Consider the following 58,002-nt stretch of genomic DNA (forward strand, 5'->3'; position numbering starts at 1 on the left):
CTGTAGCATTAGTATAGGCAGGCATTCAAAATTAGGTAGGAAAATGAAAAACGGAAATCCCCAAAATAGCATTTGTGCTTAAGAGGTTCATGGCTGTAATATTTCGTTTTTTTCCCTTCATGCCATGTGTGCAGAAAACAAAAGCATGCACAAAATTATTGTTATTTCTTAGCTTTACAACTTCATATCAAAACAAGTTTTCTATTCTTCCGGTCATATTCCAGTCTAATTTTCCAGTGCAGAACAAAACACTGCATTAATGGTAAATAAATGTATAATTTTTGACACCTTGTGACCATTATAATAAGTTGCTTTCAAATCAGTGTACTGAATAGACACATAAATTCTTTAAAGACAAAATGAGAGCAATACAGAAAGGGATAAAAACAAAGTGATCTTTCTTAGGAGCAGTCACTGCTATACTAAGAACAATTTATTATGTGTTGTGGGGCAACAAAACGGATTCTCATTATATAAAGATTTCTGGTAACTAGATTCTTACATTTTGGAGACAACATGAGAGCTGCTTGCCTGTGAAAAAATTGCCAAGGCAGTACTTGGGTATTGTCACTGGTTGCTAGGGTGTTGCTATGCAGTTACTATGGTGTTCTGAGTCAATGCATACTGGGTAAAGTCAAAAGATGTCACACCCAAATGTCTATAGAGCTTTGCAGACTTCAAATAGTAAAGCCTGCAGTGATAACTCTGTTTCTAAATTACAAATGTGAAGGTTCCTCTACTAGTTGTCAAAAGCGGGGTTTACAATGAAGACAACCCAGGATTAAGTACAGTCTGTTGAACCCTTCCCACTATATTTCACACTAATCCATCTAAATTCATGTAGATTTTTCAATATGCATTCTTTTCCCAAACAAAGCTGAGTTAAATTAGATTTCACATTCAATCTACTGCTCACTGCTGCCTGGTGTTAGTGATGCATTACTGTAGTCATTTAGGCCAGTGTCTCTTAAGGGCCTCACAGGAATAATCCTACAAATTACATTTTCAACTTGCTCTTTTATCATGTTCTGCTCGAGCAGTTAGTGGCTGGTGCAGCACTCAGTTGCATACACAAACTATCTCTTTAGAGTCATTTGTAATTACTGCCGAAAACTCTCCACATTTCTATGGTTAAACCCAGAGCTTTGTTCTGCAAGATTCCAGTTCTCTGTTAACATGCCTGTATGTCAATAAATTATTTTCTTGCCTCAGGGAAACAATCTGCAGTAGAGGGTTAACATTATAAATTGCATTTTTTAATAAAGCCTAGCTGTATGTGTTGCACTTTTGTAGCTGCTGTTAGAATTAAAACAATCAATGGAAGTGACATCAACATGCTGTTGAGCTGGGAGTCATGACAGAAGCAAAAGAAATTGACAAAGCAAATGTTGTCCGTCTTGTTCTGCTGTAGTAGTGAATACAGCACAGATCTTTCTGATTACTAGACATAGTGCATGTAAAATGAAAATCAAATAGAGGACTGTGGGTAGTTTAAATTCTTCTTTCAAGATCAGAGGTAGCCCAGCTCCACTAAGACAGTCAAGCCACAAAGTCTCTCTCTATTTAAAGATTTACAGGGAGTGTCTCTGCTCTCCTAAAGATCTGTGTCTGATTCTTTCATGTCAGCATTCATTCTGGGCTAAATGCAACATGGAGGTAAATCAGAATGTATACAGTACTCTGGGGCTAAATAAATATTCAGAACTATTCTGAACTCTGAAGAAAATGGCTTTTTGGTGTATCTGAGACACATACGTTCACTTCTGATTAAATGAAGGGGGAAATCAGCTTGAAGGCCAAGGCCGTTTTCAAGACAGCTAATCGTCTAACGGCAAGAGCGCTGTACGAGGTGCTGAATACAGCTACAGTTCATTATTGCAATTGCTGTAATCGTTACATATTCTGGAGCTGCTGACAGAAAAGCTGTCAGTTAGTATTTTCTTTGTTGTTCCTGTCAGAAATGTTTATTTTCCTCTAACCTGATTTGCACAGACAGTCCTCCTTATAGCATTCAGGCTTTTTGTTTAATAAAATAAAATAAAAACTGTATATATTTATATATATTATTTACTTTATATATTGTGTATAGCTCAAAAAGCTGTTTACACACAGATTTGTACAGCATATTGTATTTTTTTATTCACTATTTTTATTCACAGTCTCTTGAAAACAATATGCATGGTAATTAAAAATTTTTTTTTTTTTTTTACTTTTCCAAAAGTTTTTGGATCACCAAACTACAGGTACTTCTCAATAAATTAGAATTTCGAGGAAAAGTAAATTAATTTCAGTAATTTAACTCAAATAGTGAAACGCAAGGTTTCCTGCGACTTTAAAATGGTCTCTGACAACCACTGACACCTTTCACAAGGACGGTAAGCCACAAACATTTATTGCCAAAGAAGCTGGCTGTTCACAGAGTGCTGTATCCAAGGATGTTAACAGAAGATTGAGTGGGACGAAAAATTGTGAATTTTGAGTGAACTTCACAAGGAATGGACTGATGCTGGGGTCAAGGCATCAAGAGCCACCACACACAGACGTGTCAAGGTATTTGGCTACAGTTGTCTTAATCCTCTTGTTAAGCCACTCCTGAACCACAAACAACGTCAGAGGTGTCTTACCTGGGCTAAGGAGAAGAAGAACTGGACTGTTGCCCAGTGGTCAAAGTCCTCTTTTCAGATGAGAGCAAGTTTTGTATTTCATTTGTAAACCAAGGTCCTAGAGTCTGGAGGAAGGATGGAGAAGCTCATAGCCCAAGTTTCTTGAAGTCCAGTGTTAAGTTTCCACAGTCTGTGATGATTACTGGTGCAATGTCATCTTTTTGTTTTCATGTTTTTTGAAAACCAAAGTCACTGCACCCGTTTACCAAGAAATTTTGGAGCACTTGATGCTTCCTTCTGTTGAACAGCTTTTTGTAGATGCTGATTTCATTTTCCAGCAGGATTTGGCACCTGCCCAGACTCTTAAAAGCACCAAAAGTTGGTTAAATTACCATGGTGTTGGTGTGTTAGAGAATCTGGTTTCCATATCACCTCAACAGTGCCACAAACTGATCACCTCCATGCTACACCGAATTGAGGCAGCAATCAAAACAAAAGCAGCCCCTACCAAGTATTAAGTATATGTAGATTAAATGAAAATACTTTCCAGACGGCCAACAGTTCACTAAAATTGTTTTTTTTCATTTGTCTTATTAAGTATTCTAATTGTTTGACATAATGAATTGATGGGGTTTTGTTAAATGTGAGCCAAAATCATCACAATTAAAAGAACCAAAGACTTAAATTACTTCAGTCTGTGTGCATTGTATTTATTTAATACATGAGTTTCACAATTTGAGTTGAATTACTGAAATAAATGAACTTTGCCACATCATTCTAATTTATTGAGAAGCACCTGTAAAACTTTTTAAAAGGGGTGTTCAATATTAATATTTTCTCTTGTTTTGGATAATATGGCAGTCGTCTTTATACTGAAATCTAGTGGCGTGGATGTAGCATCAAGTAAAAACGTTTTCAGTTAACAGTGTAGAAATGCACTCAAAATTTAAACAGTTCATTACAGAAATGAACATGTCTATTTAATTTAAAAATCTATAGCTTTTTGGATCTTTCAAGTTTTGCTTACCAGGAGTTTTAATGGAGGGATGACACCTCTTTTAGGTTTAATATCTTAATTTATGTTTCAAAGATTAACTGAAGGCGTATTGGTTTAGAATGAGTAAAAGATTACAGAATTTTTTTTTTTTTTTTGGGGTGAATTATGCCAATAGTAACTTTAATGCCAATGCCAATAGTAACTCAGAAAAAACTATGGCTACCATGGATTTGTAAAGTTTATAATTAACTATCTTATATGGCATTTTTTAAATTTGTCTGAGTGAATTTTGCATAACACACTCAGATTGGGTGGTTTGATGTTCCCACTCAGAGAAGCTGGTGCACCCTTCATGCTGAAGACTGCATTAAATGAAAATGACAAAGCAACGCTACTTCATGAAAAAATCTAAAAGAAGAGGGGGAGTCAGACAAGCGGCTGCGTCTTTCCGTCTCAGAGATAATAATCTGACACTGTCCCTGTCAGCGGTCCTATCCACTGAGTTTACTGCAGTGCTGCTAATTCTAGCTCTGTCTTCCTTCTTCTGTTCAGCTCAGTCAATGTTTGCTTTATTGATAATCACTTCAGATGGCCTGAAGTCAGAGAAATCATTTCTCTCCTCCAAAGCCAAGGAAATAGAGAATAAAGAAGACCATGGGTTGAGCACCGGTTTGCACACATAAATCAGCAAACATATTTTTGTTCTCATTTTGACTACTGAGAATCAAGTATAGAAATGACTTGTGGAATGGCACATTTTAGCAGATGGGTTGAGGACTTCCACAGCAGCAACAGTAGCTCTGAATATAAATATGCATTGCTCTTCCGTGTCAGGAATGTACTGTATGTAGGCCTCACACAACTGTGTGTAACAACAGTGAAATCTCTTCTATTATTGATGGTGACTCAGGAGTCTGTGGTTCTGGGAGGTGATGTTCGACAAAAAAATAGTTTGGGATAACACACAACCCAGGGCTCAACAATAAGGAATACTTTCAATATATATTTTACTTTCCCTGCCAATATTCTGATCATCAGAAGAAGAAAAGATAAAAGAGAATACAAAAAATTAAGAAGATAAATTTTATAGATAAGATAATGTTTTATCACAAAAAAATTACTTGTTACTCATTAATCAGAATGTCTGTTTAATTCATCTATTTACTCTGTGCGATGACAACACGTGCAGCCTTTTTAGAAATAATGTCACACTGAAAGGTAGAGATAGAGGACTGAAAAAAAGAGTGAACATAAAGCAAGAGAAGAAGTAGAATGTGTGTAGAGAGAGGCTGGTGGTGAAGGAAAGGATGAGGAGAGGCTCATTACTGCTCCAGAAGAACTGTGGAGGCTGAAGCACATTAGCTGAGCTCGTATTAGGGGACTCTCCATTCACTCTCTCTCTGTATCTATCAGATCGCAGCACATCACAGAGAGGCCAGAGGATAAAAGCACGGCTCAGATGTGGGGATATAGGTAAGAGACGTGTCTGAATATCCTGATGCCTCTGAGCCAGAGGTCTCAGAACATCAGTAATGTAGAAATCTCATGCCACCCACTGATAAGAGATCAGTGTAAGGGACTGGCCAGCTATCAGCTTGTGCCGAAACGCTGTGCTGCTCGTTCACAGAAGAGAAAATGTGCAGCTGGAATGAGCTGCATGCGGACAGCCACCTCCACTTCATCGCTATTCTCTGGCAGCTGTGGGGAGTGACCTTTACAGGCAGAGAGCTTAAGATAGTTAAAATTTGATTGGATTGAGGGAAGCTAAAAGAGGAGAAAATAGAGCTTTTTCTTTCATTAATGCTACCCTTGAGGAGAGTCCCAGGGGGGTGACTTGAATTTTTCCCTAAGAGACAAAAAGAAAGGGCGACCAGAAAGAAGTTGTTGTGTGTGAACAATATAAATAAATGCGAGCATATTAGAGTGGGAAAAAAACATAAAACATGTCAAAATCACCCATAAATAAAATAATAAAATTATAGTTTGCATAATATAAGACTATTCATATTTTTCACATTGTAAAATTATTTTCATGAACATTTTGGTCATTATTCTTCCCTATAAAATTCTCATTGTCATGGTTTTACTTTTGTGGTTATCATTTGTTCTTATTTTCATTCTCAGGTTCTCATGAACGTCCTTCATGATGATTTTGAAAACTTAAATAAGAAACTTAAAGACAGTACAGGAAAAATTTTTATAATGCATAATACTACAATTGAAATATCACTGTTCTGACATATTTTTACAATAATATGAAGTTTTGATAGAATGAATAAACACATAAATGAATAAATAAATGTAATATGCATTAAACAATTAAAAGCTTTTCACAAGAACTGAAACAGAAATGCTTGGTCAATGGATAGAAAAATTGTCCAAAAAATTTCCAAAATCATTAATTTCTGACTACGTACTTCACAACCATAAAACAATGGGTTCTAGATAGTATGAATGTAATTAGGATGTACTACATCTGTCATGTTGTCATTGTCACGTGATCTACAACATCAGTTGTGTCACTTCACTGCCATTCAACAATCATCTTTCGTGGCATCATGGGATAGTTTCATTTCAGAATCTCACCAGTAAAGATATACTTTAATTTATAGATATTGCCTACTTTCATAGGGGTCTGATGATGCTTTTTTAAAGATCATTATTATGTGTATTTGGTGTAACAGAATGTGTTAACATGCTTTAAGGTTCAAAAAACACATTATTTTTCAAATACTGTACATTATTATAGGTCCTCTATGCCCCACCTCTCTCAAACGCATCGTTTTCTACAAAGTCCCTCCTTCCAACAAGTGCAGTCTGCTCTGATTGGCCAACTCACCCAGTGCATTGTGATTGGCCAATCACCGAAAGCACTCATGGGAAATGTCATGCCCCTTTCCATAATCACAAGCTTTCTTTCAAAATAAATGTAAAGACCGTCAATAATGTCCTTAGTTTTACCTGCAGTTCAAGCCTGAAAAGGGAACAGAGTCATGTGACAGACACAGTGATGAAGCTCATATGTGTTTGCAGTACACAAGCCACGGACGGTTAAGACAACTGACTCCACTGTGTGATCCCCTCTCTCTTTCTCTCTCTCACACACACATGCAACACGCAAAACTCTGCATTTGAACAGTCAATAGCAAATACTTAAATTTATAACGAAACATACTTACAGTAGCTGATTCAGAACCGCCAGATCGTCACAGCAAAGTCAGAATGACCTCCTCTCATAGGTTCACGAAACAGTCATCCATAAAATGCGTTGCTGTTCTGTTGTAAGTAATCTTAAAGATTCCTAAATGCATCTACTTTTGGAAGACCAAATAAAGTGCTTTCTCTTTCACCTAGAAATAAACAGCATCTCCCTGACATGACTGCTTCAACACTAACTGCCGTTACTGAAACCATGGCTTCTTTCTTTGCGTGTACATTTGGGCGGCATTAAGCAAATATTTCCACATAGTGACGTAGACATGTGGGGGCGTGTTTGAACGAGATGTTTTAAATGATTCTTGATAAAGAATATATCTTTGGATTTAAGACTTTAGTCTTTGCAACTTAACAGATCTTCATTATGCACCAAGAGCTTGTAACACTCCAAAGTGAAAGGAAAAATTGAAATCGCATCATATGACCCCTTTAAAGATTTTTCTACACGCTATAGCAAAAAAATAAAAGTTTACTGGCATAGTGCCCGCTTGCATTATGATATGAATTGAGTTTGGAACACAGCGGCACACAAAATCAAGATTGCACACCTAGAAGCATTTCCGCCCATGTTCCTGCATAGAGTGCTTCAAGCCTCGGAACTGACATATACATCAATTCCAATATTTCTAGAAGAGAAAGCATCTCATGTTTCTTATTTGCAATCAGAGATGAGAGATTGCATTTCACTTCTGAATAACCGTTTTAGTTCAAAAGCGATAATACGGCGCTTCTAGGAGATGCGCTTGTTGTGCCAACAACACCGAAGGCAATTTATTCACTTTCAAGAGGTGAGCGGGTATCTCTTGCTGGTTTCAGAATGCTTCATTTGTGTGCTTATAAATAATTGCAGTGGTTGAGAGGAGGAAAGAACAGCGCATTAGCAAAACACGCAGCAGACAGGGACAAAACCAAGGGGAGGTGAGTGGGGTGGGTTGCCAATTCCCTGCCCTATTTCATTGTGTCCCTGCGCAGATATGGTTAATTCTCCTTGGCTCACTTTTTAATCCAATGCCATTTCATTATTTACGCACCCACGTTCACATAAAGGGCTGTCTGCTTCCCCTTCTCCTCGTGGTTCTTCTCCTGGGGAAGGAAACAAAAGTTAATTGAAATAAATGAACTGGGGAGTGAATCAGGGTTGATTACATCTGCGAGGTAGGAAGTGATGTTGATTACAAGTGCAGAGAGAGCGAGAGAATGTAGCTGCGGCTAATGAAGAGACATGCTTGTCTGTTGCCTTTACAGAAGACATCACAGTGCCTCTGATCCTTTCCAAAACAGACACACGCTTCAAAACCCCAAAAATTACTTGCACTCAGAAGACAATGAAAAGGTCTCCTTAAAAGAACAGCATTTTTTAATTCGTAAAAGTATTTTAATACAACTGTCAGGCAAAAGAATTAGTACTATCATTCATACTTTATAATAACTGTACACCGTGTAAAATTAGTAGCACAGACACTATACAAAGGATGGTTCAGAGGTCAGGATGGGCAGGACTGGAATTAGTTTAGAAATAAGGATGCTAGCGATAGCTAGCGGGTCAATTAATCGGTCAATATTTAGTCATTTTGGGATTGTCCAATTAACAAATTAGCTTGATCCACATTATGTAGTTTCAAAGCAATCCTGTCAATAGATAATATAAAAATATATATTTTTGGTTTTAATTTTTGTGAATAAAGTGTGTTTAATTGAATGTAATGATTAACAGATTTGGTAGTTTGCTTTATGTCAGTCTACTAACAAACTTGCCTTAGTCTGTATTTTTGTATTGCTTTACAGTACAAAATTCTTAAATCGTGATGTATTTGCCTGCAAAATGATATAAGTCTTGTTTTCTGAGGAGTTAATAGGGTCAATGGGGTTAGAAAAATACAGATTATTTACTTTCATTTTCAACAGATTGTGAACCTATTCTTTTTTTGAATTTTATGTGAGTTTTAAGTAAACATTGTATAAAATGCATTTACTCTTAGCAATTTTGTGTAGGCCTATATCATTTGCAATATATTATATAGATACAAGCATTACATCATCGGCGAGCCTGCTCTTTACAAATATGTTTTGCACCATATTGGCTGTATATAACAGCACTTTTTTTCTGTGAGTGTTTATCTCCCTCCATTAGTATTAAGCACCACATATGTCTTCCCTTTTCCTACCTCTGCCCCGAGACAACAAATTATCATTACACGTAGCAGAATATAAAAAACGAATTGCTTTAGCACCACAGTGTTCCACACAACAAACAAGACATATCAACACACATACACAGCACACAGTACTTTTGAGGTTGATGATCAGGAACTTCAGATATAAGTGAGTTTACATAAAAAAGAAGCATAATTTAATTAGTCTTCAGTGTAATGTTCATATGACACCCCTCTCTCAATCCGACACAGTATTTTTCATTCATTACTACACATATATGAAGCAAATCGGCTATGTGGAGCAAAGGTTGATACGCTAGCACCATGGAAACATGGATCACTGACAGGCAAACATACTATGCTGCCCGCTAACAGGACAAGCAGCTTAAGTGAGCGGACTACTTTACATATTAATAAGCAGCTGGGCTCCATTTGAGTCATGCATAAACTGCTTTGCATTTTGAAAAGCTCGGGCCTTATTTAACATTGTTTATGTAAAGTATGAGCGTGTGCTGATTAAAGATGAGTAACACTGCATTTCTGATGTGACGGGGAATATCTAAGCGAGGAATTACAAACAGATCAGGGTGGTATTTTCTTGTCAAACTAGTAAAGAGGTATACTTTGCCTCAGGTGGCATCATATTGCAGTCAAGGCGGGAAAATGGGGCTCAGAAATATTTACTCTTCAATGTCGAAGCGGATCCCTCAAGTGGCAAATTAATTTCAAATCATAGCTATCAAATGAGACAAACAAATATGAGATCCCAGTCACAGGCTGTAAATTCAATATATATGCTATGGGCTAAAACCTTCTGTGGCGCAGATGACAGACAGACGATGTATTTGTTTTCAGCCGGAGCATTTCTGGGAACTCTAGTGGGTCGTGCCTCATAATTTAATCCACAGGTGAGTACAGTATAAAAAGGAGATAAAAAAGACTTCCCTTTAATAAATGTGCTTAATTTGTCCTGATTGCCATCCTTGCATAGCCACCATTGATTTGTGGGCTTCTGCAACCCATCAGAAGTTCAACAGTCATTTGGAAACATGCCACAAACCCACCGTCTTCATATTACTTAATAAATATCACTGGTGGCCTCGTTTCTTTAGCTGGCGAGTCCTGTGATAAGGCGCTCTGTTTTAGCCATTAAAACACACGGGTCCAACATGGAAGCCAAACTTCTGGTTGTTATTCCCAAAGTCTGATACTGCTACATCTATGACCGGAAGAAGCTCTGCTCGCGGCGAGTCGATCTGCAGCACGGTTCTCTCTTGACCCTTACGCGTCTGTGGAAAGAAAATGAAACGTGAGCTGAAAGAAGATTCCTGGTTTGGACTTATATAGTGTATTTTTGCTCAGTTATGAATTGCTGAGTGTATCCCTGTGAGGTTCCGTTGTTGTATAACGCATTAAACTCCTGCTGAAATAGGCTTATTTGGGTGCTATTTTAGAATTAGCTTGTTCTGACTGTTTTTAGCTCCCCATTCTCCACTAAGGGAAGGCTAATTTGGTGATTCATTAAACTCCAAGAAACTAAGTGTGGGCATTTTTATAAAGAAGTTCCCATACAGACCAAATTACTGTTTACAAACAACAAACCCACGGTGACGGTATAACCAGGTTCTTCAGGTACACCAGAAAAGAGCTGCAGTAACTATCAAGGGTCCCCTTATGCCTTGATTTGGTTTTTGGGGTGTGCTAGAATTGCACTCTTCATTTGAGGGTGTTCTTTCACTAACCAGTGGACAAACTGCTTGCGTGAGGTCATCTTAAATTCATAAATCTCCTCACCTGACAACCATCATGCAGTGATGTGATAAAGGGCGATTTGGCTTGTGTCATCTCCTCGTCATTGCTGCCGCGAAACCGTAAGGCATGTTGATGGCTGTGGCTCGCCACGTTGTACCAGCCGACGGAGTTCTGGCAGCTATAGGTGAAGCTCTGCGTAGCTGTGGCACTGAGGAGCTTCAGGAAGGTCAGCTGAACCACAGGAACTGGATTTCCATCAGTGTCAATATAGGAGAACTGCAGCAATGGGGGAATCATGGGTAAGGAGCACTCAGCTTAATCAAAGACAGCTCTTTAGACACACTGATTGCGTGACATCCATACAAACTTGCACACCCCTCCTAGATGTTATTTCTAACAAAGGCAGGAGAGAGTGACATCTGTCTGCCTAAATCTCTATAACAAGGTCAGATGTCACACCTTACGAATGAGCTCCGAGTGAAACAGGCTTTAGCTGTTAGTTTCAAGCATCATTTAATGAGTCAAGACGGATGGAGGTCGCTAGCGTGCACTCAAGAGAGTTTGGCCCAAGGCATTTCAGATAGAGCCGCATATAAATTCCACCATATCCCTTTTGTAGACCAGACATACCATTTTTTTTTTTTTTTTATCAAAGACACATACCCACTGAGTGATACATCTCTGTTGAGTGTTTGACAGTTTAGAAAATCTCTTTCACCATGTTCCGTCATTAATTTGAGAGTAAAAATTCTGAATAACATCTGGTCTATTTATTCCATGTGGCAGTATGTTTCTAAGAAACTGCCTTTCTGTTTATGTTGACCATAAATAATTTTGAGGCAAAAAGTTATATAAAAAGGTGTCTAGATTCAAACTTGTGTTGACAGTCAGACTGTTCAAAGATGAGAGAAAAACACTGGAAGGGAAAAGCACCTGTTTGCCCTTTCTGTACTGGCTGTACCAACTGCCCGGTTTTTCTTTGTTCCAGGCGGCCAGCTTCACCTGTATTGAGAGATGAGGAGACAGATCAGATGTCTTTTTCTTCAGACTCCAGAAGTCCTGTTGAACTCAGACTGCAGGAAGACGTGTGCAGTGTTTGTGAGTATGGTCTGAGAGTCACCGTTTCAAATCGTTTATCAGGGTGCAGACAGGTCTCCCCCTCCGCAGTGAAGTTGCAGAAAACCTTAATGGAGTCTCGATGGCAGCCTTGGTTTGGGTCAATCCAATATTCACCTAAGAGGGGGTGGATTGTAAGATCTCTTAAAATAGTTTTTGAATACTCATTTAGCTGGGGAGAATAACATGGGGCAAATTCACTAAATAGTCAATTACAGTAATTAATTTTTTTTAAATTAAGTAAATGCACAAAGAGCACAAACAGCTCTTTTCCATGTAAATTAGAATCATTAAAAATACTGCTAGTGCTATTTGCAAATGTCATGTGGGATTCAGAATTGAGAATCATTTTTATATTACAAATTAATTCATGAATCTAAAATGAAGTAGAATTAAAATGTATGGCAAGAAAAGGAAGACATTACTGTAGCTCAAACTGTAAAGTATGGCACTAGCAACACAAAGGTCATGAGGTCGATTCCCAGAGAATGAATAACTGTATGTTGTTAATTCCAAGTGCATAAATTCAAACAAATTCAAATAAACTCCAATTAGTGCCGTTTTGACAAGAAAAGGAAAAGTTTGACAGACATCTGGATATCTCCAGATGTGTGGTGTAGACAAGTGAACATTCTGCATTTTTAAAAGCTGATTCAGGTGTCTGGATTTCGGTGGAATGTAGTGATTCTACGTATATAGTTCCATTGAAGTTTGTCAGATTGTGGTAGTCTGCAGCATCTTTTACAACCAAGCACTCTGAATTGACCTGCTTGATAGAGAATTGCACTATGCAAATTCTATTCATCTTAAATTGTGTGCTTTTACCTGATTTGCATAATTCCTTTAGTGAACAGGAAGCATGTGCGAATAAACCAAGACGGGCACAATTAGCAGGCATTCTTAGTGAATTCCCCATAGGAGAAATTAATTAACTAACGGGAAATGTGTGTACATTTCCTCACCATCCTTGTATTCTGGATGGCACAACATCAGTTCCTTGCATGTGCGGGCAGGACTCTCGAAGGTCCCGAGTGGTTTTCTCATGAGCTCCACCTCTGTTTTCATTGAGTTAAGTGAAGCGAACACCTCCTCCATGCCTTCAGGCTCATCCAGGGACTCGTCTGCCTGTAGGAAATCCTCCATATTGAACTGAACTGCTTCCTCGTCCTCACTCTCTGACCTGACTGTGGCTCCTTGTTGGTTTGAGTGTGTCCTTCGCTTTTTACGTCCCTCTCTGATTGGCAGAGGCTCGATCATGGTGGCTGGTGGGCCCTAGAGAAACAGAGTGATAGGTGACATGAGGAGACATGAAAACAGAAAGAAACAGAAAAGTAAGGAGACTTTATGATGGCTCACAGGTAATCCAGGTGGGCCAGCAGGTCCTGGATCTCCTCTTGCACCGATGGCTCCCTGTGGTGGGGAGAGAAAGAGAAACAGTTTAGTCAGGCATCCCTAAAAATGGCATTTCCCTCAAAGGCCCCTGCCAACACAGCGCTTCATGGGGCGATTCGTTCAGAGGGATTATCCAAGTTAGAGAAGCAGGATACAACTCAGGCACTGATGATGTCTTTCACTCAGGTTTCATAACAGAAGCAAAAGCTCAGATAAAAAACAAAACAAATATCATATGAACACAGAGAGGCTGAAAAACAGGATTGCAATGAAAAATATATATACCAACCTGGTCTCCTTTAGATCCTTTCTCACCGATTGCACCCTACCAATGAGATAGAAAATAATAATAAAAGAATTGCACTGACTCCATAAATAAATGTAAACATAACAGGTACCTTCAGAAGGAGTTGTTGTCCTTCAATAAAACTAAGGTAAATAAAGTAAAAAAAAATTGAATATTTTTTTAACTCACAGACAACCCGGGGAATCCAGGTGGACCAGTTGGGCCGGGGGGGCCAGAAACACCCTATTATCAAGAGAACAGAATAACATTTTCTTTAAGACCACCATTAATAAAGACAGTTAAGGGGGGTACGTTTAACATCATTCCAATATGTTTACATTTGAACAATTCCATTATTATTATCGGTCTTTTTCATTGGCGCCTGACAAACCAAGATTCTACCAACTTCTGTGCTGGCTACTAGTCATCATGCTAACATTTGCCCACCAATCTATCAACAAAATAGACATTAAATTCAAAGGCATCCTACCTTTCTAAGACATTATTCATAAAAGAAAATTATAGCTTTTTATTAAACTTTTCTCATGAAACAATCACACTTTTTCAGGTTCCTTAGCATGTGCTTAGTGAATTTGTGATTGGCTTGTTTGAGAATGTTTGTGCATAGTTGCGTACTGTTAATGTTGCATACATTTAAATACATTTTTATAAAAAGCATACATGCATTTTATAAAACTCTAAATGCTAATGCTCTAAAATCAAATGCTTATATACTATAAAGTATATAATGTTGATCATAGCTGAAATGTATACATACACCATCTCCTTTGGGGCCTTGTACTCCCTGATTTCCTGGCAGGCCTCGATCTCCTTTCTCTCCCATTTCTCCTGGTGGTCCAATAAGTCCAATCAGCCCGACATGACCCTAGACAGCATAAAGACCAGCAGAGTTAGACTAGGGCACTGAGCCATTAGTTACCACATGTCATAATTTTGCAAACACAAAGACTTCACAATATTTCACAATGAGCACAGTGCTAGGAAGATATGTTTTCTGCTTAGATTTAGTGCGAGATGAACTGTAATCGAAAAGAAAAAAACATACACACATCTATGATGCAGTCAGGTTTCATAACTCGCAGTGTGAAGTGTTTATGATACTCTCAAACCTTATCTCCTTTAATGCCGGGATCTCCTTTCAGTCCTGGTAATCCAGTTGGGCCCTATATAAAGCAAAGCCAGACACAAAAGGCAATTTCATTTTGAGGCAGAATTTGCCACAAACCCAAAATCATCTGTTTTCTTTTCTTAGATCAGCATTTGATACAGTTGTAGATATATATGGGAGAGAAATTAGTGGTGAAAACTTTACCATTGGTCCTGGGGGTCCCGTTTGCCCTGGGGGCCCATTTAACCCTTGCTCTCCCTGAAAAGGTTCAAGTTCAAGATAGATTAAGCGGTCAGAGAGATCAATAATAAGTGTGGGTAAGTCACATTATTCAATATCTGCTATTGCTAGATTGATTTTCTGTAACATGGACTCACAGCAGAGCCTGGAATCCCACGCAATCCCTCTGGACCAGGGTTTCCAGGGTGTCCCTGTGGTCCGACAGGCCCTGTTTTTCCCATTGGACCCTCGGCACCAGCAGAACCCTGAAAAAGATAGAAATGACAGTTGTCTTTGTTGAAAAAAGAGGTACATGCGACACATGAGTTTATGTGAAGATTTATTATTTAATAATCTCACCTTTGCCCCCTTTTTTCCCTGTTTCCCTTCATGTCCCTCAGGACCTACGTGACCCTGTGTAGAAGGAGACTAGTGATTAGATTACAGTTTTTTTATAGTATGGGAGTCATTCAGTGCAAAATTGAAATTCACCCTCCGTCCAGGTGGCCCTTGAGGGCCAGGCTCTCCTGAGGCTCCTGGGGGTCCCTGTTCAAAACAGAATATTTATTTAATAAGCTTCTCAAATATATCATTACATCAATATCTCTAAGTGCTTGAATACTCCACTTACAGCTTTACCAGGTTCGCCATTATCCCCTTTAGTTCCTGGACCACCATCAATGCCCTAATACCAAAAATTGTATTCAAATCACCATGTGAATTTGCCATCAAAATGTGTCAATCTTGAAGCTTGAATTGAAGCAGGTTTTGCTGCACTTACATTCGCACCTGGCTCTCCAGGGGGTCCCGCGTCTCCAGGAAATCCAAGGGGACCCTATTGAGGAAAATGGATGGTGTCAGAGTATAAATATCCTGACAGTTTTAACTATGGGAATAGTTGCTCACTGGGTTTCCTTTGGGTCCATCTGATCCAGGTGTGCCTCTGATTCCTGGGGGTCCTGCAGCCCCAGGGGGGCCAGCATCACCCTTCTCACCCACTTCACCTTTCTCTCCCTTGACATTAAAGCAACAGGGTGCTTAGTGATACAAGGGGGATCAAAGACTAATGAGAAAAGAGGTAACAGGAAGAAATTACTTACAGGGGGGCCAGTTTCACCAACATTTCCTGGATTGCCTGCTTCTCCATCCTCACCCTAGAGAAAGAGCAATAGAGACCGACAAAGAGAAGGAAGCAAAAAGAAAGAAAGCAACCATCTATCATACTTAGGCTTACATGTTTACGTAGTTACAGAGGCAGCACCCTCCAACAAATAAACACAACCTCGCCCATAAATCACAAAAAACACTTATGGACAGTGAGAGGGAGGTATACCTTTTCTCCCACCATTCCTGGCTGGCCCACTCCACCCGGCATGCCCTGAGGACCCTTGCCAAACAGAACAAAACTAAGTCAGTTTCATACATAATGCATGCAAGGCTGTCTACTCTAGTTGCAGACTGTTGACATTACAGTGATGAGATTACAGACTACCAAGCATGGTGTAAAACGCCACATTATCCAGCTTCCTCCTGGCAGAGGCGTTTATGGCTGCAGTGGCTGAGTATGAATATCTTGGGTGAGTCTAAACTGAAGTGGTTGCCCTTTTGCCTCTGGAGACTTTAAGTGAGGTGCACACAGCCAAATAGATGACCAGCACATTTATACTGGATGCTTCTCATATGATGGGCACAAAGAGCTCCGGTGCACAACACTTCTCTTTTCCTCTCCAGCTCTGTGAGAGTGCTGGTGTACGGGTCACTGCCGCATCTGTCTCTGTTCTCTCGCTTTTCAATTATTAACACATGGGAGATGTTCAAAGGCGGCCATTAATAGAGGTAAATGTAACTCTCTCTCAAGGATGATAGTCTAATATTCCTTAATCATTCATAGAGAAGTAAATATAACTCTTGCAGAAGGATCATATCCCACTTCTTGTTAATAATTGAACTCTCAAAATCATGGGTGGGCAGAAAGAGATATGGGGAGGATGAAAGACTGAGGAAAGAGATATGAGGTGTCGTATGTGGGGGGGGGGGGGTTCATCTGCGGTACGGAAGAGTGTTGATACACTGGATGGGTTTTTTGGAGTCGTGAAACAAAGACTTCTCATTATGTCTCAGCAGTACTGGTACGACAACCCCTAATCAGCACTAATCTACTGTCCTATGCTTGAACTTGACTGCACAGCGGTCTGATAGACAGAAAGGAAAACACAAAGACACTTACCTCTCCCCCACTGGGTCCCTGGGGGCCACGTGGGCCATGTTGTCCTGGAGGGCCCTAATGAGAAGCAAAAAGATTAAGCATTTATCTCATTAGACATGTACTCTCTCTTTTGCTCTCTCTCCTCTTTTTGTACGATCAGCTCGTTTCTCTGTGTCAGAGAGGTGTTTTTTTTCCCCTACATCTCTGACATGGTGGTGACAGGCTATTAAGGGCGGGCTGATTTCCTCTCTGTGTGCTGTGCCTGGGTTTTAATGAGGAGCATCTCACTTCTCCATTCTCTGGTTACACTGCATGAATTCTCAACTCCTGAGGCAAACCACTTATTGCTGCAGAGGGTGGAACATGAGCCATTAATCAAACTGACCAAAATCATTGCTAGCACGCCACGCACGGTCTTCACCAAGAGATATTAGTGCAGTGCGAGGCATCCAGCTGGATAGACTACCGCGAGGATCAACACCAAGGCTGAGTGTGTAGGCTCAACAATATACAATACCCTACTCTTCAGAATCCATCAAAGAGGCTTAACGCAAACTGGTACAGGGAAAACTTGAAATTCAGTGGCTGTGCATTAGGGCTTGGAAATCCCATGATCCACAGCATTCACTCATGGATGAGATGTTCCCAGTTAGGTCTTGTGGCTTTGTTTTTGCCCGGTTTTGATGCACTTCATCTAATCGTGCATGTGTGTGGAACTGTTGACAATCTTGTTTTGCATTCCTTCATGGTTGACGGAGCCGCGAGAAGACTGTCACAAAGGAGCGCGCTCATTAGACAGCCCAGGCTCACAGTAATCTGATTAGCAGCTGTCACGCTGCCTTCCACTTCAGAACCAGCATTACTCTCTCTTCTGTCACTCTCGGCTCACACGGGCCTGACACTTATACACTCACACACATGAATAATGCCCCAGTCTCACACAGCTTCTCTCATGGTTTCCTCATCTTTCACTGTATTATAGTTCTCTACTGCCTCTCATGCTACACACAGAGAGTCCTGTTAAGAGAATTTCTGTGCAGGTTTGGAATGTTGGACTGACTTACTCCTCAGTTTGGGACAACTTTGATGTATAAGTGCTGTACTTATGAATCTTCCTTTTTATTTTGGAGAATTGGACAATTCCATTTCTATATCTCTATATAGATTATTATTACATTTTCCATTTCTATTAGCAATTCACTATGTCAATATGCACTGTTCAACTTCCTAAAATGCCTCGATTGAAATTCAATGATTAAAATTTAATTTAAAAAATAAAATGCAGGAACTAAAAGAGATCCTTTTTTTTCAAACTTGCTGCATGCATTGTGTATCATTTAGGGGTATTATAGATGCTAAAAAAAACAGATTCTAGTATTGATATGAGTAGTACATATGTGATCTGCACATCTTACCATAGTGCCAACATTTCCGGTCTCTCCCTTCTCTCCTGGGGGTCCTGGCATTCCCTAAAGAAACACAGTTAATTTTAGACTCATACACATTTCAGAATTAAGGTGGATTAACCCCCTCAATGAACTGTGAAAACTATGTCCCATCTGGATGAAGATTAACTTAGATTTTGCAAACAGTGAATTTGTGCATGCAGTCAATAGATAAGGACATCTGGAACTGAAAGAATGCTCAATATGTAACAACTCAGGGATGTAGATTTAAAATGTATATTTGCAAAAATGTCCAGAAAACCAAACAACCTTATGTTATTATATATATAGAACCAAATTTGATTTCATAGGTTTAGTTTGGTTTAACTTTACAGTCGCGGTGTGGAAAGATGGTATGAAAAATTATATGTATGTGGAATAGGCTGTACCTGCAAACCTGGTGGTCCATTTGCCCCTTTAAAACCACGAAGACCTTCATCTCCTTTAGGGCCGTACATTCCTTGCTGTCCCCGGGGCCCTGGCTCTCCATCCAGACCCTGAAAGAGACATGAGTGCTGGGCTATGAACACACACAGAATTGTAAGCAGCATCAACCTCACATTGGGTCAGGCACTCCACACTCATACATACTGGTGCTCCTAGCTGTCCAGGAGGTCCCTGACTCCCAGATGGCCCTGGGGGACCCTGTGAGATAGAATGCAGAGATTTGGTGTTACATACCTCTAAAGAAAGTTCATGTAATATTCAGCACATATGACAAGATTAGGGATGTGCCGAATAGTTAATCCATATTCAGAAAGGCACAGTAAAAAAATAAAGCATTCTACGGAGCCACTAAAGGGACATTGTTAGCAGCTTGCAAGCAGCAACTTGTTACATTACAGTACATAAAATTTCCCTTACCACATAACAGATTAAAGAGAGATGACTGATAGGATGATGGCAAATGATTTGCAGATCCTGAACACCACTGACATCTAATCTTGTAAACTGAAATCTAATCTTGTAAAATGTGTGGTAAGTACAGCCGCTCCGTAGTTTACACAGAGTAGGTGTGAATCTTGAAAGTGAAAGTAAAAAAGCGAGCTCACATACAAAAGCGATTTCAATGCCCTGCATATTAATAGCTGCTCCCTGAAGCCCGTGTTTTATATACAGTGTAATTACCCAACAATATAATTACGAAAGAAAGCAATTAAATAAATGTTTCTTCCCATCTTGCATTTATTGCCTTTAGGGGTTCCATAGTACTGTACACATCATTTCCTTTCCAAACACGGTATTCGGATTCGGACACATCCCGAGAAAAGATAGAGATACTGACCCCCTCTCCCTTGTCTCCTTTGCTGCCTTTCTGCCCTGGTCCACCTGTCTCCCCCTGAAAAACATACACATGCCCATAAATAACAAGCAGTATGAGCGCAGGCATGTGCAACTACTGAAAAAGTAGTCAAAGCTGTACCTTATCTCCGTCTTCTCCAGGTGGACCAGGTGACCCTGCAGGACCCGGTAATCCCACAGGCCCTTGTTCTCCATCCCGCCCAGCAGGACCAAATGAACCTTTCTCACCCTAAAGTGGAACGGAAGTAATTAGTAATTGCTCTTGAAGCTACTCTGGCACAGTAGTAAATCTTCTCAATTCACAAAGTAATATATCCTGTCGACACTCACCGGCTCGCCCTTCTCTCCCATTGGCCCAGGGGGGCCAACACCTCCCGTATGACCAGGCTGACCAATGGCACCTGCAGGTCCAGCGGGTCCTCTTTCTCCGGTGGCACCCTGTACAGACAAAGGAATGTAACATTTTAGTTAAGTGAAGTATATTAAGGAAAACACAAAGGAGGAGGAAATGTAGGACCATGGAAAAATCACTTACAATAGGTCCTGCAACACCAGGGGGGCCCTCCCCACCCTTCAGACCAGCAGTACCCTAATAAGCCATACATGTAGAGATAGAAAGAGACAGTAGAGATAAGATATATGCCAAAAAAAAAATACTAGAACAATCGCCATCTGTTTATTTGTACAAGGTCTGCTGTCATATTGGAACAGTTGTCACTTATGTAAAGGCAGCAGCCATAACAGCAGGGATTATGAGAAGATTCTCTCAGATGTGCTGATGTACATTACCAGAGTGCCAGGTAAGCCTCTTTCTCCTCTGAATCCACGACGCCCAGCAGGACCACTCTTCCCAGGCAGCCCTGCGGGGCCTGGATCTCCCTGGAGACCAGAGAACACAGAAAAATGGATCCCTGTTTCCACAACTCTCTCACTCATTAGGAGTCATCCATCACTCTTTATAGGCACTGAGCCATGCTGGGAGCTCTATTCATATTGAATGAGCGGAAACATATGGAGTGTAATGAGCGATGCAACTTATAACTAGATGGATGTGTTTGGTGTGTTACGTAATGATAAGGATTTCAATGCCGTCTTATCTAATGCTATATCTAACCTTGGCTCCCTCTTTGCCTGTGACTCCTGGCAGACCTTGCTCTCCAGGGGGTCCTGGGGCACCCGGATGTCCCCTGTCTCCAGTGGGGCCAGTCTCCCCAGTTTTTCCCTGGAATAGAAGATAAGTGAGACAGTTAGATCAGATCAAACATTCATAAATGTTGCATAGCTTCATGGAACTGAACGAAGACTCCATGAATGAAGGCATTGTTCATTCAAGCCTGTATGATCGACCTACCTGTGTGCCAATCACTCCAGCAGGCCCGGGGGGGCCAGTCTTTCCTTGAAATCCCTGTATGGAAATACTTAAATTTGAAAATGTTCTTTCCCACTGCTTATCAAACAACTAATAACTATTCAGTGTATCTAGATATGGAAAATAATTTAAAGACCAAGATGGGCCCTGTCCCAAATGCTGTCCTCACCCCACACTTGGGTAATGTGATGGCTCATAAAATGTCAGGTAGTAATTCACTGTCAATTCTGCATTAGCTCAGCTCAGAGGGCAAACAGTGGCTCTTAAAAGCACTCAAGGAATTAACTGACAAATGGGACACACAGTGGTCTCAGGGTCTTTGATTATTTGTCATTTAAGGATTCAGAAGGGCGCTCTCAAGTCACATCAAATGTGTCACAAGTCCACATCAAGCACACCATTTGGGACATCACCATGGTTACCTTTCTATGAAACGATTCTTTTTAAAATATGAACTGACTCACTGGCTCTCCCCGTTGGCCTGGGTGACCTGGCAACCCATCCTTTCCTGGAGGGCCCTGAAAAGAAAGGCCCAAAACTTTAGAGATATGCTTTCATTCTCTCAAAGAGTTTTCTTTCTTTATTGGTCACTTACGTTTGGTCCCTTTGGCCCGGCCTCTCCATCCCGTCCTTGTGGACCTTGAGGGCCCTGAAGCAGAGTAGAAGAAACACTGTTATTCATTTATCTCTGGCAATGAAAAGAAATGTGAAATCTCACATTAGTTTCATAGACTGACTGTGTAATACGAAGAGAATTGTAATAGATAACACATACTCTCTCTCCTGCGGCACCTTGTGGACCGTCATGACCAGCAGAACCCTGAGCATAAGACAAAGAAAGGGATGTCACACAAATTTTAAACACATACCATACCACCTATTTATAAGGATCTCTAAAGGATCATTGTCTGTATGAGGCTGGATTTCTTACCTTGGCTCCAGGCTTTCCTGTCGGGCCTTTTGCTCCTCTTCCCCCACGTGCACCCTACAACAACAGGAACATTTAAATATGCTTACAAAAATGCATGATTAAAACAATTGTTCAATCAATTATTATTTACTGTTCCCCCAATAATCCCTGCATGTGTATGTATTAAAACAATAAAGGTTTTACATTTCATTAGTATGCTTAAGACTTACATTTGGACCTCTTTCACCATCCGAACCAGTCTGTCCAGCAGGACCCTGTAAAGAAAGGATATAAAAATGAGCACACACACATTGATGCAGCGGGGTATGTGTGGTCCCTCGGACAGTGTACCATGGCCATCGGCCTCTTACCCTCTTTCCTTTCTCTCCTTCCACCCCGGCTGTTCCAGGAAAGCCCACTGATCCCTGTGGACCGACCCGAAGGTTAATCAATTACCACATTCCATTCATTAATCAAACTCTACATTTAATTAACTACAAATTAACCTCTGAAGTCCCATTGCCATAAATAAGCCAAATAATAATTGTAGTTTCAGATAAGCTATTAATAAAACAACCTCTAAATGGCCATTAATCATCCTAGGTAAAAATGTAATATTGAAATATTAATATACCATGACTGAGACCTGCGGCTTTCAGATTTTGTTTAAAAAAAAAAAAAAAAAAAAAAAAATATATATATATATATATATATATATATATATATATATATATATATATATATATATATATATATGTGTGTGTGTGTGTGTGTGTGTGTGTGTGTGTGTGTGTGTGTGTGTGTCTGTATATATATATATATATATATATATATATATATATATATATATATATATATATATATATATATATATATATATATATATATATAATTTATATTTCAATGATAATGCTTTACCTTAGAGCCTTGCCTGCCGGGATATCCAGGCAATCCTGGAACTCCAAGTTTGCCCTACACATGGAATGAGAATTCAGGAAAATTAAGGTAAACAAAAATAATTGGAATATAAACAATGCCCATTAGACTACATGCTGCAATTACCTTTTCTCCAGCAATGCCAGCAGATCCAGGCTCTCCCATGGGTCCTGACTGACCCTTCAGCCCCTCCGGTCCATCTTCACCATGATTTCCAGGAGCCCCAGTATCACCCTGAGAATGCACACACACACACACACACACACACAAACAAGAAATTCTGAGTGGTCATCACCATTTTTTATTGCAAGTTTTTGGCAAAATACCTTTCATCAACAAGCTGCACGCTATGAAGCGTAATTTGTGTCCATAGCACAAACAGTGAGTGACTACTCAAATATTGTAGTTTAATATGTAAGGCATTGAAAATGTTTGAGCAATAATAATGATGTTTGTTTTAACAAGCACACTCATCGGGCTGAATGGAAAGACTCACTCTGTCTCCTTTGATGCCCATGTCACCCTTGGTCCCTGGGAAACCATCTTCACCCTGTAACGGACAAAAAGAATTCAATTCTCTACAAATACCTTGCAATTGCTCAACACAGATGCGCAGCATGAAAACATAGATGCATTCAAGAAACGACAGAGAAAGTCATACATCATGTGAAGCCACTATCAGTAAAGCACAGTGGTTTATCACTATAGTGATAACTGAATGTGTCTTCTGTTCCCTTGGCTTTGTTATGAGAAAACAAGTGGATTATTTTTTTCTCTCACCTTCTCCCCCTTGCTACCCTTCAGTCCCCTCACCCCGTCTGCGCCCTGTTAGAAAAGAACCAGATTTATCAGTGTGTGTCGCAGAGATCTCTTCACATCTCCAAACCTCAAGTAGGGAACGTTCACCTGAAAGGCAGAATCTCAGATAGGATGTCTTGACATGAATACCAACACTGACTGTTTAAAATAATAAAAGTCACGGCTTGAAAAATGCTGGAGATAAGAAATACAGCAACAAATAAAAACACCACTGTGACAGAATACAGACACAGGCGACAATAATCTGGATGACACCATCAGAGTAAATTTATGTGCTAGCAGGATGCATCCATTTTTTTTTCCTTGACCACATGGTTGAAGGCATCACACACTTCCACACAAACAAGCCCAGACAGGTTCGTTTTCCTCCTTGTTGAGTTTTTCAATGTCCATCACGAGTGTTGCACAGTGTCAAGGTTTTTCCGGGGAGAATTAAACTGGTCTAACTGAGCCTGTTGTCTGCCATTCACCCACAGTCGGACTGTCAATCAAAAGTCTCCCATCCTAGACCGAATGTCTTTGAGTGTCTTTGGAGCTAACTGTACTAGCTGCGATCTCAAAACAGCTCACCTTGACTCCACGGGGCCCGGGATATCCAACCGGCCCTTGTGCTCCTGATAAACCCTGAATAGAAAAAGAGGCAATGTCAGTTTAGTGTTAAAGCAGTGAAGGAGAAAGCACTGCACTAACAATACATGTCATTTAGCTATGATTAAACTATTGTGGCCCAATATAATATGTTGCTTGGTGATGATGATGCAGCGCAAGTCTACATTGGTGAAAATGAAACAATGACCGCCCAAAACCGATGGCTTGATTCAAGTGTGCAATTACTGTGATAGCGCATGCATAAAAGCACGCCGTTATGCTTTGTGAACGGTGATAATTTAGCGACTGCAGCTGGAGCGCCTGTAACAAAAGGCTTCAGACAGAGAGGACCATGAACAGGACAGTGCTTTTCTGCATGGTGCCGCATTTAGACTCTTGGCTCTCTCCGTTTCCTCTTTACATTCTCACCGCTTATTCAGGTCAGTGGAGCAGCAATGTGTGTGTGTGTGTGTGTGTGTGTGTGTGATTGTAACCCACCTGGTGCCCCTTCTCCCCAGGGGGTCCCTCTCTTCCAGGATGACCCTGTGATTTGAACAGGATAGCCAGGTGTTAGCATGACAGCGGGCTGATTAGGGGACATCCTGTTTCTGAGACAGCTAATGAGCTAACACAAAAGGCCAGGCCTGGACTAAGGATTCTGCATCATCGCTTTTTCAGCATTCTGTGCATGAAACTAATGCTGTGAAGATTCATTGCGAATGTTTGATGTAGTGAATGAAATTTGCCAATGTGCATGTGTCCGTATGCACCATAGTGTCCCCTGCTGGCTGGGAGAGATACTTAATAAATAAAACTAATTACAATTCATGGCATATAATGGTAGTTTTGGAGAACAGTACTTACTGGAGGACCATCAATCCCAGAAAGGCCCTGCATTCCAGGTTTGCCCTCAGGGCCCTGTTTGAAAAAAAAAAACACACACACACATGCACACTCAGTATAGAATCCTCTGATCCAAACCACAAAACAAAACCTTTATACCCCATATGCCCAGCTTGTTAAACGCAATCAATATCCATAATGTGCTTAGCACATTTGAGAGAAGGTGTGCGTGTATGTGTATGTGTGTACATATGTGGAGTTTTGCTATTGATTATCTGTCTAGCTCAATATGGAAACCTGAATAAAAGCACACACACTAAGATGCTCACTCACTCACCCACACTCAACGCGTCTTTTCAAATGCTTGTCTACTAAGGGGTCAAAGGTCAGTGCTTTAAAACTGAAATAAAGCAAGACTTGTAGAGTTTACCTTCTCTCCTGGCAGGCCTATAGGCCCCTGTGGACCAGGGAAGCCCTGAAAAAGAAGAATTCTTTATTCAAAGGCAAAAGTGTCACTTTTGTTCTCCAGTAACAGTGCACATTTGCACTGCTGTCATTGCTTCATTAGTCAGTACTGGAGTGTAGATAAATGTATACCTGTATGCCTGGGTTCCCCTGTTGACCTGGAGGTCCAGGTTCACCAGATGGTCCCTGTGAAATGGGGAAAAAGTCATCAGTTTTGCATGATGATGATAATCATAGTTTAGGACTTTTGCTGCATTCAAGTCCTCCTGGGAAGTTTCTACTTAGTTTGCAAGTCTAATTATGACTGTGTGTGTTCATTTAAAATGTCAAGCTTATTCTCTTTATTTCACTTTTTAATTTGCTGCTATATTACCACAAAATCAAGAGCAAAGGATGTGCATTATTGGTGCTTTAACTATGTGTTTTAGCTCTCTCTAGCTGTCACTGAGAACGATGAGAAATATAGTTTTGCTGTGCAGTGTTGTCGCCTCATAAACTGGCTAAATGAGTAGTATTTTCTGTCAAGCTTTATAGCTGATTTTAATCAACAGCACACAAAGTGCATACAAACTAAAATGTACAGTCAACATGCACAATGAAAATTCAATCCATAGGAAAAAAAAACAACTCACAGTTTGTAAAAGCAACAAATAATGTGTTGAGAATTAAACACTGAGAATGGGAGACTTACCCATATGGGTAATGGCCAACATATCTATATACTTTCATTGTAAGTGCATTTCTGTCAACACATTTCCTTTTAAAAACTGTGGAATGAGTCCAAGTTTTCTGTGGTAAGCCACAGATGTTGTCAATAAAGCTTAAGTTGTTTTTAACCCACGATCATTCCTTTAATTACAACCAATATCAATTAGCTTCTCTTGGGATTCTTTAATTGACACGTCCCCAACTCTGAAAATTGGGGCTCAAAGAAATTGTAGAGTTCACACTGGTAATTAAACCATAGTGGTATAATTCATTTGCTATCGTCTTGTAAATACTATCATTTCAACTTGACTTAACGGCAGCATATGTCAGTTGAAAAGATGCAGGCTTGAGGTAACCTTTCTCTACAGCTCTCAAGGGATCTGTTACCCTGTCTGCCAGTGCAACAGACCCTCTACGAGTTATTTCTCAATGGTTATATCTGACATGTTGTTTCAAATAACCATACTAAACCTTTCAGCGCTCTTTTCTGGAATTTATTAGTCGGCTGAAATGGTGTAATACATGCATGGAGAATTTCATAGTAGACCCACCAAGTTGCCCTTTGCCCCTTGAACACCATTGATGCCTTGAATTCCCTAAAAGCAAAACACAAGGTTTTGGTTCACAGTAATGCAGCAGTTAAACATCCTAATAAAACCACAGCACCTTTATTCATGTTCTGCATGAAAACTAGCCATTATGTAAATTTTAAGAATGGGCAATTGTCTTACTTGCTGCCCAGGTGGACCAGGTGGCCCTCTTGGCCCAACAAGTCCTCTTAGCCCCTGTAAAGAACAACAATCAGAAAATGATCAGAAACTCTCATTAACGGTTATGAAGGTCAAGTGTGTTAATGATCGAATGGTATATAACTACAGATTACAGCTGGTATATGCACAAGGGTGTACATCTGTTTAGGCTGTGCTGATGTGTATGTGAACATGTGTAAACCTCTTATTTCCTCTAGTGTGTGTGTGTGTGTGTGTACGGCTGGCGTGTGTGTTTTGTTTTTGTCAGTCTTGGTCTTTGTACACCGGCCAAGCCACCTGTTCCAGAGCCACATCTGTGATCTCCAGGGAGGTGATTGATATGGAAATATAATCATGCAGGCCAGGATTTCATCTCTTCCCTTCGCCAATCTCCCAGCTCATCTATCTCCATCCCCGCATTTATCTCCACTGCATCTCTCTCTCTCGGCAGGCATCGTGCTGTAATGGTGCTCAAGTCCCTTACTACTCTGGGTGATCCATTTAAACAGCCAGAGTCCCAATGGATCACAGCTCACCTTCCGAGACTTAAATGGTGCTTGAGCCACCATTAATCAGGCTGTGCCAAGTAGGAACACGAGGCTACCCATGGGATGTCAGAGACGTGTATATGTTTATGCGCTCATGTGCATGTGTATCTGTCTGTGGGTTGGGTCGTGTCACTCACAGGTTCTCCCGGTTGCCCTCTCGGTCCAACAGGTCCTGCCGAACCCTGTGATAGGAAATGTCAATCAACATTTCAGATTAGTTTGCCAATATAATCATCTTCATTTCGGTAGGACAAAAATAAGTGAGATCCGGATTTTTAGTCTTTGGGAAAGGATGTCAGAAGGGTTATGTATGCAAAAATATTCCCATTCTTGAAAGCTGTGATCAATGTGAATCTTAGCTGCATGCATTTTCCAACTTTGCATAATGAGAACATCCCACACAGTGCAAGGCTTGTCTCTTTCATGCGATTTGTGAGTACACACCTGAGGCAATGCAGGGGATCTTTAAATGGATTATTAGTAATCTGATAAAATACTCATTTAGGGAGTTGCACAAAGCTCTGAAAAACAGGATAGAAGTAAAGGCAAATCTGTATTACCTTATGACCGGGCTCTCCAGGTTGACCTTGGGGTCCTGGTTTCCCCCCGTCTCCCTGAGGAATGTTTACATGAGAGTCACATTTGAGATACGGCACACAATATGAATTCTAAATTCGATTTATTAAAAGTGAAGTGGAGCGTTTAGACACATCTAAGAGCCGCTCTTGAATTAGCAGTAAACAGACTGTGTGATTTGATTAAGCAATTTGGTGTTCTTTACGCACTCTGTGTCCTTTGTTCCCTGGAAGTCCAGGTAGTCCATCAAAGCCCCTGTCACCCTGAAAAAAAAGTAAGATCGACAAAACAGCCTTTTCAAACACACACTCAACCAGCACACTTCATTAGCATTAGCAAAACAGAACTTGTGTTCTTTCACAATGTCATATGCTATGCTTCGAACACACAAACGCACAGATGTGAGAAGTGATTGTGGGGCAGAGGTGTGTGTTGCATGTGGCAGGGTTTGACAGGCCGCCTCAGAGGAATCTTCCCATCTGCTGCGATTCTCAGCCCGCATCCGGTGCTGGGACTCGGAGAGCTGCGGGAGTACCTCACACTTCCTCATCAAACACGCTGCTGTTGTGCTAAATAGCTCCGAGTGATTTATTTACTGATGGGTCCTGCAGCTGGACAGGACTGAATGCTTGCTATTGTCAGCGCACACAATAAAACACAGCTCTCAATAGCAAACGGTTCCATCAATGGCCAGAACGATTAGGGTCAAATTAAAGTTTCCGGTGTTCTTTTTAGCTCTGGCAGCTGAATCTACAAATTGAGTTCATACACACACAAGCTAATCACAAACAAAAATTAGATATTTGTGGTGGTTGCCAATGCAAAACTCGGGAATGAGTCCTAAAACCCAGAAGTTACTATTTTTTCAATTCTTGTCATGTCACCCTGAAGTCAGTGGGTTTTGAAATGTTTTTTTTTTTTTTTGGTTAAAGGCCTGAAATAAAGTCTGTGGTTTACACAAGCTTGAAATATCTTCATGTTTATTCTACGGAATAAAATAATTTAGTACTACCTCACTCGTGTTTTCTTTTTTATTTTAAGCTTTTAAGAGTCTTGAAAATGGGTGTTGGTAAAAAGTCATCCCTGAAGAACTCTTTTGTGGTTGGTTGCTAGGGCATTGCTGTGCAGTTGTTAAGAAGTATCTTGCTTCTTGCAATTTCAAATGAGATATGTACTGAGGTTTAATATTTAGCATTAGGGCGGTTGTTCAAACCCCTAACCTACGTATAATTAATAGTAGTAGTGACTTACCTTAGCAAGCAGTGCTAATTATCATAGGTTAAAGTCAGATTTGCAAACTTGAATTGTAGAGGAAGCTGATTTATATGGTGGAATACAGCCACAGTCCTTATTATTGTGCATGGCCTGTCCTAATGGGACTATACGGTGAATCACCTTTGCTCCTGTCTCTCCAGGAGCCCCTCGACCTCCATCTGCCCCTGATCGGCCCTGCAAGGTGAAACGCAGAGTACCACGTCGTCATCATATTCTGTGCACCAGTGTGCACTGCTTTATGCAATATTCATGAAGCCAAAAACACAGCACATCAACAAGAAAACTGTTATCGACCAATTCATATTCATGATGAGGTTAATTAAATGGATCAGACTTGAACTTTGATCATTCCTCCATTGATTTTTTTTTTTTTTTTTACACTGCATGTGAGATGTTCAGTCTTACCCTTTTCCCTGGTTTCCCATTAAAACCAGCAGGACCTGGCAACCCACGTGGCCCCTGAAAAGAGAAGAATACGAATCAGACAGACAGATGATTTTAAAAGATACTCAATGTAAAGAGAGAATATAAAAGGAAATATCCTCACAAGAGGCCCAGGCTCTCCACTGTCCCCTTTCAGTCCACTGGGACCTGGAAGACCCTGGAACAAACATACATTTTCAGACAGAAAGTATCCACTGAATTCAATAAACCCCAAAAACAATCTGAATTTGAAGTAGATAGCATGGGCTGTGCCCATTTCTTACAACTGGACCTGGCCTTCCTGTGAGACCTAATGGACCTGGAGGGCCCTTCAATGATAGCTAGAAGCAAATAGAAATACAAACAAACAGAAAAAGTTTCACTTACTGGGATAATACACTGTGACACCATGCAATATTACACAACATCTATAATTGTACAATTTCTGAGCAGATTTTTTGTGTTGGTGCGCTGTAATTTTTTTACATAAAACCAAAGAAAAAAAATGTAATGTATAATGAAGTCATGTCACATCAGTTTTATTTGAATAAATCCAGAACACTACAGTTATGTTTTTGTTGTTTTTAGTAAAAAAAAAAAAAAACAGTGACAGTGACAGTAAAGACAATTAAACTGTTACAAAAAATCTATTTCAAATAAATGTTCTTTCTATTCATCAAATGCTGTCACAGTTTTCACAAATAAATATTAAGTAGCACAACTGTTTGAAACTGATAATAAGAAATGTTTCTCGAGCAGCAAATCAGCATGTTAGAATGATTTCTGAAGGATCATGTGACACTGAAGACTGGAGTAATGATGCTGAAAATTCACAGGAATTAATTACATTAATATATAATAGAAAACAATTATTTTACACTATAATAACATGCACTTTTTATTCTATTTTACTGTATATTTGATCACATTATTGCAGCCTTGGTGAACATAAGAGACCTACATAAAACCATATGAAGTAATATGGCTTATAACCAAAGTCATATATCTAAAATGATATGGCTTGGTCCTTCAATGCATCTTTATATTATTCTTCCACCTATTTTATCTTATGCAGAGCAAAATATCCCAAATCTAATTGTTAAAAAATAACAGACACCTCTCTTCACATACTGTATTAGGGGTGTCAGTGGTTTGTTGAATGCTTGTTTTAGCAAACGCCACTGATTATACAGTCAAGATAAATGAGTGAAGGGGACAGATGTAAGAGCCAAAGACAGTTTGGTTAGGGTGTCTTACTTTGGTCTGTTGTAAGATGGCTTGAGCCTGCGCCTCTTGAGCAGATATCACAGGTCCCTTCTGAGAGTCTCCTCCATACTGGAACTTATCGCAAAAAAGAGATTACTAACTAAATAATTTATGTACATTAAGTAAGTCACTATTAAAGATATATTTTAACACGTTAAGCGCACAAATAAATGGAAATATACCTGATGCCATTAATTCTGATTATATCACAGCTCCACCATGTGGCCAAAATATGCTATTGAGGGCCAGGCCTCATGTTTTGTGATGTAAAATGTTAATTATTTTCCTCTGGCAAACAACTTCTGCTAATGAGATCCAAGTGGTTTAAATGTGTTACTGAAGGAATGATTTCATCTTACGGGTAACATAAGCAAAGTGCCTGGAGGACCCGGTATCCCATCAGCGCCAGGCAGCCCTGGACGTCCCTCGGGACCCTTGTGGGAGGAGAGACAATTAGCTCAATTCATTGAAGGAGCATTTCTGTACATGCATGTGTGCACAATTGTGTCAGCAATACTTACTTGACAAAACAATTGCATAAGCAACAGCGTTCTTCATTTATTCCCTATCCACTGGCTTGTTTCCTGAAAGCAGCTTAATACTTAATGATTTTTTTTTTTTAGATGTTGCCTGTATCAAAGCCTACTGTGCTCATTTGCCTGGTGTAAAACATTTAAGAGCTCAGCCAATCAAAGCTGTCAGTCAACAGTCCTCTCCCGACAACATAGAACTTCAACCTTCAAAAGAAAAGATAAAACCTGCGGCTGGAATATTTTCCTTTGGCTTTCAGCTTCGGAAATGTTATAAGACCTCTATAGATATACAAGGCCAAAAAGAGCTTACATCTCAAGTGACACACTTTCTCAGCCTAGTCGGATGTTTTTACTAAATCTCAACTCTTTTGTGAAGCTGACACCCCAGAGAAGTTGATTCACAACCAGCCAGAGGCGCTAAACTGAACGGAGACAGAAGAATCATCTATCTTCATCCCTACTGTCAGAGGTAAATGATGAATTCAGGCTCTTTACTGCAGTTAGAAGTCTGCGGGCTGTCTTTCCATGCTATGGGATCGTGTGTAAAGAGTGAGTCATGCTACAAGAACAGACAGACTGTCCACCGCAAATTAGGTCAAATTATCAAATGAGTAATGGCTCCCTGATGCCTAAGGTCTCAGTAGAGATTGGTGGTCCCTTAGATTGGCTGTGAGTCATCAGTGAGGTTTTTTCCATCTGCACACGAGTCCAATCACCCCGATCCACCCGGTTGTGTCCTGTGTGTCCTAGACTCCAGGTTCATGCCAAGTCATGCGGCTCAGGTGATTATGAGGACACTCACCATATCACCTGGGTCTCCACTGGGTCCTGTGGGGCCTATGATGCCAGGGATTCCTGGAAGACCCTGGGGAATAAACAGACACACAAATGATTTTTATGAAAAAATAAAAATGTGTGGAAGTACAGTACATCCAAACACTCGCCTACCATTCATCGACCTCAAATATGGCTTATCATCTGAATTATATAAGTAGGAGCAATTTTACATGGCTGCTCAATCTAATATTAACCTAGAAATATGTGCACTTGTCAAGTGTCTGTGCGGAGTGTGAAAGCTGAACAGTAGCGCGCTCACAGCATGACAGATGGAGGCACCGGTTCAGTCACTTCCTCCTAAAATACTCCGTCATTTTGCTCTTACAGATAAGAGTAATACATCTTTCGAATCTGTAAAGCCTCTACGTTTATTTGTGTGCACTCACAACAACAACAAAACATTGTGCTTTTGTAAAGTAATGAAAGCAAACAGGGTGCGCTTTCTGCCGTCTCGGCCTCTGTGAACTTGAGGGCTAAACTCTACGTATACTTGCCTTACAGACATTAAAGATATGTCTATAGAGAGTGAAATATCTACTTTCAAATTAAACAATTCAAAAAAAAAGAAAAAAAAGAATTAGTCATGTATTATGACTTACTTGTGGTCCTGGTGGGCCAGGAGGTCCCTGAAAATATGTGCCCTAGTTAGTATAAAACACAAGGAGATTAGAATTAGATTCCATTAGCCAACATAAATCCATAAATCAGTGTACTGTGTGTGTGTGTGTGTGTGTGTGTGTGTGTGTGTGTGTGTGTGTGTGTGTGTGTGTGTGTGTGTGTGTGTGTGTGTGTGTGTGTGTGTGTGTGTGTGTGTGTGCAAGTGAGTGAGTTTTTATGTGTGTGTGTAACGTCACACTCCATCACTCACTGGTTCAACAACAGCTTGTTCTCCTTTCTGTCCTTTCTCAAATTGCTTGCCCTGTAAGCAGAGAACAGGTAAAAGATGAGATCTTGGTCACAACTGGTTGAGATTGGAGTTATTACAATAATAGTAGTTTATAAAAATGTCAGTATCATTCTATGATTACTGTTACCAATTTTCATACTACAAAAAAACAATGGAACATGAACATTTATTTGAGAAGTGAAATATTTAAAGAAAGAAAAAAAATTAATTAATGAATAAATAAATAAATGAATTAATTTATTAATTTAACTAACTAATGGAAAGTAGACATTTATTTAAAAAGTTAAATATCAATTTAAATATTCTCAAAATTAATTAAAACAATGTTTAGCTTTCAGTATTTGTCAATTAACAAAACATTACCTTTTGAAAAAATGTTCAAGTGTTTATTCACGTAAACATTAAATAATAAATAATTCACCTAATGGAATTTGGACATATATTTACAAAGTTAAAGTGACATACAGCCTAATATGTTGACCCATACTCAGAATTTGTGCTCTCTTTTAACCCATCCAAAGTGCACAAACACAGCATAAAAACATAAAAACTACTATTACTGTATTTGTCTTTTAATATCAACCTGGTCCCAAAGTATCCCTAATTGGGATAAAGATAAAATCCATGTTTGCTTGGGTGTTTTTAGTTAATTTATTATTGAGGTACAAAAGTGTACCTCTCCATCCCATGTGTCCGGCATCTCTCTCTCCGCTGGGTCGAATCTGTCCTCATAAACCTCATATTCCTCATATTCCTGTTCAAAGCTGTTCGAGCCATTTTTTAACTCATCATACTCCAAGATCTATGAATGCGGAAAACATCCCAACATCATACAGTCAGGGTTATCACCTTAAAAATACTTGCAATGTTGTGCTGAAAAACCCTAGAAACAGAATCCAGAGCACCTTACCTCATAGTCAGTGATATTGGGCCCAACTGTCACTGTGGCGACATCGCTGTAAAAGTCATCACTTAACTCCTCAACCTCTGGTGTTTTAATCGGCCTCTCTTCCTGCACATCGACGCAGCAGAATTAGATGCAGCACAGCCATGGCAACAACAACCATGGAGATACCGTGCACAGTCAGTCATTTCCACTCTACATTAGTTCGGGATCACTGGGCATGTGAGCTTTAGAGACATTAAGTCCTGAAATATAGTCTACACAAGTACATGATTGCAAATTGTGAAATGTATCTGAATGCAATTCATCAGTACGCGTTGCATTCTCAGCGTTGCCACAAGAAGGTGCTATAAAGTGAGTATTAGCATAAACGTGTCTTGTGTTATGTTCCCCCCACACCACCTCACCTCAAGTTAACTACTGTCATGGCTTGAGTGACAGTAAGATAAAAATCTTGTTTTGAGTTACAGTGCAACTCTGCAACTCTTTCGCCCCTTTGAGTACCGAGATTTTTACCGAGGCATATTAACTATGTACAACATGCCTGTGTACTTGCATAGAATATGTTCCTGGCTTAACCGTGCTTCAGATCTTTAGGTCACTGATGACTTATTATAATGTTAGTGCAATTCACAGACACAGGTTTGGTTACAAAGCTAGCTTGCAGACATAAATACTGCTGAGCTGGTGAGTGTGGGGTAGGTGGTTTTATTAACAACGGGAGATGTCAGCACAAAAGCCATATGTTCTGGTAGCAGCCATAGCAGCATGAAAGGAAGGTTGAGCAAACTTGGCACACTGATATTGGCATCTGAGTTTTACCTCAGCAGAAGCTTGATTCATACAGTAAAGACTACATCTATCCGAGCTGTCAGAGGTGATTGTATCAAAAAGATGCATGGAAATTTGTGTTTATGTCAGTTTTTCATTCTGTCTTGGAGCGCATCTTTCAGTTTCAATCTATAAAGTGTGCCAAGTCAACAAATAAAAGTGTAACTCTATGCCAAAATCTGAATAAAATATGCATCATGTCTCACATTCAACTTGTGACACTCATCAAAGTGTCACTGTTGCAATGAGCTATAATCCATATGCATTTTGAGTCAACATATGTCACTAAAGTTACAAAGTATAACTACAGTGTAGATATTTTATGAGCCTAACATCTGGGAAGAAGAGTTTTGGTGCTGTTATTGGGGAGGTTAGAATAGCAGAGGATGGTTAGTAAAGTGGATGACTGGGGGTTAAAATGTGTAAGAAAGAGTCAGTGACTGGTCAGGAGAACGATGGGGAGGGAGGAGGAAGTATGGGCAGCCACACTGGCACTTTAAGTTCTACCTCCACCTCCGTCTTTGGGAACTCAGAATGTGCAGTTGCCAATACAGACTGGTCCTCAAGAACTGTCACAGGCTTTGTCGTGGCTGTGGTGAGATCGTCCTGATAGGTGTCAGGTTCGTGAGTGGGCATGTCTGGTATGGAGTCCATCAGATCGACCACTGTAGATGGAGATTGTTCTGGTAAATTCGGCTGCTCTGTTGGAGCTGGTAAAGTTCTTCGATGAGCTTCGTGAGCCAAATACTCCGGCAGCTTAGAGGACACCTCAATTAAACCGTTTTCAAGAGCTCCAGCTTCCTTTTTCTTCTTACGAGATTCTTTTTTGCCTTTCTTATCTCTCTTTTTCTTGTTCTTTTTTCCTTTGCGGTCTTTTTTTGAGCGCTTTTTTGGTTCCACAGGCTCATCTCCCTGCATGATGTCATCAAGGTTATGGATGGGTTTGGCCTTTTATAGATAGGTCAAGGGGTCAGAGGTCAGGGAATAGATGAACAGAATTAAAACTGTTACAAAAATTTAAGACAGTAGGACAACACAACTTGTAAAATCATACTGACATGCATTTGACTTACATAATTGAATCTAAAATGAATCTGATTCCGCTAGACAATGTATTATTCGCTTTGCAAATTAGGTCAAAGTTGAACTGGTTCTCAATTCAGATCTGCACTACATTATCAGCTCACAATTCAAGAGGTCGGAGTTGAGCTGCTTACAGGCTATTATGAGAGGCCCTGACTGAATAGGCTTGATGAGGCCTGTCGGGGGGAGATTATATGAATAATGTGAGAACCAAAGCGAGGTGTTGAGTTGCCAGGTCGGGCAGAATCGGATCAGTGTGAGCTCTGGTAATAGGTCAGTAATGAGAGCAATGCTGATGAATCTCCCCATTAGTCCCTCTTCTCTCAGCTGTTGTGGGAACTCAAGGCCAGCTGGCTCTACCTCTGAACGGCTGCCGATAGATACATCTTTCCTTGAGCCAACTCGGAGAGAGTCATAGGCAGACATTTAGAAAACTGGGTGTGGGAGCTGTGAGGAGAAATGAATGTACGATGTGTTCCTCCCAGAAGGCCGTGGAGAAATGCTAACCCACTGACATGATTACTCACTGGGCTGACTCACCTGCACGTGCATGTTCACTACAAACACAAATCATCACAATCAAAAAAACGTTCAAAATGTCCACATTAAAAATATCGCATTATGAAAACAAATATGGGCAAGTCTGTTTACTGGAAAGACAAAGAAGTGTTCTTGTCCCCTAGGCTGTGATTAGAAAATTAATTATGTGGTTAGAAAAATGCAATCTTTGCTATAAAAAAAGGGGGTAAGAATGATTTTGGAAGAAGTCCCTTGTGCTCAGCAAGGCTGCATTTATTTAATCCAAAAATACAGTGAAAACAGAAATAATGTGAAATTATTACAAATGAAAAACGTTTATTTTAAATAAAAATATTTTGTAACATTACAAATGTATTTAATGTTATTTTTAATCTATTTAATGTATCCTTGCTGAATAAAAGTATTTTATTATTATTATTATTATTATTTTAAATCTTATTATTATTATTTTAAATCCCAAATTTTTGATCAGAAGTGTTTATATAATATTACATATAGTATACTGTATTATTTAATCAGAATAAATCCATCAGATATGCATTCATTTGTTTAAGTCCATAAATGAGATTTTTAATGTTAGCAGTGAGCCAAAGATAGGGGTCGTTGTTGTTGTTGTTATCATTATTAGTCTTTAAATATGTATATTTGCATATTTTATTGTTGCAGTCCAATGATTTGTTGTTTTTGTTGTTTTTTTGAATCAGAAAGCAGAACATAAAATAAAAATAAAATAATTGTAATAATTACGCATATCTACAGTTGTATGTTTAAACCAAAAACAATATTGTTTATACAAAAAATATAAATTGGTTGACTCCTAGAGCTGATGGTATATTAGTGCTTCTGCACTAAGCGACAAGCAATTTTATTTATATGCATGCCTGTACTGTTTATTAGCTGGCTCAGATGAGTGCTCTGGGAGCTGAGCCCAGAAGCCAGAACAGTAAAAAGTGCAAACAGATAAATGCAACCACTCAAAGAAAGTTTTGACAGGGCTCTTCCAAAAAGAGGAAGACATTTTTGGCCAAGCTGAAACAAATTATATCTTCATAAGGTTCTGCAATTTTCTGGAAAACTGTGAGGCTGGTTGCTCAAAGTTCATTGGGAAAACAAGTGTTTCTTTCTCTGTTTCCACATGATACTCCAATGCTACAGTGTGAGAAGTCTAGAGAATAACACAAGACAATCTGAATGGACCAATAAATATGGGCAGAAAAACAGGATGTCATATGGGTGTAAAATAAATCAGATGGAAGTAAGACAATGGGATTTTTTGGACTACATGGGAAGCCAAACTCACAGAGAAATCAGTAACCTCTTCAGGAGCCAGACTCTGGGTACTGTAGGGTAACGGGCTGTCACAATCAGGAATGTAATCTTGGCAGTAGTCAGCCGCAGCCTGAGGATCATCCACGAGCAAGAGCTGCTGGATCTCACCCTGTAACACAAACATATAACACTTGCATTGATTCGGTAATATTCACTGCACTGGTGTAATTCTCATGATCAAAGAGAAATAACACCCCATTTAACACTGCATAACTGGAGAACATGCTGATGTAAAGCAGAAAAGTAAATTAAGTTGAAAAACCACTTGTGTAACACTGATGAAATCGGGGTAAAACTTATTGAATTTTACTTGCATAGGCATTTTGGAAGCACACTGCAAATAAAAGTTTATGCTACCGGAAAAGCAATCTTCACTTCAAAAATATATTTAACACACTTTGGACTTCACAAATTCATAAATTCACTCTGTTTTCTATATTGCTATTATAAGACTGCAGACAAAAGACTATGTATTTGACTGCAGTCCCTGTCACAAAATTCTGGCACCAGCATCAGCACACTAAGAAATTAAAGCAGCAGTGTAATGGGCATCAATGTAGTGATAATCCAGAGGAAGCTTGTGTCAAAAATAGCCACACATCTCTGACTCTGCTGCCCTCAAGACTGAAATCAGGCCGTAACCAAGGGGTTGGTGCTATGAGAACAATAGACACTGAAGGGGACATGTCTCCTCTCAATAATGAGATAAAGCCAAATTTACCATTTTTGTTAGAATTATAAAATGTTTCATAATGCAATTTTAAAATGAATGAGATGGCCAGACAAATCAAAGAAGGTGGGGTTAACTGTTCAAAGCAGCCAAGCATGAATAACCACACAATGCTTGAAGAAGCTAAGAAGTAGATAAAAATATAATATTTGACTGTTTTTAATGTTATTCATGTAATTCATAATTGAATGTGACCAAACAAGAAAAATAAATAGAGCCATTTTTAACATATAAAGCATTTGATTAAGAATGATTATGCACATATTTTAAAATACACATATTTTTTGCAAATAGCTCAAATTGAATATTAAAATAAAAGAAAAATAGAACAGAATAATATCTTATATTTCTTATTTGAAATCAAGATGCAATAACATTGGAGAGAATGCCCTCTACTGAATGCAGTCATAGTTCCACACATTTATTAAGAATTTTGAACAGCCTAATTTCCAGACATTAGCACAGAGCGTATGTATATATTCACAATAAAGAGATCTTTCATCATAAGGCCAATGGAGAATCTTTGAGTCATCACTGGGGTCCTGCCAGTGCATCAGTGGGAGGAAGAGCAAGAGGCCAAAAGCTGGCAACACCCAAGATAGCACACAAACTCCGATTACAGCCAAAACTCAGCATTTCTCACATTAATCTGACATATGTTGGATCTTAAAAGCAAAATAAATCCATATACCTAGCCAACTAATTACACTACACTGATCCCACAAGTGTTCTCTTCTATCTGTCTGTCGGCTGAAATAAGAGCCTCATGCTTGACAACTCAAGGACTAAACAAGCCAGTTAACACAGTTTTAAAACCACCATTTAGGATCAGTGGACCAGACAGGAACTGGATATTATGGCTCTTATCTGCATCTTCGAAGCAGAAACAGAAACAACTGACAAAAAAAAAAAAAAACAATAATCCTAGAAATAACTTAAGATGTGGATAATCTGCTGTTTGTTTTTGTGTGTGTGTTCTAGTTGAGTTCTCTAGTTCAGAGAGACTTCATCGGCTCTTTAGTGATTCGTAAGAATCTGGAAGCAATAGATGCATTGACCCATGGTCCCCAGGCTCCCTAACAGCTCTCCCACGCTGAGAGATTTGGACCGGAATATAAACCCTCTGGATTCCCCTCAGTCCAGGGCCTGGGAACTGGCCTCAGATTGGGTCGAACTCACACATCCTCCAGTACAAGCCTCACCCAGATCACAGCGACCCCACGCCACAGATGCAGCTCTTTTGGAAGGATTAGAATGAATGGGGAAAGAAAAATGAGGGGAATTAGTCATCATTCATTGTCATGGTTGCTCTGAAAAGCACCACGAAGAAGGACAATATTTTTTTCATTTTCTTTTTTAAAAGAACAAGAGGTGGTACAGACTTTTAATCATTGCTCAAATAGAGATATTTTGCTGCCAAAGTAACTGAAACTAAAGGCCTTGATGCCGAGACAGTCAATGACTTGACACATTTATTTATGGAAACTGTCTTCAGGCCACCTTTCAAGTCATCATCATGTCATGTCTGGTTAGCCTCTGAAACTTTTTAGTAATTAAAGTTAATATTTAATGAAGGAACTGAATCATCAGAATGGAAAAAAATAAATTAAAAAATAACTCAAATTATTAATTCTACTTTAAGATGATATTTTTTACAAACTAACCACCAAATCACACACACAAGATTGTGGGATATTACAAACAGTGAATGAAGCATCTATGTTGCAATTAAAAATTGACCAAATGGAGACATCTTAGTAGAGATGATGTCCCTCAAATGTTGGGCTGGGATGTGCCATGATACCTCTTTGCCTGAAGAGACAGAATTTTTCAAGTTTTAGACACAACCATAGTGAAGGAAGCTCTTCTTGCTCTAACCAGGATTTGTTAACAATGGCACATTGATTTGGGCAGGATTTTGGGAGGCATGGAATTAAATGGGATGGGTATTGTGTTTATCTGTGCTGCCAAAACAGCTAAAGGCAAACAGTGGTATTGGATGGATGGAGTTAGGGAGTTAATGTTATTGCAGTGGGCGGCTGGAGGACATGTGGCATGCGCTACTTTGGACCTAATGAAAATCCTCTTTTTTGCTGTGGAAGCAGATAGAGGACCCTTATATGTTCATTAGACTGACAATAGCATTCCCAGAATGCTAGAAGTCCAGCACACATAAGCATGAGGAGTGATGTGACTTCCACTCTAATCTACATCTAGCTAGAACCATCAAGCACAAGAAATAAGAGATTAGTCATGGAGTAATTTAGGCAGATATGAACCCAAACACACAGCACATTGAAACCAAATACCCAACATTTATCACAGAAGCACTAAAAAAATATGAAAATACAATTTGTATAAAAGCAGTTCCTATGACTATATGATATAAATATTTAAAATAGCCCCAAAAATTGACAAAGTACAAAGAGACTCATCTTAAAAAAAAATGTAAATGTGTGCTCATTCAGACAGCACTAATTCACAGGTGAGAAGGGCGGTACTTCCAGGTGTTCTCTAGAAGTGGAAACAAGCCTGAACAGCACCTGTTTATTCCTCTCTGTGGAGACGAGACCTCAACTTCAGCAGCCCAGACAACTGCCTCTGATCCACTCTATTTTTAAACTGTTCAATTAAACATAAAACAAATAGACCACCACTGTTTATTCCATTAAAGCAAAGCAGAGGCATTAATATATGAATTTTATATGAATGCAAATTATGCTGATCTGAGACTCCCTGTCACCTCTCGAGAAATATCTAGTTTGCTCTTTGTTTGAGAGTTAAGGGGGATTATGATGAGCATATACTGCAGCATTTATAAAGAAGTGAATTATGAAACTGCAGCAAAGAGAGTGTGTTATTGTTAAGCACAAGAAAGCTCATTAGGCTAACAAAGTCTATCCGGATCATGTCTGTGTCATATTTCACCCAAGCGCCAACCTCTCGCTCTCTTTCATGAAGCCCACACGGAAGTGACTTAAACTGTAGTTCGTCAACTGTCCGCTAGAGGCTGGCTACAAAAGGAAGTCAAAAAATTATTTTGGTCTATTTAGTTAACTTCGCCCTTCGTGACAACTGTGAGGGGGGTGATCAAAGGCTTTAAATTATATTAAGCCTTTAAGTTCTGCATAATTAAGGGTGTAGCCACTTGTTAAGCTAGGTGGGCGTGGTTTCATCGACCATGTTTTTATACAGTCTATGATTTCACCCCACAAATAAATACATATTACATACATCATTAAATAATGTCTTCACATGTCTTGCTTTAAGTAAACCTTAACCTGCCTTAATTGATCTATTTGGGTAAAACATGCTCTTGTATGAGATGTCTGATGTTTCGTACCTCAAAAACTTCCTCATCTAGCAACCGCGTTCCAAAAACAACGACTCCATCCGTGCTGACCACAGGGCTGTCTCCACGCATCAATTCCAGCGTCTGCACCTCCTTACAGTCCAGGTACAGTGTAACAGACTTGCCCTCCACGCTGTAGGCTATCCGATGCCATCTGAGAAGAGATGACAGCAGGGTTAATCAGTGTCAACAACAGCAGAGCTTTATCACAGTACTAACCCAGGGCTAAAAGTGATATTTACTGCTGTTCCAGGAGCATGGCTATTAGAGGTGGATTGTGGGTCGGTTACATGTGAAAGAGCGTTCTATAAATGGACACTGTGATGCTATGGTACCATAGCCAGATCAGGAGTCTAGTTGAAAAAACAAATTTTATTCTGCAAGAGGCACACTTTAAAATAGCCCTCATCCTCCAACGATTATACATGTTGGAATACGTCTACTCATAATAATGTATTTATGAATGCAAGGCACGGTTCACAGTGCATAAGAGTGGCAATACTAAGTATTTCCAACACTATTTGACAAAAAAGTTCTCACTTGTCTCTGCTTGCACCTAGTATTAACATCCATTTCAGATGATCTGATTAAAGATCAATACAAGTCTAAACACAGTCCATAATATCTTGTGATCAGATCATTCAAACCATATGCCAACAAAGAATGACCATTTACACGCAACCATATTCACATTACTATCTGGTACAATCTACAAATTTATCGCAGCAGATCACATTAAATCTGACCACACATAATGAATATGAATACCCGTTGTTTAATGCGAAATTGGTACTCACGCGATCTCCATTTAATTTATGCATTAGGTAGCTAAAAGGTTTTTTTACTTTGCGAGTGGAAGCTGATTAATTCTGATTCCTGTTGAATTTATTAACACATGTTCCTAATCTAACTTATTCATCAAAATGTAAATGTATAACATGCTCTTCCTATTCCATTGACGTCATTGGCTATTGGATTATTTTCACCAGAAACCAATATACGTATTATTAGCTATATTAGCAATTCAGGCATTTATTTAGCAATGTCCCATTTAGTCATCAAGTTCAACATGTATCCTGTTTCGCTATGAAATACATCAGATTATAGAAGTAAAATAGGCTGTGAATAGCAAATCTCATCGGTTACAAGTAAAGAAAACTCTAGGTCACTTCAGGGCTACTAGGAATGCATAAAAAACACTCACTTCCCATCAGCCAGATTGATTTTCTTAAAAATGGGGTAGAGATCTGGAGCTGGCTGGCCTTGGTGGTCTTCATAGAGGAATACAGGCGATCGGCCCATCTCCAGCCCCAGCTGTTGAACTCCCTGCTCATCATACAAAGACACCAGGAAGAATTGAGAGTTTTTCTTAGCCTTAACCGTGGTCATCAGAGAGAAGTTCTCAGGGAAAGCAGAATCTATGAAGAAAACAGCAAAGCATCGTTCACATATAACACAATGTGTGTAGAATTTGCGCTTTTAAAAAACCCCAGGGCCTCAAATGCTTGCAGGGTTGTGAAAGTACGTTTCAAAGAGTCCATACCTGGAAAGAATTGTTTAGTTGGGGCACTGAGTTGAATCTTTTTGTCTATCCTGTAAGCCACGTCTGTTTCTGATGTGTCCTTTCGTTCGGTGCACAGACCGGTCTCTACTGACACTCCCTCCATGTCTTCAGACAGCTCCAGAACCCGTAATACATCGATCAGATTAGCTGTACACAAAAGAGAGAGAGAGAGAAAAAAAATGAGTTACATTTTTTAGGCTGCTATAAACAGAATTCTTTAGTGAAAAAGTACACTTTAGTTTACTTTGAAAAGGATGACTTATTATTTTAGTTGTCGGTGGTTGAAAGAGGTGGGGTATTAATAGTGCAGAATGTTAAGTTCATAAAATCTGAGTTGGCATCTTAATGTCCCATGCTGAAAAATCCAACAAAAGACGTTTGAAATAATTATTACAGAAATAACAAAATACTTTAGTTAAAAAATACTTTAAAAGAATGTACTTAAGTATGAACTGAATGAAATGTTTTCAAGCACTTGACTGCATGTTAACTGTAAATGAATGAAAATGTATTATGGATAAACTTATTAGTACACTTATTAAACAATTTAGTACATTTAAAATATATTTGCTTTAGATGTGTGTCAATATGTTAGTCAATACATCAAAATATAAGTGTTGACTTAAAAGCATGACAAAAGATTCAAACACAATTACTTAATATAAACAACACTTATTTTAAATGAATCTGACAATTTTGCAAAGTGCAATTAAGTCTTACATAGTCATGAAAGTATATTCTCCTTAAGTAGACTTAAGTGGTCTTTTATTTAATTAATATTAGATTATTTGCCAACACAGTTTTGATTTGAAGTACAATACAAGTGCATATTCAATACTATTAAAGTGCACTTAGTTTTCAAAAGGGTACGATTTGGCTAATAAACTATGGTGCTTAGCAAAGAAGTTCTGAAAAGTCTGTTTGATGTTGCATGCATCAGTATCGAATGAATACTAGTTAAGAACACTGCAAGAAATCTAAAGCACAAGACTATAGCCTTATGGCCCTGCAGATGTATTATTCACTAATCCAATCCCCTTTGGGTCACAGCAAGTTCGAACAACAAGCTGAGAGTTTGGCTGCTGTAAGTTTGCTGATCTGCAGCCAGCTCTAAGTCTAAGTGTGTCGATCTACTTGGAAGCTTCAAGATGCAGTCACGTTCAAATCAAGGCCACAGCTGGTTATGGATGGTGTGTCATTATGGGATAGAGTTATGACACACAGTCTAGCCTGAGATAGTTACACAAACACCTGACAGGTGACAGCTGCCAGCGACTCACTTAAAAAAAGAAATGTCTCCACGACTTCCACTATCTCATGTTTACGATCCCTTGAAACATATTCACAGGAATGTTGTAAGAAAACACTTTGTAGTATTTAAAAATAACTGCTATTGATGCTTTATTGAATTACAGATTTAATGAATCTATAATTGCACAGGTATAATGAGACTAACCACAACTTTTGGCATGTGTGTCAGCTGAAACAAGGATCCTAAATTGAGCCTCCTATTTCCATGGTCTTCCTTTCTCTCATCTGTTGATTAAACATGTGGGAAAAGTTTGTCCATGCCAACCAACTGCCTGCCTGAAAAAAACAGTACTGCATTTTATGGCAATATTTATTTGTTTAGCAGATGCCTTTGTATTGGGCTGCCCCAAAGCATGGCAACAGACTAGTAAAAACACAGTGCTAAAATTCATGCGAGACTCACAAACAATGGAAAACATCAGGTACTCATTTAACTACTTCAGACAGGGTTGTGTCAATATGCTGTGCCATTTATTACACAGACCTTGTAAATAAACAAAGTTTTCGGTTCAATGGCTATTGCCTCACAGACATGCATAAACGTGCCACCTAACTTAGCCACATCCGTTAAAGGGGTCACATGATGCGATTTCAATTTTTCCTTTCTCTTTGGAGTGTTACAAGCTCTTGGTGCATAAAGAAGATCTGTAAAGTTGCAAAGACTAAAGTCTCCAATCAAAAAATATATTCTTTATCAAAGTTAAGACTCTGCCACACCCCCTTAAACGGCTCATTCAAACACGCCCACAGCTGAATCAGCTACTGTAAGTATGTTTTGTTATTAGTTTAAGTATTTGCTGTTGAATGTTCAAATGCAGAGTTCTGCGTGTCGCGCGTATGTGAGAGAAAGAGAGGGTCACACAGTGGAGTCAGTTGTCTTAACCGTCCGTGGCTTGTGTACTGCAAACACATAGGACCTTCATCACTGTGTCTGTCACACCACTCCGTTCCCCTTTCAGGCTTGAACTGATGGTAAAACTAAGGACATTATTAACTCCCTTTACATTTATTTAGAAAGATAAATCTCGCGATTACCAACCAACATTACATTTCCGACAAGTGCTTGCAGTGTTCAGTCAATCACAATGCACTGTTTCAGTTGGCCAATCAGAGCACACTGCGCTTGTTGGAAGGAGGGACTATGTAGAAAACGATGCGCTTGAGAGTACAATAATGTACAGTATTGTAAAAATAATCTGTTTTTCGAACATTAAAGCATGTCAACATATTCTGTTACACCAAATACACAAGATTATGATCTTTAAAAAAAGCATAATATGACACCTTTAATGTTCACTGGTTTAAGTCCATCAGTTTGAGGTGAAATGGATAAGTGCATGCAGAAACAGGTCAGTAGGTCAGTGGTGTTTATATGACTGAGCAGCCATGTAATCTGCGTCAGGATAGGCCCAATTATCACAGGATGTTACCTTTCAGCCTTGCAAACGTCAGACATCTCATCTAAAACCATAATTCTGACTGCTGTCCAATCCAAAAGTCAAACAAAACAAGAAATTGCCCCGGACAATCTTTTGAAAAATGTACAAAACTGTTCAAAAGATTGGGTCGGTAAGAATTTTTTGTTTGTTCGTTTTTTGAAAGAAACAAATCCTTGTCATCAGCAAGGAAATATTAAATGGATCAAAAGTTACAATAGATTTCTATTTCAAATCTTTAAAGGGGGGGTGAAATGCTTGTTTTCACTCAATATCCTGTTAATCTTGAGTACCTATAGAGTAGTACTGCATCTTTCATAACTCCAAAAAGTCTTTAGTTTTATTATATTCATAAGAGAAAGATAGTCTGTACCGATTTTTCCCGGAAAAACACGACCGGCTGGAGGCGTGACGTGTGGGCGGAGCTAAATAATTACGAGCGCGAGTAGGCTTTTGCGTTGAGAGCTTTTGGAAGCTGTGACATTACCGTGGGGACAAAACCATCATCCAAAACAACCCACGGCTTACAGTCAGATTCAGCTGTTTATTTATGATCCAGAATCAGATCCCGAGGCTGAAACTGAACGAAAGCAGCAGCAGCAATGACTCGCTCCGAGCGGGGCTCGAACCCGGGTCTCCGGCATGGGAGGGGGACGCACTAACAAGGAGGCAGAGATATTTTAAGCAGTTTTACTCACCGCCTGCGTTTCCAACACACGATCGTGACCGTTTTTCGTTGGGATTGCATCATCCTTAAGAAATAAACGATACGCAAATCCGTCGTCAAACTGGGCCTTGTTTGTAAAACAAACATCTTCGAAATGCAGGGAACAAACAAAAACACTTGCACAACGTTGATGCTCTGTAAAAATAAACTCCATCCACTGGTCCCTTAATGCTGTTTTTTTTTTTTTTTTGGTAATCTGTTCAGGGTTGTCTTGCCCTGGCAACCAAAAACACACTTCTTTTGTGACTTTTCGCGACGCTCTCGCTCTGATCAGTGAATCGCTCTGATCAGTGAAATGTCTGTGCTCAGCCTCGCTATACGGGAGCGAACGCTCTTTCCGGCAGAAGTGGCCTCAGGACCCATATAAGGAAATTCCGCTCCATCTAACGTCACACAGAGCCATACACAGAGAAAAAACTTTCCGAAACTTGTGACAAACCGGAAGGAGTATTTTGGGAACAAAAATACTCCTTCAAACGTACAACTTAATTTTTGAAACTTTGTCCATGTTTAGCATGGGAATCCAACTCTTTAACAGTGTAAAAAAGTCAGTATGCATGAAATAGCATTTCACCCCCCCCCCCCCCCCCTTTAAAATTTTCAAAGAATCTCTCACTGTGAGAAATTCTGCAAGCAGAGTGATAGAAATGGTAAAATGGTTACTGCGGTGATATTGATATCATGGTGAATATCTCATAGGTGGAAAGACCTCTCAGCCAATCAGATTCGAGGACCAGAAAACTGTCGTATAATACAGTTTTACTGTATTTTGATTAAATAATTCCAGCCTTGATGAACATAAGCACATTACAAAATCTTATTGACCATCACCATTTATCTCTTGAAAATTAAAAGGAAAAAGAAAAAAAAGAAAGAAAATGAAAAAAAAAAATTTAAAGTAATTTTATAATCCTGTAAAGTGACATATCTTCTCTGTTAATATGTTCAAACTCTACACATCATTAAAAACTATACACATGAAAATAATACAATACAAAAAGGTTGCTTACAATAGTTTTAGATGATGTATAGTGTGTCACATTGCAATGTCACAATTTGAAATGTCATATCTACCCTCTAACAGCTGAGATAATACAGGTACCTTGTGCTCAAAGTGACAATATAACTTGTGTACCAAATACTTGGAATGAAATTCTAAAGGGAATGAGTAAAACAGAGAGCATTGTTAAATATCTGCTAAATGTCATTGTTAAAATATTCTCTGACTTCAGAGAAATTCACATGACAGTAATAACAGTGGCCTAATAGTCTGAGGACAGGAGGAGAAATGCCTCCTCTTAGTGAGAATTCTTTCAGCACATTCCCAAGATACCCAGCTCATAGTGAACATATTCTCAAATGCTCTCAAAACAAAGCATCCCTGATGCAGACCGTCATGTTATTTCTTAAGGAAATACAAAATAAATTATATTCATACATTTTATGACATTGAACCAATAACATTTCATACTAACTAAAATATTCAGTCAAGCACTGTAAGAATACCAATGTTTGAAATATTGCATGGGAAATGATTATGCCTTCAAATGACCTTAAATGGGCACAAAGGCAATGTGTTTACAATGGCATCAGTGGTAGGATAGCAAAAGAAAAAATAAACATGCCCACTATAAACCCTGAGCTAACAAGTCCTTTGCAAAGTAGGCCCTTTTCTACTGAAATCTCCTGAAATCTAGGGAATGTTCCTCCACCAGCATCATGAAGAGGCCTGGGGCAGGTGGATGGACGCAATGTTGAATATCCGGAACCAATCCAGAAGCAACATGCTGATGCTCTGTATATCCGCCAAGAGCCAAACCTGAGCCAATTCGACAAATTCTACATTCATCAGAGGTTGTGAAACCCAAGGCGGTGCTACAGTACCTGTTTGTTTTATTCACCTGTACGCTTCAGCCAAGTGCTACTCTCACAGATCTCCCTGTAGCTATGTTACACCTGTCTGGGTGTGGCCATCTGGCACATCTCAAAATGCTTAATCTTGGGGCTTATAAAGTGAAGACGGCTTTCCAGCATCACCTCAAAGAGCTGCTGAACAAATTCAAATCTGTAGCAAATGCAAATTACTTCGAATGCTTGATGAGTGAACCTACTCACCCCATAAACACATTTATGTGTACACCTAGCACTTGTTCTAAACAGATAGTTCACCCAAAAAATGAAAATTCTGTCATTATTCACCCACCCACATCTTTCCAAACCTGCAAGAATTTATTTCTTATGCACAACACAAAGGAAGATATTTTGTCCAAAAACAATGCAATCAGTTCACACTTAAATACATAACTTTATACCAAAGTGTACTTCTTTATCACAAGGTTATCAATTTAATAAAAATCTCTCATCGAGTTTGTTACATTACATCCCTCTTTCCCTACGCAGGAGGCTTCCAAAAGAGGTTGGAAAAACAAAACTATGAACCAACTCATACATGGCAAGTACAAACCGAATTCTGGAAATGTTGGGACGGTTTTTTAAATTTGAATAAACTGAAAACTAAAAGACATTCAAATCACATTTATTCACATTAGAACACAGAGAACATAATAAATGTTTAAATAGAGAAATTTTTAACTTCTATCCACTAAATTAGCTCATTACAAATTCGATGCCAGCTACAGGCCTCAAAAAAGTTGGCACTAGGGCAACAAAGGTCTGTTACATGATCAGCTATGAAAGGGATGTCTTAGAGAGGCAGAGTCTCTCAGAACCAAAGATGGGCAAAGGACACAATCTGTAAAAGAGTGTGTTAAAAAATTGTGGAATACTTTAAATGTCTTCAATTTCTTCAATATCAAATTGCAAGGGCTGTGCAAACCTCATCATCTACAGTGCATAACATCATCAAAAGGGACAAGACTGAAGACCTTTGTTGGATACCCGTGGTCTTTGGGCCCTCAGACGAAACTGCATCACTCATCGGCATGATTTTGTCATTGACATTACTAAATGGGCCCAGGAATACTTCCAGAAAACACTGTCGGTAAACACAATCCGCCGTGCCATCTGCAGATGCCAACTAAAGCTCTATCATGCAAAAAGGAAGCCATGTGTGATGTGTGGTCCAGAAGCGCTGTCGTGTCCTTTGGGCCAAGGCCATTTAAAATAGACGAAGAGTCTGGGTGCTGAATTGGCCTGCCTGCAGTCCGGATCTTTCACCTACAGTATAGAGAACTTTTGGCACATCAGTAAATGAAAAATATGTCAAAGACGACCATGCACTCTTCAACAGTTGGAAGTCTATATCAGGCAAGACTGGGACCAAATTCCAACACCAAAACTCCAGGAAAACGTCTTCAAACTGTTGTGACAAGAGGAGATGCTACACCATGGTAAACATGCCCTTGTCCCAACTATTTTGAGACCTGTAGCAGGCATTAATTTTGAAGTGAGCTCATTTGTCCATAAAATTGTCAAATTGCTCAGTTGAAACATTTTTCATGTTCCATTTTGAATAAAATACTGGCTCATGTGATTTGAAATTCTTTTAGTTTTCATTTTATTTAACTTTAAAAAAACGTCCCAACATTTCCGAAATTTGGGTTGTACTATTTTTAGTATATTATATGATTACTATTCCGATCTATCCAATTAAACTCTGAATGAACCAGTGCAGTGCTTTGGTTGAATTCTATTAAAACATTGTTACTGATCTAATGTTTACACTCTATGCACTAAAATCTGCAACATGATACATTGTGGTTTATACTGGCTGCACTAGCCATGAACATCCTTTAAGCATCAACCTTGTGTTCCTGCCGTCTCCACAGTTCTCACATTGTCCTGCGTCTTTATTTACTGAAAGCAGTTCACTTGGGATAGGAGTCTTGGAAAAATTATTAGCTGTAAAATAAACTATAATTTGAGGGAACTCCCTTTAGTGTTCATCAGTCTGACTCGAGACACATTGACTCGAAAACCACAGGAATATTTACCAAACCATGAGAATTACTCCGGCAGTCCGGCAGTTTCTCTCTAGAGATTTTCAAAACATAAGACCACAAACTAATATACATTTGCTTATTATGAAACTTATTATGGAACACCATTGTAATTTTACCTACAACTGGAGAGTACTAAATCTGTGAAAAACAACATTTAACACCCTTCTGAGGCTGGATATAATTGAATTACTGGTCCTGACCCCTGACCTCAAGGGGCCTGGAGCCAAACCCAGTAGACAGCAGAAGCAATGAAGCGAGGAGAGATAGGACAATGCAGCCTAGACATGGCCAAAGGCACTCCAGAAACGCTCTCAGCTCACCACACCTCAGCCACAGTCAATCTCGATTTACACACTTTAACACTCTTTCCATATTAGGCAAGCACAAAACACAGTTAAAATCTCAGATTTCCTTCTGTGTTGTGTCCGATCCGATTTCACCTCATTTGTCTTTCAACATAGTCTTTTATTTGCTCATACTTTTCCAAGTGAGCATAAGATGATTGCTTTAGCGTGGAAGTAATCAACCTCTAATCTCCCAAATGGACTAATGCTAAATGGAACACATGCAAAAACTGCTCTACAAAAATGTTGAGAGCTTGGAACATAAACGTGACTGAGATTTGATGTTTGGAAGTCGTTCAGAAGGCTGTTAGAAAAAAAAAACTGGAAGCTGCCCCACCGCAGCAGCAAACTCTTTCCCTCTAAGAGTAAAGCTCCTCTAATAGCACAGTTTGGACGGAACGAGATTGTTTATTACCACCCCATTTCCCGCAACTTGCAACTGTGCACTGTGGGCACTGACCGCTGTACTGTATCCAGCATACTTAGAGTGTGGGAACTACTGAGTGGACGGCACTATTGTGCCAAAGAGCTGAGCATCATTACACATCAGTCACACATTCTTCTGCCTGTAAAGTTTGTTCTGTGGTATTTGTTCACTGTGAGACATCCAGCAAGGTCCACTGTAAGCAGGTCCACAAAGGTAATACCTGCATCCCTCTGTCCCTCGCTGAACACCGCCCCATTATACACATTAAACACGCAGACCCTCCCCTGACCAGACAGAGCTTTGTATTATGCAGTTTCTAAGCTTTAAATAATGTACAGCAACTGTAACTAAAGGTTTAGTCACATTTACCTCTGTTCAATTTTCATTGGTGAAAGCCAGTCATTTCAATAAGTATCAACATGATATGGAATTCCTTGAGATTGTGAAAGGTTTCCCTTCATAGTGGCTTCAAGTGTATTATTGTAAATTAATAGGGTGTTTTTTGTTTTTTTTGACTTTGTCCCAACAAGCAACTGCGGGTTACTTTAGAACAAGGGTATCCATTCCTGTTCGTAAAGGACCAATGTCCTGCAGAGTTAAGCTCCAACACTTTCCTGGAAGTTTCTTATCTGAAGACCTTGATTAGCTGGTTTTAGGTTTATTTATTTGGGGATGGAGCTAAACCTTACAGGACAGTGTTCCTCCAGGAACAAGTTTGGACACCCCTGCTCAACTGGGCTAGCCTGTAAATACAAATTTTACCATGAATTTTAGATTTTATTTCTGATTTGAAATATGTTATTGGGGATCATACTTTGATTAACAGCCTTCCCCCATTCAAACATATAAGTGCTGCACTTGCATGTCTAGAAATTGATTTTCCGGGTGGTTACAAATATGGCGGCAAAGTAAATGACTTGGGGACTTTATTTGAAGAAATCATAAGAAAGATCTTTAAATCATGAAAGATCATAAGGCCTTTGATACGAAATACAGTATTAAGTCATATAGAAAAGAGGATGGAGCTCTGCTTCTGTGAGCCAGATGTTTGTATTGTTTCTGGATGGAGGACACAGTTCGCACAGCAGCACTGATGGCCAAGTTCCTCAGCAGCAGGGAGGCATGTCTGTTTAGAGTAAGAAAGGGCTTTTTGGGGCTTTTTTGAGTGGAATCTCCCATCCTTATTGGCCTCTTGTCTTTACATATCCTCATGCATACTGTTTCGTGTATTTGTTTGTTCAGTTGGCTCAAAAGGAACATGCATGGCTGCTATGCTCCATGAGTTCCCAAACAGGCTGTGTGAAAGGTGAGGTTTGGGGATGGCAAGGACCAGGCATGGACGAGGCACATGTGATAAACATAAAGAGAAGATGCAACATAAGAAATAGTCCTTCCACAGCACTCAAGGCCTTTTTTGAAGATGAGACAGATCGACTGAATATAAATATAGGGAGGAAGAGGGAGGAAAGAATCCCAAACAGAAAAAAATGCCTTTGTTCACCATGTGAGACATGACAACACACTGTGGCTGCAAAGTCCTAAAGTTAAACACATGAACTAACACCAGACTTTCTTGGGGCAATCAAATACCCGACAGCTGACTCAACTAACCACATCCTGCTCCGTCATATCAGAAACCACTGCTGCACCAGACAGGAGTGATACCACTGGGACTGCACATCTCACATCTTCTCTGCAGAAATACTCTAAGAAAGTCTGACTTATATGACCTGATCAACATATACAATGAATTCATTGCAATTATTAATTAAATCTATGTCCTCTTTTTATGTCCACTTTTTGCTTTAATGTCACTAGCACTCAAGCTACTTACATAAACTGTTTGTGTAAAATGATGATCTGGATGAACTCGATCTCCACTGCCTGTGCACGGAGTCAAGTGATCCAATGTTACTTTGCTTAGTTAATTAGTGATCTAGAAACAATAAATATCTATTTTATATCATAATGCTTCCTTTGTTAATTTTTGAAAATTCTAAAACTTTATTTGCAGGTTTCATTGGAAAAATGTATAAGCCTACATAGGTTACACACCTAACTTTAAAGGACATGTGAGCATCAGAAGCTTAGTTGCAGTTATTTTAGTATCATTAAGATACTATTATAGTTTTTATAAACATTTTGAATCATATTTTACTTTATATTTTCCACTTTAATTTGTCAGATCTCTAGTAATTTTGTTGTGTATTTTTTATTATTATTATATATTATATATATATATATATATATATATATATATATATATATATATATATATATATATATATATTACGGAAGTTCTAAGCGGCCATTATAATATTTTTTCTTCTCGTTTTCTCATTATAATGACTTAATTTTCTCGTTATCTCGACATAATGAAGTTCATTTTCTCGTTATAACGACTTCATTTTCTCGTTTTCTCGACATAACGAAGTTCGTTTTCTCGACATAACGAAGTTCGTTTTCTCGTTATAACGAACTAGTTTTCTCTAAGAAGTTACAAAACTGCGCCAGCAGGTGGCACTATAGACCTGAATATAACTGATGGGGTGCTGTATACTATACACTTTACTGTACGCGGACCTTCCTCGTGATCGCTATAATTTTTGCAGTCTTCATTACTGACATTTAATTAATTCATAAATGTTAAATATGCTTGAATCATTATGAATATTTTGTGTATTAAGTTCCTGCTAGATGCATGAGTTTCACCAACGCGTTCTGTGTCATAAAATAACTGCTTATCAAAACCAAGGTTGACATCACTGTATTCTGTTTATCTACAGTAGGACGGGATTTAACGATGTAGGCTGATGTGCTTCTTTTCCTTATTACTAATCTTTATTGTTAACCATATTAATGAGAAATGTGATATATATGTAAAATCCATAGGCTTATTTAATTCAGTTTTGTTCTATAATGTTGTAATTGTTTTTTTCTACACACACACACACACACACACACACACTACATGTACACATGGACGCTCTTTTCAAACAGAAGCTTGTAACACACATGATATCTGCCACATCATATAATGACTACTACAAATTACAAATTATATATAATTTTAATTCAAATAAAGGGAAAATGAAAAGTGAGTTTAATCCAAGCAGCTCTAATTTCGCGGTGTTGCCATTTAAACATGTTAATTACAAAAACAAAACGTTCGTTGTACTGTCTCTGGAAAAATCAACAGTGATTGATCAGCCTTTATTTATATACAGTATCGTAGATGTTATTACCTAGGCGAAGCTAAATTTGCTGAAATATAGGCTACAGTAAGAGCGCCTGCATGGTTGTCCATCAGATGCCTGTCAAAGTTGAGTTCGTTACTATAGCAACAGTAAAACTGTCATGTCGTTATAATGAGAAAACAAACTTTCGTTATGTCGAGATAACGAGAAAAATAAGTCATTATAACGAGAAAACGAACTTCATTATGTTGAGATAACGAGAAAAATAAGTCGTTATAACGAGAAAACGACTTTCGATATGTCGAGATAATGAGAAAATTAAGTCGTTATAACGAGAAAACAAAAAGGAAAAAAAAATTATAATGCATGGCCGCTTAGAACTTCCGTAATATATATATATATATATATATATATATATATATATATATATATATATATATATATATATATATATATATATATATATATATATATGTCCATATAGTTTATATTAATTTTAATTTGTTCTAGCACATCAAGTTAAACTACATTATTTGTCACATACTACATAAAAGACCAACACCATTTTTTGCATAAAAAATACATTATTAATGTAGGGCACACCCATATTTCTGACATCAAAACAAGTGTTCAGGTGAAACTGCCCACTTCTATGCAGTCTGATCTGGGTTATGGTGTTGACATATGTGGCCAGCTGGAGTGGGTCAGGAAGCACTCATTCACCTATATCTCAAATCAATGTCAAACTGTTTCACAGCAAACCGACATGATTCACGTGTAAACTCAAACATTACATGACAGTCAAAACTCAAACATGAATTTCCTTCCTTGACTATTCCATATTTGTGAGTCAGGTAATTAAACCTGTTAGGTCAATTAACCTAATAGAGCTTTCTAAAAACAAAAGAGTTGTGAAAGCAATTAAAATGGGTATAATAGAAAAACATAGTACCACAGCAAGTGTTGTGAATTGTAACACCATCAGCTGAAGCTATTAGAGGGGACCACCACCCTCCTGAGGTGACAACTTATGCATTACTTTGTTCAGGATAATGGATGTTAAATGACAGAATTACAGTTTGAATCAACAAGTTTGTGTATTTAATTTGAAATATAACCAAAACCATTGAAAAAGAAAATGGACAATGAGGGTTTTAACACAATTCCCAATATACTTCTAATGGAAAGATTGCCCAGATGGTGTATGGAGCTACATTTCACATCAAACGGTCTAATTGTTTACATAAAAAGAGGGTGGAGTTCGGCAGGGTTGTGATGGGGATGGCAAACATTTCTGAGCATGTAAATTTGATTAATGGAAAATGTATGACCGAAAACTCCCAAACTCAGTTAAAAAAACAGCTTCCATTATTAGAAAAGACATTATAAGCTATATTAATTGTTATAAATAAGGCGCAATCCATGTTTAAATACTAAACACAGCTGCAAAACCACGAATAAATCACGGGAAAAAAATCAATATACAGTATAAACTAAAGTAAAGTGTGTTGGAAACCGGCTTTTTAGAAAATCTTAAAGTTGTATTAGAGGCTGTCAATCATCCTTATACCCACTGAACAAGTTCAAACCAGCGGAACATGGTCAACATTTATCTCAAGCTTCCTCCACATTCACGAGAGCTCGTAATAAAACGATTGAGGTAAACAACTCTAAGAGACACGCGACATTCCCGCAAATTCACACGATAACAAAACATGCTGCGCAACTTCTAAAGCACGGGTTATCGACTCGCAGCGGCATCTGTAACAAGTGCACAGGAAATAAGTATGTGCCAACCTAAGCTTTCAAACTCTGAAAATGTTAAGAACAAAAAAGCACTGTTAAAAACTATTGGTTGAAGTTTAAATGTAGGCTACTTTACCTGCATGCGTCGTTGTGGTGCAGAGAGAGAGAAGCAGCGGCAGTATCGCGCAGAACGCAGTCTCCTTCAGCCGCCTCATGTTCAGGACCCGTTACCTCAGGACCCACTCAAGCGCTTGGAGATTACGACTGAGAAAGCCCAGGAGCCATAAGCGTACAGAGAGAGAGATAGAGAGAGAGGCAAGTGCTGCTGCGGTCCTGGTCTGTAGTATTTCCTTGAGTATCCTCCTCTCCTCCAAGACCGCTAAACTCTGTCCCTCTCATTTAGTTTCTGCCTTCTCTCACTCCTTTCCAAACTTTCTCCCACGTCCCTCCTCTCCCTCCAATGATCTCCAGAATATATATATATATATATATATATATGATTAACTGGTCAGATTCAAAGACCTTCTTAAAACCAGCCAAGCTAAAATCCAAATGTATAGCCTACTCAATATTTACTCAAAATGAGAAATAATATATACATGCATATACATATGAACGATGAAGCCTTGAACTTCATAGTAATAAAAGAATGAGAACTTGAATACTTTCGGTCAGTTAATGAAGCGTAGTGGGAACAGTGGAAAGGTTATCTGCTGATCTCGCTCCTCTCAGACTAACAATACACCCCCAGCAACAAGATCGTGTCTCCATGATACTCACAAGGTGGACGGTGGCCCCGGGCCACTCCGACTGGCACTAGTATTTATCTTAACACATCAAATCAGATTACAGAATGATTATCTGTCCATTATTCACTCTCTTCAAAATTCAATATGGGAAATCATGTCTTATGACATTGTGCTTTTTTCCATGCCAAGGCTGAGATGCTTT

At 39.1% G+C, this 58,002-nt stretch overlaps 1 protein-coding gene across 1 annotated transcript; it reads right to left on the bottom strand.

Moving 5' to 3' along the window:
• Positions 1-8,155: 8,155 nt before the first annotated feature.
• On the bottom strand, positions 8,156-57,421 carry LOC127952941 (collagen alpha-1(XI) chain). The gene is made up of 67 exons (XM_052551876.1): positions 57,188-57,421; positions 43,881-44,048; positions 43,542-43,755; positions 42,329-42,491; positions 38,227-38,364; positions 35,811-36,251; positions 34,479-34,580; positions 34,245-34,370; positions 33,530-33,580; positions 33,261-33,302; positions 32,627-32,689; positions 31,651-31,725; positions 31,283-31,366; positions 30,310-30,366; positions 30,150-30,203; positions 30,008-30,061; positions 29,723-29,776; positions 28,537-28,590; positions 28,312-28,365; positions 27,889-27,933; positions 27,186-27,239; positions 27,006-27,050; positions 25,879-25,932; positions 25,712-25,756; positions 25,303-25,356; positions 24,937-24,981; positions 24,421-24,474; positions 23,812-23,856; positions 23,528-23,581; positions 23,158-23,265; positions 23,014-23,067; positions 22,467-22,520; positions 22,326-22,370; positions 22,117-22,170; positions 21,961-22,005; positions 21,781-21,834; positions 21,650-21,703; positions 21,168-21,221; positions 20,931-21,038; positions 20,606-20,695; positions 20,352-20,405; positions 20,147-20,254; positions 19,938-20,045; positions 19,800-19,853; positions 19,106-19,159; positions 18,904-19,011; positions 18,485-18,538; positions 17,091-17,144; positions 16,197-16,250; positions 15,964-16,017; positions 15,770-15,877; positions 15,645-15,698; positions 15,495-15,548; positions 15,356-15,409; positions 15,224-15,277; positions 15,022-15,129; positions 14,849-14,902; positions 14,646-14,699; positions 14,294-14,401; positions 13,705-13,758; positions 13,519-13,554; positions 13,194-13,247; positions 12,800-13,109; positions 11,842-11,954; positions 11,655-11,723; positions 10,764-10,997; positions 8,156-10,258 (listed from the first exon to the last, which is right to left on the bottom strand). The coding sequence occupies exons 1-67, from the start codon at positions 57,264-57,266 to the stop codon at positions 10,112-10,114; spliced, it is 5,655 nt and encodes a 1,884-aa protein (XP_052407836.1). The 5' UTR covers positions 57,267-57,421; the 3' UTR covers positions 8,156-10,111.
• Between the last annotated feature and the right edge of the window lie 581 nt (positions 57,422-58,002).

The sequence above is a fragment of the Carassius gibelio genome, chromosome A3 (genome assembly GCF_023724105.1).
Source record: "Carassius gibelio isolate Cgi1373 ecotype wild population from Czech Republic chromosome A3, carGib1.2-hapl.c, whole genome shotgun sequence".
NCBI classification, from domain to species: domain Eukaryota; kingdom Metazoa; phylum Chordata; class Actinopteri; order Cypriniformes; family Cyprinidae; genus Carassius; species Carassius gibelio.

Excerpts from the sequence above, each read along its gene's own strand:
- LOC127952941 (XM_052551876.1), bottom strand. The coding sequence starts at position 57,266 with ATGAGGCGGCTGAAGGAGACTGCGTTCTGCGCGATACTGCCGCTGCTT. Across the intron at positions 31,726-32,626 it reads GTGGAGACCCAGGTGATATG|GGTCCCGAGGGACGTCCAGG; the intron begins GTGAGTGTCCTC and ends TCCTCCCACAAG. Across the intron at positions 10,259-10,763 it reads CACTGCATGATGGTTGTCAG|ACGCGTAAGGGTCAAGAGAG; the intron begins GTGAGGAGATTT and ends TTCTTTCCACAG.